The following is a 72,089-nucleotide window of genomic DNA, read 5'->3' as shown; positions in this document are numbered from 1 at the left end:
GGAAAAAAAAATTGTCACTGAAATGCTTAGATTTTATATATTGTGTTTTTTTTTTTTTTTGCTAGACGTGGATTTTATTTGTTAAAAAGTTGACAGTTTGATTTTATGTTATGAGTTAGCTCTGATCTTTGTATTTTTTGTAACTAAATGCAGGACCCAAATTCATATTTTTGTTGGAGGAACTGGATCTGGAATAATTACACTATTAATCTCAAAATCAGAGCTAAAATACAGATCAAGATGAGCTTTGTCCAGTGATTTTTAAAGGACAGTGATGAATTTTGATGGGATTGTAATTTTATTTTATTTTTAAGAAATGGAGATTGTATTTTATTTTTGTGAAAATGAGATTTGTTTTCTTGTAAAAAGATGATAATGTAAATTGAATTTACCAAATAATAAAATTGAATAATTGATTTATTCAGTTTTATTTTTATTATTCATAATAACCAGTATTGGTTTAATTTCATTTTATTATTCATCTGAATTTGGTGATATCGGAAAGACATTTACCGTACCGGAATATTTTGAGCAACTACCTGCAGATTAGACGCTCAAACTTATACGAAAACTGATGCAGCTGGACATGTTACTCGCTTAAGGATAGTTGGACTAGATTTAGACCAGTGGCCTTATTACTCGCTGAAGGATGGTTGGAGTAAATTTAGACCAATGACCTTATTACTCGCTCAAGGATGGTCGGAGTAATTTTAGACCAATGACCTTGTTTGGTCGCTGCATGAAGTTGAAACATAACTAAAGCGAGTGCATAGCTGCTGCAAGTCTCTACAGATCCCACCTCTTGCAACAACGGAGCGAGTGCCACTTTAAGTTGGTCAAACCCCTTGAGCGACCTAAAACGGGCTGTTGCCACCAAATTCGACTGGTTGCTTAATCTAGTTTTTCTTGTAGTGAAAATTGTCAATTGTTTCTGAAGATCTATTAACTATCGTCTGTTTCTTCGATAGGACTATTTTTTGTGGTACTCGGAGTGGCATCAAGATCCCCTGGAAGATTGGGAAGTTACTTTTTCATTTCCATGCATGTTGTCTCAACTCAGGTTGGTGAAAATCAAAGGTCTTGGAGGGTTTGATAGTGAATTCAATTTGGTGGAGTTTCTGTTGAAAAATGCTTCGAACTTGAAAGAAGTGGTTCTTTACAAAACCTATGATACCTACATCGAATATAAGAAGAGTATAAAGAAATTTTGTTCCAAGCTACTTGCATGTCCAAAATCTTCTTCTAATATTGCAGTGTTTCTCTTGGACCCCTAAACTAATGATCAATGTTTTAAAGATAATCTTAGAGGATGATTTATGTTTAATTTGATCATTTCCTTTATTTATTTTCTTTCGGGGGGAGTTATTTTTTGTTTTGGATTCTATTTTAATCTTTTGCGTGCCTATTTGGAGCCTCAGAGAATCATATTTAACCTTTTCTTTCATAGTATCGGCAAGGACAACAAGAGACATGTTAGAGAGTATAAAACTGCTCTTGCAGAACACCAATTGATGGTATTATATTGCAAACAAAAGTGCAAGAACTCTGTGTAGAGTCCTTGAGAAATTGTTTGCCTCCACTTCATTCAGTGGATATTTGAGAAACTGTTTCTTTCAGTCTGTAATTCTAATTTGATATTTCAACAGTTCAGAATGCTTTAGTAATAACAATGAGCTATGTTCATAGAGGCACGGTACTGCAATATGCTCACATGCATACATCTCTCAATGTAGGTTTTCAGTTTTCTTAGATTTTTTTTTTTAGACAATAAGAAGGGCAAATTTTATAAAAGAAGTTGCCGTCACCTAAAGAGTGACAGAAACAAGCAAAAATACGAAGTGATACAAAGCATCAGTAACTGCCAACAACAGCAGTCCAATTGCTAATAAGAGTACTCAAAAAAAAGCCTTCAAAGATCTTATGAGGCATACCCCAATTAAACAAAGTACACTTAATAGATATGATTAGTTTTCTTAGATTGAGCATGAAGTATTTCCAGTATGGGCATGTCAGTCGTCAGTGATCGACAGACTCACTTCGAGCAACATAATTATTTTCTAATTTAACCAAGCATATCTCCAAGACATTCCATGACATGTTTATATATAAGAAATTTAGTTGTGTTAAAAGGAAAATGCATGAACCGGAGTCAGTCAGTAAAAAAGCGGAGAGATTCCATTAATGATCGAAATTCAACTCTACCATACCATATCCTTCTAGAAAGCGGAGAGATTCCATTATTTAGCAAGACAGTTTCAACTCTTACATAGCTTGTTTCAGTGATATAGTCGAAACAACTTCAAACCAATACTGGAGATCTTACAAACCTGTAGTCCTTAACTTATAAGGTCTTGACCAATGACCTTGCAGTTGAAATGGTACCCATAACTCCAAGAAGAAAACACACTGTTATGATGCTTAAATGGAAAACCAAACTAGGTATCGAAATTGTACGCCTGAAAATCTTGAGGTAGAAAGCACAAGGAAGAATGACAGAGACAAAGATACTAACCAAAGATCCAGTAAGACCAAGAACGCGATCAAAGTAGGGGACCGTAAGAGCTAGTATAAGAACAATTATTAATACTAAAGATCCAGATGCACACCTTATGACAACTTTCCCCTTATAACTCATCGAAGAAGGTAGCCGACTCTCAATTTCAGATGCCATTGGAACGGTGAAAAACACATATTTTGTCATGGATATAATCGTTGCTGCCCACAGTGCGATCTTAGTAAAAATGAGATGTTTCGGCATGCTTAGTGTTACCTGCGAGCTAACTTCGGGACCAAACATTTTTGCTCCCAAGAAAGCTAAAGTTGCATACAAAGCTGTTACTATGCCGAAGCTTAAAAACGAAATCTGCATCAAAAGAAATTCAACCTATCAAAATATAAAATAAAAGTAGAACTCACATGCATGTTAATTTGCTAATCCACTTAAGAATTATACTTTCAACAGTAAATGTCGAAGGATCACGCATTGATCTATAAATTTCAGGAATGGCCATATGAGAAGCAATGTTGAAGATGTATAGACCAGATACGGAAAGAATCACTACAAGAAAAACTGGATTAAGCAACCTGGCAGTTTTGGTTGGAAAAGCCCATATTGAATCGCTCTAATCCTTAGAGCGACTTAATTTGGCTCTCGCTCTTAAGTTGCAAAAGGTAGGATCTCTATAGATCTAGAGCAGCTAGGCAATTGTTTTAATAATCAACCAACTATCATGTAGCATCTCCTTTGTTAATCGCTTCATAGCTAGACCGACTCACCTAGAGCAAGCAAAATAATCATCGCTTAATAGCTAGACCGACTCACCTAGAGCAAGCAAAATAATCATCGCTTCATAGATAGACCGACCTGCTTAGAACAAGCAAAATAACCATCACTTTAGAGTTAGACCAACCATACTTGAGCAAGTGAAACGCCGATCGCTTCATAGATAGACCAACCAAAACTAGAGAGTGAAATACCGATCGCTTCTTAGCTAGACCAAGTACTCTTTGAGCAATTAAAATAATTTCTGATTGCTTCACAGCTAGACCAAGCAACCCAAGAGCATTTAAAATACCTATACATGGCCTGAAGTTGGTTGCTTAAACCAAATTTTGTACTCCTGATTTAGAAATCCGAAAATTAATTACCATTTAAAAATTAATACTGAAGGTAATTACTAATTAAGATTTCATAATTATAATTATCCACTTCCAATTAATTAAAACCATTCCTTAATTACACGTGGTATCAGTATCCCCACCCAAGCAAATTAACTTGTTACAAAAAAACAAAAACCATCAAGTTAACCAAATTGTTTGCAAACCATCCCAGAAAAGAACAAGAACCATACAGGTCCACACAAAAAAGTAACAAAAGGAGCCAGTGAAGGCAATGGACCTGTATGTTCACCAAAATAAAACTGCACATTCAACATTCATCCTATTCATCCTCCCCTGACAATTCATTCTCCTAATTATCATTAGCACATCCATCTGCCTGCAAATCATCATCGTCCCCAACATAATTGTTCTCATCTTCTTGCAAATCATCATCGTCCCTAGCACAGCCATTTTCATCTTCTTGCACATCATCCCAAGTAAATCGATCATCAACTTCATGTTCACCTTCATCTTGGGACTCATCTTCTGAATCATCTGGCACAGGTTGACAACCAAGCGTATGCAAAACATCATTCAAGTACTCTCTGAGATTACGCTCCCTCTTTTGAAGCTTTGAGATTTCTTTGTCTTGCTTCGCAACTTTCTTCTTTTCAGAGTCCAACTGTTCTTGGAGAGCAACCATTTGTGCTTCATTTTTCTCATATAAACTGAAGCGGGCAGCAACTTTTGACTTACGAGTACGCTTAGCCCCTATACGACGTGGATCAACAACCATTGCATATATTTCCTCAGGTGTGTGGTTGACTTCTCCTCGGCGAACCTGCTCACTGATCTGGTTCATCTCTTTCTGCATACAAGTTGTAAAAACAAGCAACTAAATCAAAATTCAAGCTTATGTAGCTACTATGAAGAAAATGAAGAAAAGACAACAAAACAAAACTACAGTAATAGAATAAGCAGAATCTCCAAACGGATTCAAGTTAAATATTGCAACATCTGCTAATAAAAGTCTTAGGAAGAATGAAAACATTGCCATCATACCAACAGTAAGAAATGCATAGCCAAAAAGCTACACAAATTTGAGCTACACATTGCCATCAGACCAACAGTAACAAATGACACATGCTGCGTATCTGGACCTTGTAGCTTGGGATGCTTAGTTCACATTTAGACCAACAGTAAGTCTCAAGCATTATTCAAATTTATTACTAGTAAGTGAAGGAGATTCGTACCTGCCAATCTTCACACAGTTTACCAAGCTTCTTAGCCTTGTGGGTTACCATGAACATACTGAGTGGATCAATCGGGAGATTTTTGCGCGCCTAATGAAATAGAACTTGTGAGTTTACCACCGTTAAAAGTAATTAACACATGAAGAACAAGGAAAAGGCATCAATGAATAATTTAAAACTTACCCTATCATACGCTTTTCTGGCGAAACTCTCTGTACCATTGGTATGGTTCAGAACTTGTGCCTTACGTGCATCCCTTGATTTCTCAGACGCAACCTACAATTAAATATAAAAATGAAAATTAAGAGACACTCCTTCACCAAAAATATAGCTTTTTACTGTTTCTTAGGATAGAGAAATCATAATCAGATTTACAAGCAACTAGCTGGACACCGCAGCTCCATGTTAAAGGTTAACACATAAAATATAATTATCTAAAATGTCAATTCATTGCAAAGGGTAAGACCAGCAAATTTTATATACCTTAAACTTTACATTAGTGTTAAAGAAGTCACACATATAAGCCCAATCATCAACATTGCGGATTCTTGGGGATGGATGTCGCAAAGCTTCCTCATGACTATCAAACGTTCTGTAGTACGCCGCCAACTCAGATCGATATCTAACATAAGCCAACCTCATTTGTGTTCTAATAGCCTCTTCAGCGTTTTCATCATCAGGGTACTAAGATATAGTAATCCTAGAACAAAAAAAAAAGTTAAATAGTGACCAGTGATCAAAAAATTCCAAAGAACTAGAAAAAAATAGAAACGGTGAATTAAGTATTACCCTGACAAGTTTAGATACTCTTGCTATCTTTTCTTCAGGCATGTTTCTAAACAAACGCACAGTCAAAGGGAAGTTGTCACTTTGGCGCACCCACATTCCTATCATGAGAATACATTCAAGGCTAAATGTACCCACCAAGCTCTTTTCAAAAACTTCCACTTTCAGTTTATCTGTGTCAGTATCTCTAATTGCAACTTTAGGAAGGGTGGTAATACCCCTAGTCTCTGTGCAAGAAACGAACATCACCCAACAAAATCAGTTTTTAAGATAATCGTTTTAACTATCAACTGTGACAGAAAAGATAGAAGTTAACAGATTTTACTTATAGCTGGCGGATGGGCAGAATCAGTTTCCACGGGAGAATTTGAAGCTTCCTGCGAAAAACCTCGACGACTTAACTCTGGTGATATATCTTCATTTTCAGCCAACTGAGTTTGTTGTCGATGAGACAATCGAGGACTCCTACGAGGTGTTGATTCACATGCATCATGAGCCAATAGAGTACGTCGTAGAGGACTCCTACGAGGTGTTGACTCACGTTCATTACGAGCAAACTGAGTATGTCGTCGAGGAGACACCCGAGGACTGCTGTGGTGCACAGATGTCGGTTGAGAAGATGAAGTAGAACGCTTCCTGCTACGATTTTCAAACTCAAGACGCTGTGGATGAGATAACTGCCTAGAAGCAGAACGTTGACTGAAGTTGCCTTCAACATCATTATGTGGTGGGAACAGATGATTGACGCTTTTCTACATCACCCAACAACAATGATCGTTTTGCTTGAATTAAACTTTGGGGCCTTTGAGTACTATGCTTGTAATGCAATATCTATCACTGACTGTCTTCTCTTTAACGGCCTTTGAGGAGTTGTTACTGCTGCAGCAGGTCGCTTCCTGGACTTTGATACATTTAAAGACGTACCACCCATTGCTGCAGTAACCCCGTAAACAAAACAATTAGATATGAAAAAAAAATGAAATGATACGATGAACAAAATAAGGGAGAAACTACGAGAAAGGGGAAGGAATATTGTTACCGTTTACAGATCGCATATTAGTCGGCGCCCTTTCTTGTGTTGGGGGAGAAGAAGAGTACTGTGGAGTGGTCATGGGATCACCACGGGAAACTTGTTTCACGTGACCACCTCTATGTCTAGCCATTTCTGAAAACAAAAATCAGGCAAATCACTCAACAAGCTAAACTTCACAAGTTTACCAGCACCCAAAACTTACAGCAAAGGTATAAATGACAAAAAAATATCTTAAAGCAGCAAAAAAGAGAACTATACAAAGCTTAAAGCAGCAAAAAAGATACATCAAAAGAAAAGAAAAGAAAAAAACCCTGTATTTTTATCCATTTCTAAAACAACTATAAGGAAATCACTCAACAAGCAGACTTCACATTTACCAACACCCAAAACTTATAGCAAGGGTATATGAACTTCAAAGTAAAAATCCATGGAACATAAGGTAAATCAAAGGATTTAGAGTTCTTCCTTTCTTTTTAAGTTACAGGAGAAGTTACAGAGAAAGAAGAAAAACAAAAAAAACAAAGGTTAATGGAAGATTCCATCCAACCCAAAAACAAATGTAAAATAGAATTAAACAAACATCAAAAGACAAAAAGAAAAAAAAATTAATCCCCAAACTGAACCCTAGGCGGTGGTGGAATCTTAAAATAACATACATGCCTGCTCAAAATGAGATCCTAAGCTAAAATCAAAGCTTAAAGTAGCAAAAAAGACAACGACAAAGACTAAAACTAAAACTAAAAATCAATACTTTTGATGAATCCCCAAATTAAACCCTAGACAGTGAATTTAAAAGCTTAAAATCAAAGGTATGCATGCTCAGATAGGAAACATGAACTTAAAATCGAAGTAAAGAACAGTGATTTACCCAAGAATATAGAGTGCAATGAAGAGAGACTCTCGATTTTCCTGCAGCCGCGCTGCTACTAAACCTAAAAGAGAGAGAGAACGAGAACTTAAAAATGTGAAGATGAAACCCTAGCTTCTAACTTATCATTCTCATACGGGTCGATAACTTTTGTTCCCATTTCACATGGGGGGAAACAAATTTACTCGGGGAGATTTCTTTTATTTTATTGAGATATTTTTTCGCCTAGTGAATGTTGGCGGGGAGAGTGCGCGGTAGGGAAACTTAACAAAATTTGAACCAAATTTTTTTGGCCTGTGAGTAAGAAGTTGGGGGGAAATTTGGCTCGCCAAATTACCAAAATTTAAACCAAATTTTTTTGGCTGTGAGTAAGAAGTTGGGGGGAAATTTGGCGCCCACCCAAATTATTAAAATTTAAACAAAATGTTAATTGTCATGTGAATCACTTGTCGGGTAGGATTTGCGGTTCAACAAAATGTTCCAATTCTACGATTAGCGACCAGAAAAGATGGCGATGTAATTTTTAGGTGGGGAAAAATCTATATGATACAAATAAGCACATACAGAGGTTACCGGCCACATGATGCTCGATATTTTTTCCGCACTTTAATTGATTTTTTAGTATAAGTTGAGTTGATATCAAATTATGAAGCATTTTACGTTAAACATAGTGATTTTATGGTTTTTCATATTTAGTACATGCATTTGACGACTTTTTATTTATGTGGGCATAAATGGGATGTCCCTATAACCCTTCGTCCCTCCAAAAAATGCGCACGCAAATCGGCTAAATGTGCAAAAACGTCGATCGGCATTATGTGGGCATAAAATAGAAGTGTAAAATGTAAATTTGATTGAATATCATATTTTGTCAAATTTAGATTATTCGCGGGTCCAATTTCTTCAATTTTAATTGAATTCATATTAATTTTAGGGTTCTCATTTCAATGAATTCATATTAATAGTAGTCCACTTCCGGCCAGGTTTCGTACTCAGAGCCACTTTCTTTCTCGAAGTCGACAAAAATGGGTTTGTTTAAGGTTTCAGAGAATATTTCGATGGAATCTTACTTGTAAATGGGTGGATTCATCGTTCTTACGAAGCTTCTAACTCATCGTAGTCCACTTCCGGCCAGCTTTCGTACTCAGAGCCACTTTCTTTCTCGAAGTCGCCAGAAAAGGGTTTGTTTAAGGTTTCAAAGAATATTTCGATTGAATCTTACTTGTAAATGGGTGGATTCATCATTCTTACGAAGTTTCTGACTTATAGTAGTCCACTTCCGTCCAGCTTTCGAAATCGGAGCCACTTTCTTTCTCGAAGTTGCCAGAAAAGGGGTGTGTTTAAGGTTTCTGAGAATATTCCCATGGAATCTTACCAGTAAATGGTATGATTCATCCTTCTTACGAACATTCAGACTTATAGTAGTCCGCTCCTGGCCAGGTTTCGATCTCCGAGCAAGTTTCTTTCTCGAAGATGACGAATTTGTGTGTGTGAACTAAAGCTACTTCATGACCTGTGTGACTACTCTAAATTATTTCATGACCTATGTGACTAGTCGAAATTCAATCCGAAAACACAAAGAGAAAGCACAAATGCACGAAGAGAAAGCACAAAGAAAACACACTTTCTTATGATACCCTCTCCAAGATAGAAGGTGAATTAAGATGCACTTGAACTAATCTTAAGATACTATCTCCAAGATTTCTTGGACTAGTTAAGTTCATATTTAGTACATGCATTTGACGACTTTTTATTTATGTGGGCATAAAATAGAAGTGTAAAATGTAAATTTGATTGAATATCATATTTTGTCAAATTTAGATTATTCGCGGGTCCAATTTCTTCAATTTTAATTGAATTCATATTAATTTTAGGGTTCTCATTTCAATAATTCATATTAATATATAGTAGTCCACTTCCGGCCAGGTTTCGTACTCAGAGCCACTTTCTTTCTCGAAGTCGACAAAAATGGGTTTGTTTAAGGTTTCAGAGAATATTTCGATGGAATCTTACTTGTAAATGGGTGGATTCATCGTTCTTACGAAGCTTCTAACTTATCGTAGTCCACTTCCGGCCAGCTTTCGTACTCAGAGCCACTTTCTTTCTCGAAGTCGCCAGAAAAGGGTTTGTTTAAGGTTTCAAAGAATATTTCGATTGAATCTTACTTGTAAATGGGTGGATTCATCATTCTTACGAAGTTTCTGACTTATAGTAGTCCACTTCCGTCCAGCTTTCGAAATCGGAGCCACTTTCTTTCTCGAAGTTGCCAGAAAAGGGTGTGTTTAAGGTTTCTGAGAATATTCCCATGGAATCTTACCAGTAAATGGTATGATTCATCCTTCTTACGAACATTCAGACTTATAGTAGTCCGCTCCTGGCCAGGTTTCGATCTCCGAGCAAGTTTCTTTCTCGAAGATGACGAATTTGTGTGTGTGAACTAAAGCTACTTCATGACCTGTGTGACTACTCTAAATTATTTCATGACCTATGTGACTAGTCGAAATTCAATCCGAAAACACAAAGAGAAAGCACAAATGCACGAAGAGAAAGCACAAAGAAAGCACAAAGAAAACACACTTTCTTATAATCCGTATGAAAACCTGAAACCCAATATCCACCGTCCAAAAAATTGCACAATCCGTATGACTAACGTGCTTCAATAAAAAAAACAAAACAAAAAGTCCTAACGATTTGACTCGCTTCCATCCTCCTCTATTCACTTCGCTCAATCCTCCTCTCTTCGCTCTTGTGATTCTTTCTTTTACCAGTCGAGACTCCAGAGGAAAAAAAAAACCCTTTGATCTCCACTTCTCTTCTCTCCTTGACTGGTTCTCCAGCACCAATACTTTTAATCCTAAAATCCCTTTTCTCATCTTCACGATCTGAAGACCTGGATGTGGTAAAACCCAATTTTTGTTGCAGCAAGAACCCTCATTTCCTTTGATTTACCTTATGTTTTTCTCTAATCGGAAGAATTAGAAAAACAAGGTACTGAAATTTAACCTTAATTTTGCACTTGATACTATATTTATAACCTTAGTTTAGATTCTGTAAAAAATAACCCTAGACTTTGTTTTTCGCCTCTAATATTTACGGGTTTTGGTTTCGTTGGTGATTGAAGGTGTTTTTAACACAGGTAAACGCCCTTTTAGATCTGTGGTTTTTTACTAATTTTGCACTCAGTAAAAAAAAAAAAAATTCGTACCCTGATTTTAAACATGGATTTTGTTTGTTAGTAATTTCTAATCAAACCCTAGGGTTTCATTTTCAGTTGCCATTGATGTAACTAGATTTTAATTCATTCGCAAGGGCATCGATATTTGATTATCAATTTTGGCATTTCAATTTATTTGTGCCTGTTTGATGCAGGAATTATCCATGGATAAGAGTTGGATTAAAATGGGTAGGAGTGAGGAGGCATTCCGCGAGGGAGTCGTAAACTTCCTAGACTTTGCATTTGAGCATATACAACCTGGGATTGAATCAATTCGTTGTCCGTGTGTGTACTGCAATAACAATGGCTTCTTATCTCGAGATGAAGTACATCTACATATATTGCGTCATGGGTTCACGAAAGGATATACTAATTGGATATACCATGGGGAGGCAGAGGGAAGGGAACCTTTGGGTACTGCTAGAACAGTTGAAGATGACTTGCCGGAAAACGACGATTGGGATGAGTTGCTAGGTGCTATTGGAGCAGCTTCGGACTACGATACTGCTATTTTTTACCGGTTGTTGGAGAAGTCCGAGCAACCCCTTTATCCTGATTGTAAGAGTTATTCAAGGTTATCCTTTACTGTGCACTTACTTCGTATTAAGACCTGTGGTGGATTGGCTAACAAATGGTTCGACGAGCTGTTGAGTCTTCTGATCAAGGCATTTCCAACAGCCCTAATACCGAAGAACTGTTATGAGGCTCTAAAAACCATAAGGGACTTGGGTCTTACCTACCAGAAGATTGATGCTTGCCCAAATGATTGCATATTGTTTCGGAAAGACTATTCGCTCTTGGATAAGTGCCCGGTCTGTCATGCTTGCAGATGGGAAAATGATGGGTCATGGGGAGGCGATGAATCCGATATTAGTGCAAAAAGAAAACCTAAGAAGAAAGTTGCTGAAAAGATAGTACGATATTTTTCTTTAAAGGCAAGAATTCAGAGGTGGTTTATGTGTCCGAAGACCGCTCCTCACATGATATGGCATAAACAACGTATCGATGATGGACTTTTGAGGCACCCGGCAGATTCTCAGAACTGGAAGAGCTTTGATCAGATGCACCCCACATTTGCAGCCGAGCCTCGTAATCTGAGACTTACATTAGCTACTGACGGGATGAATCCTTTCGGAAATATGACGAATCCTCATAGCACATGGCCAGTTGTTCTAATCAACAACAACTTACCACCATGGATGTGTACGAAAGATTCCAATTTCATTTTGTCTATGATAATTTCAGGACCCAAATCACCAGGAAATGATATTGATGTGTATCTGCAATTATTAATAGAGGAATTGAAGGATTTATGGGAGCGCGGTATTCGAATTTTTGATGCTTCAAAGAAAGAGTTCTTTCTATGTCGTGCAGCACTATTAGGTACTATTAACGATTTCCCTGCCCTAGCCATGCTTTCTGGATGGAGTACCAAGGGAAAATTTGCATGTCCGTGCTGCAATAATGACCCATGTTCACTTCGATTAAGCAATGGAGGTAACAGCGGAACTACTACTTATTTTGGATTACTTTCCTTTTATGCCCAACTCTTATCATTCTGTCCAAATGTTATTTGTAGGTAAGTGGTGTTACATGTTCCACCGTCGCTTCTTGCCCATGGATCATAGATGGCGTGATCACAAGGCAGCCTTCAATGGGAAAAAGGAGAAACGACCACCACCAAAGCTATTAAATGGGGCCGAAATACTTGAGCAGTTGGATCAGCTAGAGCAAGTTGAGTTTGGTAAGAACGCCAATCAACAAAGTCTAGTAGAAAAGATACCCTTTGATCACAATTGGAAGAAAATTAGCATTTTCCAGCTGGAATTACCCTACGTGAGTACGATTTTATTGTTCCACAGTCTAGATGTGATGCATTGAGAAGAATGTTTGTGATATTGTGATGGGGACCATATTGAAGGTCAATGGGAAGACAAAAGACAATATAAAAGCTCGATTGGACCTACAAAGGATGGGTATACGGAAGGACTTATGGGCGACGAGAACAGGGGATAAGTATAGGGTGCCAAACGCTTCATATGTGATGTCGAACAAGGAGAAGGATTCATTTTGTAAACTTTTGAGGGAAATTAAGGTTCCTGACGGGTACGCATCAAACATTTCTCGATGTGTGAACCTTAAAGAGCGGCGGCTTATTGGTCTAAAGAGTCACGATTGCCATGTTCTATTGGAACATTTGTTACCAATAGCAATTCGTGGAAATTTGCCAGATGATGTGTGTGAAGCAGTGACTGAGTTATGTATGTTTTTCAAAGTTCTGTGTGCTACTGTCCTTAATATGGCTGACTTAGACAAACTACAAGACAGTATTGCAATCACATTGTGCAAGTTAGAAAGGATATTCCCCCCATCTTTTTTGTTGTGATGATGCACTTGCCCATTCATCTAGTAGAACAAGCAAAGGTTGGTGGTCCGGTGCAGTATTGTTGGATGTATCCAATTGAGAGGTACGACTATATCAATGTCATTTTCCTTGGAAATTTTATCTTTTCTGTGATCTGATGGTATTTGTAAAGATTGTCTAAGTGATATCACAGATTTTAGCTATGGATGAATTTCCAAATGAGGCTTTATATATGTCATAGTTACACTGATATCAAAGATTGATCGACTTTCACTAGTTCATTTTGGTTACTGTCGATTTAGTTGAACTTTGTTTATGGGGTACACAATAGTTTTTCTATCCTATGTATCAGGTACTTGCGGAAGTTAAAGCGTTATGTGCGGAATAAAGCTCATCCTGAAGGCTCGATGGCGAAAGGGCAAATAATAGAAGAATCTCTCGTATTAATTGAGCGCCATATGAATAGTGTAGTTACGAAGTTTAATCAACTTGGTAGAAACGAGGATAACACTCGATTTCAGTCAGCAGTTAATAAGTTGTCTGTTTTCAGACAATCCGGTGAATTTCAAGGTAAGAAACGTGTGGCCTCGTTTTCAGAGGAAGAGTTCCAACAAATGAAATTGGCTGTTCTCAAGAATTGTGATGAAGTGCACCAATATGAGGAGTACGTGTTCTCTACTTGCTCTTTCTCCTTATGTACAGTGAATAATGCTAGATTGTGAGATTGTTTTCGTGCACATGTATTTGAATGATTTTCTTATGGCAATTTACAGAGAACACAAATCTATCTTGAAGGAACTAGCCACGCACATAGAAAACACACCGAAGAATTTCCTAGATGGTTTGAACGTAAAGTGAGTCTCAATTCAATACTATTAACATGCATGTTTTGTTCGCCACACAGGCTTCTTATGATTTCTGACTTCGGCGGGATTTTTTCTATAACAAACAGATTTACCAACTGCACAAAGAGACCAGTCAGGTGAGTGAAGAACTATTATCATTGGCCGGAGGTCCTTGCCGAGAAGCTCTGTCTTTCAACATTTACACGGTCAATGGGTACCGCTTTCAGACAAAACGTTGGGAGCAGGGAAGAACGACACAAAACGCTGGAGTATGTGTAACCATCGAGAAGGATTATTTTGGAGTGCTAACTGATATTATAGAGTTGAGGTATGTGGGTGGATTCCGTGTTGTTCTTTTCAAATGTGATTGGCGGGATGTAGATAGTGATAGGGGATGCAGGAAAGATAAACATGGAGTTGTTACTGCTGTTAATAGAACCGTAAGTTGTTGGCAAGATGAACCTTATGTGTTACCTTCTCAAGTATCACAAGTTATGTATGTGAATGAAGGAGAGGAGTCCCAGTGGCAGACAGTGATAAAACTAAAACCTCGGAACTATTATGATATGCCGGTGCGTGATATTAATACAGATTTGAGTCCTAGTGAAGCAGCACAGGATTTGTACTCGGCTTATTCTATGGAAGATGTACAACTTGAACCGCAGCAGGATGATGACGACAATTTTGTTTGGGATAGGTGTGATGTTCCGGAAGAAACCGTCACTTACGTTGCGCCAGAACAAGGACGAGGGAAAGCTGTCGATGAAGATGATGCTGATGTTGAAAGTGTTTATACTACTAGCGATGATGATGATTTGCTCGAATTTGAAGAGTCTGACAACGAGATGGACTGGGATTAATTTTAGTTGTTTGTTTTCTTTCATACTGCCGTGAAACTGTAAAAGAAGCTTAGCTTTGTAAATGAAATTGGTATCTTTTTTTTAATAAACAAAAGAAGACTGGTATCGTCAAAATCAAGCAAACAATTACTTATACTTCTTTGATCTGATGAAAAGAGAATTCCATTTGAAAAATGCTCATTACATTGGACCCATTTTCAAATCAATATCTGAGAAAAGAACAAGAAATTTAACAAACCAATACATTTAACAAACCAATACATTGGACCCATTAATTCAGAGACTTTGGTAACACAGATAATTAGGTACAATGAAATGTGGAAACCTATAAATCTCATATAATCTCTCTAATGAACGGGTAGTCGCTAAATTTAGTCGCTCAGATAGGTTTGACCAACCAAATACTTATTGAATCGCTGGTCATCCTAGCTCGAAGTAAGTAGCTACCAAACCTACAACGGCGGTTGCTATATTCTTAACGGGAAAAGAATTTTACCGACTAAACTACTCTATGTGGTCGCTCAAATTAGTGGATATATATTAATACCGAGCCGCTTGTTTGATGGTCGCAAGTTAAGTAGCTTGATCCTTGAAGCGACGAAAATTTTGGGTGCTTGCTAAGTTTTTAGTTGCTTAAGCCATGTTTTCTTGTAGTGAATGTTTTCAATTCGAAAAACACGTATTGGTTTAATAGCTTTGATCCCACCAAAAATACCAGTGCACAAAAATGTTATACATATGGAAACTGATAAGAGAATATTCAGCGTCGAAATGAACGATATTTTATCAAGATTTCTTAACCAGACAGTAGGTATGGAAATTAAGATGGCAGTGACTGTTAAGGTATGGGGTGTTGAAAAGTTTAACAATGAAATATGCAACTTAGATCCTTCTTTGTTTTAACCTTTTAAGTCAAAAAAAAAAGATTGGATCCTTCTAGCACTCGGGTTAAATTATCGTTCATGGAAATGGTAAAGGAAACGAGTGCCGTAAAAGACTCCAAATTTACAAAGATAAGAGATATCAATCGTCCTTTCTTCCCAAATGCGGAGTACCCAATGTCAGAGTAGTTTCGTAGATCAACTTTTGCAGCGAGACAAAGTCCTAATAGATGCGACGTATAGCCTCCTAGCACCCCCAATCCCAGTAAGAAAAATCCAGAAACCCATCCTCCATTTTGCAAAGCATATGCAGTAGATAACTGCCCAAGTCCTACGAAAAATAATCATCATAAATAAAACTTAATAAATCTCTAAGCAACACAAAGGGAAAAACTGTTAATGGATCCATGTGATCAAAAAAACATACTTACCAATGAGCAAACCCATCATGTTAATTGTAGTTACAAGAATGAGCTAGTACCCACGTTACCCGAGCTACTGGTATGATCAGAAACATCCATTAGTGATTCTTTCTTTTCTACTCGTATGTGCTTTGAAGATCGAACAAGTTTGATTATGATGGTTTCGGTTCTGATTTCTTTAGTTTTTTTTTTTTTTTTTTTTTTTGAGAGAGAGAGAGAGACTGAATAAATGATCAAAAAGATCCTTAAACCCTAAGAGAGAGAAATTTATATGAGGAGATTTATCGAAAAGAAGCAAATGTATCTAGTCGAAAGTGAGTCTCTCAAGAGATTAAGTGATAGATGGACCGATCCTTTATTGTTAGTGCGACCCATTTTACACACGCACAAGAGAAGTTTAGGTTCGGCATACGGATCTAAATACTTGAGAAGATTCAGTCTAATTATTCGGGAGACCAACCCTAAATTTCGTTATTTTTTAAGATTTTTGATTTTTGATTTTTTTTTAGATTTATAAGGATTTGAATATTGCTGGAGCATATATATTATCGATAAAATTAACTAAAAGAACGTACGTAATTAAATATTATCGATAAAATTAACTAAACCAACGTACGTAATTAAATCAAGCCATAAAGGCCAAGATTCTTAGAGAACAAAACCTGGAGAACGAAAAACACGCCAATATTCTAAAAATAAACAAAACTAGTGATAAAATTCCAAGGTGACCAATTTTGTATTACAAAAAATCCAGTCATATTATTTTTAATAAATTAAAACAGTTTCATTAAAAAGTGGCACAAAAACTCTAGGTCAAATAATAATGAGCAAATTTAGTTTTTTGTTACCCTTAAAAAAAAGCCAAACATACCCTTTTTAGCTCATCTTCTTCTTATTCTCTCCTTTCTTTTTTCTTCTTTCCTCCGTCTCCTTCTCCCCACCATCATTACCACCACCAGCAATAACAGATCTCCACGAACACCAGCAGCAACACCTCCGTGACCTCCACGAACACCTCTGTCTCTTTTCTATTGTTTTATTTTTCAGATCTATCACCAACAGTAGCCCCTCCACCACCAAACCAGCCGCTATGTCTAGATCTGTCACCAACAACACCTCTATTTCATCCACGAACACCTCCTTCTCTTTTTTTCTAGTTTTTTATTCAGATTTATCACCAACAGTAGCTTCGCCACCACCAAACCACCTGTTATGTCCAGATCCACCACCAATAACACCTCCGTCTCCTCCATTACACCATCATCACTACTTCAGCCTCCTCCTTCTATCATCTAAAACCACCAATACCTTCAAATCGGCCACCAACACCTCATCCTCCTTTTATCCTCTACAATCAACACACTACTTGCATATCCGACCTTATTCAATCCTCTACAACCACCAACACCACCAGCTTCTGGTGTATCATCACCAACAAATGATGATTCATCTTTATCGTCAAAATCAATATTTGTTGGGGAAATGACAGATTTATGTTGAAACCAAAATTGGTTTCATCAAATTCTGACAGTTTTGGTTGATGAAAAACAGTAAGCTTATGATGAAACCAAATTTGGTTTCATCATAAACTTGCCTATTTTCTATCATGAAACCAAATATTTTAATGATGAAAATTAAGTTTATGATGAAACCAAATTTTGGTTTCACCTGATTTTTGCCTAGTTTATTCGGCATGACTTTGGAAGACGTCGTGTTTGGTTTCATCATTGAAGTTATGTTGGTGAATGAAAAATATGTGGGAAAAATGATGAAACCTAATTAGGTTTCATAGTATTGTTTTTAATTTTGTTGAATATTGATCTCTATGAAACCAATTTTTGATGATGAGACACAGGTGGATTGTTTTTGTTGAAACTAGTTTTAGTGAAGAGGTAATGGTAGTGGTGGTTGTGGCAGCGATGGAGATGGTGCAGTTGATGGTGGTGGTAGGTATCATCTTATTGTGTTTCAGTTTTTGTTGAAAAAAATAATGAAACAGAAAAATTGATGAAACCAAATTTTGATTTCACCTGATCTTTTCCTATTTTATTCGAATTGACTTGGAAGTCGGTGTGTTTGGTTTCATCATTGAAGTTTTGTTGGTGAAATGACTATGTGGAAAAATGATGAAACCTAATTAGGTTTCATGGTATTTTTTCATTTTTGTTGAATATTGTCTCTGTGAAACCAGTTTTTGATGGTGATACACAGGTGGATATTTTTTTTTGTTGAAACTAGTTTTAGTTGAGGAGGTAATGGTAGTGGTGGTTGCGGTGATGGTGGTTGTGGCGGCGATGGGGGTGGTGCAGTTGACGGTGGTGGCAGGTTTCATCTTATTGTGTTACATTTTTTTCTTCTTTCTTCCTTCTCCTTTCTTTTATGATGCATCTAATTTTGGTGAAACCAATTTTGGTTTCTTCAATTTTTCTGTTTCATTATTTTTTTCTCATTTTGTTCAATATTATCAATGAAACTCATTTTTTGTGGCGGTGGCGGCTGTTGGTGGTGGTGGTGGTCGGCGATAATGGTGGTGTTTCTCAACAGCAGTGGTGGTCGTCTATGGCGGTGGTCTGTGGTGGTGGTCGGTGCGATGGTGGTGGTTGGAGGCGGTGGACGGTGGTGGTTGGAGGCGGTGGACGGTGGTGGTTGGCGGTGGCGGTGGCGAAGGTGCTTGGTGGTGGCGGCGGCGGTGGTCGGTGGTAGACGGAGGGTGGGAGGAGGTGGTGGTGGTGGTCAGTGGTGGTGGCACGGTGGTGGTGGTGCTGCTAGTGTTGTTGGTGGTGAGTTGTTTGTTGGTGGTGATAATACAATAAAATTGAAAGGTGGGGTTGATTTTTGTTTTTGTTGGGGTGATTTAAACTACTAAAAGGGTAATATAGAGAGATTATGTAAAATGGGGTTTTTGTGCACAATTTGTTTTGTTGGAGTTTTTATGCATGGATAGTGACACTTTTGAGATTATAACTCCGGGCCCGTAAAAATAAAAACAAATAGGAAAAAATAATATCATCTCTCAGGTAGCCACTTGCGGCGCTTCAAGAAAAAGTGCCAAGGTGCATAGTAATCCAAACCAGGTTGCCATGCTTCTACTTATCAACCACATTATCATCATCGGTGTCCGTTCTATTATGATCTCCAACATTGACGAAGTTTTAACCTAAAGCCCAGGTTGCCATGCATCTTCTTCGTATCCACCGCATCATCATCGATATAATATTTCGTCTTTGTATCAACCACATTGTCATCATCAGTGTCAGCTACGTTATTATGATCTCCAACATTGATGTAATCCTCCAAAGAAATAATGGACCCATTCTTTATAAATGCTTTTACCAATTCGACATATACGCTCCTCATGAATATACTGTATTCTTCCCATTCTTCTTTGGGGTATTCATTTATATTCCTTGCATCATCGACCTTCGGCAGACTAAGATCGATATAATTTTTGCAGGCAATTAATATGCTCTCCGCATGTTGGCGGAAATGCTGAACAACAAATTCTTCCAAATATTTTGGTGGCTTATTAAGAACGAACATCATCATTTGACAGTTTAGCATAAACATATCTTGGTCAAAAGTTAGATATTCCTTCTCCATCCAGTAGCCCCAATAGGTGGGCAAGACAAGGCGGCCCCTATAGGTGGGTGCAGGTTTGGAAGTAATACAAAATACTCGTAGCGACATTAATATTCCCAATATGCTATAAGTCATTGTTGGCAAACTACGGTTTAGAGGTATTAGTGGTCTAGGACAAACCTGACGACAGGGATTCAAACTAGGGTTTAAATGACCGGTAGAGTAGCGTCGAATAACTTTTGGGGGTGAATATATGGGTAATTGGAAGTGAATTGAATATCAAAAATAAATAAACCTTGGTGAAAAGGACTACCTGGTCGTCCAATAATTACGGCTGTTAGTAGATCTATTCTCTCCTCGTAAGCTCTAACGTAGATGAAACTAGGAAGGCTGTCTTTGAGTATGTTCCACTCTCTCATTATATAAGCAGTAGCTTTTGGGCTGAGCTGAACATGATTCGATAACAAACAGTGAGGATCACTAATAAGATCATGATGATTAGCATCAGTTGCGCTGATGATATCGAATTGCTTGAATTTCAATATCTCTGATTTTGCTATGGCATCTTCCTCCCCTTTTATGATGATTCTCCATCTAATAAAATCTCTAAGCAAACTTTTTTTTTTTTTTTGTAAGTAGCAGTGGATAAAAAAAAGACAAAGGTTATGTTTCTCAACTGTGAGAACAGAAGGAACTTCGAGAAGACTATATATATGTCGGCTGAATTACAAAACAGGAAGTATTGAGAAGCCTAAGACACACAAGATATTCCCAATATACAATTACGTACCAAAGATACATATGGTATGATACCACAAATAACTAATTCTAAATTAATTAAGAGAATAGGTAAATTGGGAGAATAATGTGTACAACCGTGGACTGCAAGTCAAGTTGTACATATGGAGTTAAAGGTTTCCGGCAAGCGGGTCATCTTGAACCGTTAGCTTGGGTCGCAAAAGAGCAAAACGATCTTTCGGAAGAGGTTTCGTAACTGTCAGCAATTTTAATTTTATGGGAATCTTTAGCCGAGGACTTTAAGAAGTTTGGGAGCCACGGCCACCTGATGACGAAGAAAATGATAGTCGACTATCTCTATATGCTTCGTCGGCGCATTAAGTATGGAATTTGCGGTGAATTAGCCACCTGACCACTACCTATATTGACTATATCCCTTTGGCAGCTAGAATATCTTGTATAGATATTTCTACTCGATAGTTTCTGCTTAATCTGACACACCCAAGTCATCACAATCCTCGTGTTTTTAGGGGCCACTCAAAATGATTCAGGGGCCAACAACAAAACAAAAAAGGTCATCCAAAGGGAAAATGTAGCCAGCCCTTATCTCGCGTAATTCGTAATGGTAAAATTATCCTTATATATTCGGAGGATATGATAACATTTTTATCCTCCGATTGCAATCGGAAGCCAAAATATTACCCAGACTTCCGATTGTAGTCGGTGCAGTATTAGAATGATTTCTGTTTCATTTTTTCCATTTCTTTTTCATTTTTGAGTTGTTAGAGTTATAGAGAAGAAGGTGAAGGAAAAAAGGGAAAACCCATTTTATCACTACAAAAATGGATGGATATGAAGAAGAAGGTGAGAATCATGGCGAAGAACAAAATGTTGAGGGTTCACAACCGTTTAGAGAAAACGATTTGGGGTATATGTTGAATGATCCAGACTTTTGTGGAGAGGAAAACCTAGACGACCCTTTCATGGAAAAAATGGAGAATCGCCTGATATTGAAGCTAACGATGCATGTAAAACACATGTATTGTGTTAAGAAACTCAAATACCCGATTTGCATGCATTTGTGTGCTTTTGTAAACAAGAAAAACCGATTATTGCATGCATTGAATGCCATGAACTACCCAGATTCGGTAGATAATTTCTCGAATAAACTTACGAATATAACACACTGAGTACCAAATATGTATATTCGGTAGTTCCAAGATAGTAGTTTACTGCCGAATATGAGAAAAAACCCCAAACTGGTTTTCCAAAAAAATCTTCATTCGGTAGTTATGTAGAGTTATTTACCCCAGAATGGCCCCAAAAACGAATTCCCCAAAAAATTTCAAAACTCAGTATTCTTATCCTTTACAATCGGTAATAGTTTAACATTATTTGACTGCCGAATATAACAGTGGCCTCAAAATAAAATTTCCGAAAACTTGAAAATCGGATGTTTATCGATTAAAGTTATCTCCCGGTTATTTATATTCGGCTGTTTTACTATATATTTTAGCTTCCGATTATATCAGTTTTTGCACTCAGTAAACTGTGTACATTCATTTGCATAAATCGGGTACTTTGGGTAACCGATAGGATTCCGAATATAGTATATTCGGGAGTTTTACTTATTTAATAACCTCCGATTATTGTATAATAATTTGTTGCTTTCATATGCAGGCCGTTGAAGAGTTTGTTGATGATTTCTATTTGAGGCCTTGGAACCACCTATAGCCATGGCATGGTTTGTTTTGAACTTGTATATTCGGAGGATAATTTTTGTAAAGTTCCGAATGTACGATGGCCCAAAAATCAGAATTTGGAAAAAATACTTTTCAAATTTTGCTTGAAATAATCGGAAGTTAAATTAGTTACCAAAACTTCCGAATATGGGTGTCTAACCTTCAATATTGGCCCTTGGAACCACCTGAGCCATGGCGTGGTTTGTTTTGAACTTGTATATTCGGAGGATAATTTTTTTGTAAAGTTCCGAATGTACGATGGCCCAAAAATCAGAATTTGGAAAAACTATACTTTTCAAATTTTGTCTTGAAATAATCGGAGTTAAATTAGTTACCAAAACTTCCGAATATGGGTGTCTAACCTTCTATATTGGCCCTTGGAACCACCTGGAGCCATGGTGGTTTGTTTTGAACTTGTAATATTCGGAGGATATTTTTTTGTAAAGTTCCGAATGTACGATGGCCCAAAAATCAGAATTTGGAAAAACTATACTTTTCAAATTTTGTCTTGAAATAATCGGAAGTTAATTAGTTACCAAAACTTCCGAATATACCACACAAATCATTGTCATTTGAACTTGTCTAACTTAGTTACCCAAACTTCCGAATGTACAACAAAATCATTGTCATTTATCTGCTCTTCTTTACTTTACGACCGTGACTACCTCCCAGTCCTGCACGACCACGGGTTTGAGCACCTTCAGTTGGAGCAGCTTCAGCGCTCGATGAAGCTCGAGTTCTTTTACCCGTCTTTGATACTGCCACCTTGGGCTGATGCCTCTTCGTGACTTTCTCCCCAAACTGGGCAGCATAATCTTCGTTATCCATATTATCAACTAGATCTCTAGCCTCTTTGATCTTCTCAGCTGGCATGGGATCTCCGCTCTTCAGCATGCAGTTAACATTTTGGAAACACGCTTGAACCTATTCACCTGTTTTTTATACGTAATGACATAACATCAAACGGTAATTACCTAAGATATAATATAAGAACACGCACCAGTCTATCATAACCAGCTGGTTTGTCTTTGATGATACAATTATAACTTGAACCCGCCGCAGTAGTGTTGGATTTGATTTCACGGATAACCAAAGGATGTGATACCTTGTTATACCAACTCATATAGTCTGGAGAATTTTCATCACCTCGGTGGTTCGTCTACCAGTGTCGATAATGAAGTCATTCCTCTTATCCCAGTTATCAAGAACAGTAGGTGGGCCTGTGTGAACAATCGTGAGATTATCACCACTAGAAGAGCACAACTCCAACTCCAATTTGTAGTAATCCCCCATTTTCTCCACAGGTTGATGTTGTATATACCCGTGTTGTCGCATCACCCTAGAGGGGTTATACATCACATATCCTGTGGGGTGCCACAATGGTCCAAAATAAAGGGACAAGTCCGACCGAACATTTATATGCCCACTGGCTCGATCTTCCTTGTATGGATCAAAGCATACGTCGAGGCCTTCAATTGGTCCAAAATCTCCCTCATGCGAATCAACTGCTGCTTTTGTCCTAGAACGGTTGTCTTCAAATATATACTTTGTTCCTCTAGGAGTACCTTTGCACCACCCCGGGTTCTCTCCGGCCAACTTCAGGATAGGGAAGTGGTCATAGATCCATGCCTATATACATAAGAAACCAAGTTTTAGTAAATAGATTGTGTATATTCGGTAGTAATTTCCAAACATATTTCCGATTATATATAATCGGAAAAAAAACTGAGTACCTATCCACCGAATACCAAACATTCGGAAATAGATGGATCATTTCCTACCGAATATGCGTCATTTGGAGTTCAGTAACCTATAGTTTTTCTGGCCTGTATATTCGGTTCTAATATCAAAAGAATATTTCCGATATATAATCGGAAAAAAATAAGTACCTAGCCACCGAATAACCAACATTCGGAAAAAATAGAATTCCTACCGAATATGCGTCATTTGGAGTTCAGTAACCTATAGCTTTTCTGGCCTGTATATTCGGTTCTAATATCAAAAGAATATTTCCGATTGTATATAATCGGAAAACAAAATAAGTACCTAACCACCGAATAACCAACATTCGGAAAAAGAGATCATTTCCTACCGAATATGCGTCATTTGGAGTTATGGATATGCATCATATGTATTGTCTACCGAATAACTATAGAGTGAGTTATAGAGTTAAAGAAAAAACCTGCAATAGAGCCACGTTCCCGGCAACTTGGCAGGTTCCTAGCCTCGAAGCCTTTCTCAACTCTTCCATCAAGAATGCTAGGCATGCCGTGCCCCAAGAATAGTCACCGACTTCATGGAGAGGATCCAAAAGTTGTATAAGGTTGGCGTCGATCCGGTTGCCAGAAGTATTGGGGAATATGACACATCCCAATACACAAAGGAGATATGGTGGCAGCGTGGTTCACTTGCTCATCAGTTAACGTTCCATTCTTTTCCTTCTCCAAGGTGCCTCGAACATATTCATCAAAGCTGTAATGTTGATCTGTCTTGTTCTGTAACTTGCATGCCTCCTAAACTCTGTTGTTGTTGTCTCTTCATCCCAACCTAAGCACTTGTTAGTTAGAGAATAAAGTTGTGCCCAACTTAACTGCTTTGTGTAGTTAAACTTCACAGCTGTGCCTTGGTCGGGAAGGTTAAGAATCTGCACAACATCATCCGGGGTGATCGTCATCTCCCCAAACGGCATATGGAAAGTATCGGTCTCAGGATACATTCTCTCCACGAACGCCGATATGGCCACACGATCATGTTCCAACAATGAATTCTCGGCGGCATTAGCTAACCCCGAGTTGGCAACAATTGTCTTGAACCTTTCACATTCACCGGATAAAGGCCACGCAAGCATTTTTGTTGGTGCGGCGGTAGGTTTGAGTAGACGGACCGCATCTTGATGATCCTATTAAAGTACATAAAAAAATCCTTAATAAATATTACGATATAACACATAGACAATACATTAATAAAAAATAGTAATTTTATTACCTCGGTTTCGTATATTTCTCTGGCCCATGAGTCTTTGTATCCAAATAGCAATTTTCCTCCATCCGCTGGTAGTCCAAGGATTGTGCCTGCTGGAATACCCTTCTTCTTCAAGTGCTGAGGGACAAGATGTGATGCTTTCTTAGCAATATCCTTCTTACACATCTTTTCCTTTTTTGGCTTTTTGGGTACCACTTGGTTGTCCTTCTTCTTCTACTCTTGCACTGGATCAACTGGTTCAACACTTGGTCCTGCACTTTGTTGAGCGGCTTGTTCAACACTTGGTCACCCCTTGTTCACTGCCTTGTTGTTCTACACTTTTCAGCTTGGTTGCACTCCTTGTTGACTGCTTATCTTTGGCACTCCTTTCCCTCCTAGCACTAGCTGTCACTTTCTTCCTCCTTCTCGACTTTGTCTAAACAACAAAGAAAGGAACAATATTTACAAACTATACAATCGGAAGACAAAGTATGGAAATATAACCCGAATGTACACATTCGGACGTAAGAAGACACATATTGTTCCCGAATACAAAACAATCGGAAGCTAACTAAACATATTTGCAACCGAATATACATCAATTGGAGTTCAGAAGTAAATTTTTCATCCTACACAATCGGAAGACAAAGTGCACTCTATAACCCGAATGTACAAATTCGGAAGTAAGAAGACACATATTTTTCCGAATAAAAAACAATCGGAATATAACTAAACATGTTTACAACCGAATATTCATCAACTGGAGTTCAGAAACTCTAAAATTTTATCCTACACAATCGGAGGTATAAAACATTATATTGTCTTCCGAATAAATACTGGCCCCAAAATGGGATTTTTCCTATATCAAATTTTGAGATTTTTTCAATATATACATTCGGTAGTGAGTGTTCTTCCGAATACTTGTGTCTACTTAAATATATTCGGTAGCCAAAAAATTCATTAAACTACCGATTATTAGCAGTTTGTATCCAGGAAGATATGGCCACAATATTCGGCAGATAATCATCAAATTCTCCCGAATACTGTCGATGTTCTTGAAATGAAGAACACGACTACATTCGGAAGTAAATAAGCATGAATATCGCCCGAATCTGGATAAAAAACCGAAAACCCTAGAAATTTTTTTTCTCGATTCGTCGAATTAAAGCGAAATAAACACCAAAAATGATAGATTCTTACCTAATCGGGGCCATTTGAAGTTGACGAAGTGTTTGACTATCGGAATCGCCACCACCGACTACATTGCCGGGTACTTCTTCTTCGCGTTCTTCTTCATTTGCAATAAGAATTTCTTTATTTCTTGCTAAAATCCCAATCTTTGGATCGATACCCCGAGCAACATTTTTGGTTCTAGGTCTGTGGGTTTCATTTCACTTATCCATTGTTTTATAAACGAATCGACGATGTTTTGATTTTACGATTCGCGGCGATGTTTCGGTTGAACGAGGGAAAGTTTTTTTTCTTCCACAATCGGAAGATATGAAACTGGAAGAAGAAGAGTTGAAATGAGTAGAATTTTTTTTGATTTGGTTTTTATACGGTTTTACCAGAGGGCATTTATGTAACTTCAATATCATATAGGGTACCCCTTAACTAGAGTCTTTGGATGGGTATAAATTGATGGCCCCTAAATCCTTTTGAGTGGCCCCTAAAAACGCTTTTATCACAATCAGCTAGAATAAACTGTCGTATCATTTAGTCATTTTCCCCATTGCTGAGATATACTAGTATCTGGAGGAGAAGTTGCTAGAAGAATCTGCGGGGATAGGGGAAGAGGAGGGCCGGGTGTTGGTTGTTTCGAAGGAGGCATGTTATGAGAGTTTAGAAGTGGAACTAGGAAACAGGGATGTTCACGGTGGTGGAGTCGATGGAATGGGTGCATGGTGGGAGGGAGAGAGTGGGGATAGGAGAGAGGGTAGATCATTTTTTCTCCTTCCGTAATATGTCAACCGACATGATAAGGAAGCAGGGAAAGTTCCTGGCATGACACTAAAAACATAGATTTTTGATATGGATGGTCAGATGATGACACTAGATATTTAAAAGAAACCGCCAAAAACTATAAGAATCATTCGCTATGGGAATGACAACCTGGCCAAATTTGGTATCGTGAAAATGACGAGGCTGCCGACTACATATATATGCGTGTGTATACCGCGTAATGACTCTGTGAAGGAGGAGGATATTCTTTAGTAAATTAATAGTATGAAAATGCTAATTCTAGACATTATATGTGTAATCACTTGCAAATGGCGACATGCCCATCAAAGAATTCACATAAGCAAATCCTTGGCTTGAAAACCTGAACTTAACGCTTGGTATATTTTTAAATGTAAATTGTAGAACATGTACAGTAGAGTAGAGGGAGACATGTCGACGAACAAATGAATGCGCAGTACTGATTCAACTGCGCAAAGTTCCAGGTAATTTCCTTCATTGATTTTTCCGCCTTTCTCTTTTGTCTTTCTTCTGTTTCAAGAAGACGGCAAGAAAATTTATAGACGAACTGTTCAGATACACACACTTGGACACTTTACATGCATACACGATTCATTCCAAAAATTGAACCAATTTTTAATTTAGGATTACAAGTTGACAAATAGAATATTCAACCATCCAGCGGTGTACTGGTTGTAAGATGATGTGCAACCTTCTATACATAGATAATCATACCGTGCCAAGTTGTACGAACAACGTGTCTACTACCTTCTGTTCTTGCGAACTCTGTTTAATCTTATATATCTATAGTTCGCTGAACAATATTATATATTCTCTTCTTCCTTTCGGCTTTTCTTTCTCTTCTCTTCTCGTCCCATTTGAGTCTTCGATTCTCCCTGGTGTGATACTAACTACAATCTCTGAGACTGTAGACACTAAGTTAGCTCCTATCAAATTTTCTGAAGTTTTCATTATCTTTCAGTATCATAGGATCACACAATACTATAAACATGTACACAAATAAACAGGCTAACATGCAAACTGTCAGCAAGCCACTTAACAGATGGAGAATAGCCTTTGCAGCCATTTATTCTTCTCGAGTTTTCGTGTCACTTGCTAAAATGATCATAGCAAAGAGGAACAATGATGATCAAAAGTACTTGAAGTTTTCTGAGGCAGATGTACAAAAGCTAAGTGACATAGTAAAAGATAAGAAGTTGGATTTGCTTCATCAACACTTTGAGGGAATGGAAAACCTTGTAAAGGTTCTCGGAGCCGATTCAGAAAATGGAATCACCGATGACGCTGAAAATATCAGACAACGTCGAACCATATTTGGTTCCAATACATACCAAAAACCTCCTCCAAAAGGTATATTTTTTTTTATTCTTGAAGCATTTAAGGATTTGATCATTCTTGTACTATTGGTAGCTGCTACTCTTGCTCTTGCGTTTGGAATTAAGCAGCATGGGTTGAAAGAAGGGTGGTATGAAGGTGGGAGTATATTTGTTGCTGTATTTCTTGTCGTGGTTGTTTCTGCCGGCAGCAATTATAGGCAGTCGAGACAGTTCGAAAAATTATCAAAAGTGACCAATAACATCAAAGTTGAAGTTTTGAGAAACGGGAGAAGGCAACAGATATCTATCTTCGATATTGTGGTTGGAGACGTCGCTTCTTTAAAGATCGGAGATCAAATTCCAGCTGATGGACTCTTCTTGAACGGGCATTCCTTACACGTAGACGAATCGAGCATGACTGGAGAGAGTGATCACGTGGAAATTGGTGCCGAAAAGAATCCGTTCTTGTTATCTGGAGCGAAAGTGGCTAACGGGTACGGTAACATGCTTGTTACGTCTGTGGGCATGCACACTGGCTGGGGCGCAATGATGAGTACCATAACTCGTGATTCAGATGAGAGGACTCCATTACAAGAGCGGCTTGACAGACTGACAACTTATATAGGAAAGATTGGTCTGACGGTGGCATTCCTCGTTCTCCTCGTCCTGTTGGTGCGGTACTTCACCGGTAACACACAAGATGATTTGGGAAATAAAGAGTATAACGGTGGCAAAACGAAGTCAGATGATATAATAAATTCAATGATTCGAATTTTTGCTGCTGCAATCACAATTGTGGTTGTGGCAATACCAGAAGGCCTGCCTTTGGCAGTCACTCTCACGCTAGCTTACTCTATGAAAAGGATGATGGCTGATCAAGCTATGGTAAGAAAACTCTCAGCATGTGAGACCATGGGTTCGGCAACCACCATCTGCACTGACAAAACCGGGACCCTTACGTTGAACCAAATGCAGGTGACTCGATTCTGGCTCGGCGAAGAAGTTATAGTAGATTACACCGCATCAAAAATTGCGCCAGGTATTCAAAGACTTCTCTGCCAAGGAGTTGGTCTAAACACAACAGGTTCCGTTTATCAATCTGCTTCAGGAACAATGCCTGAATTTTCAGGAAGCCCGACTGAGAAAGCAATTTTATCTTGGGCAGTCTCTGAATTGGGAATGAGCACAGAAGAGTTAAAACATGATTTCTCCATTTTACATGTGGAAGCTTTTAACTCAGAGAAGAAAAGAAGTGGTGTTTTAATAAAGAAGGCACATGAGAATACGACAACCCACGTACATTGGAAAGGAGCTGCAGAGATGATTTTAGGTACATGTTCAAAATACTATGACTCCAGCGGGGACATGACGTCCATGGACCAAGACAAAATGAAAAGGTTTGAGCAAATAATTCAAGATATGGCTGCAGATAGTCTCCGATGCATTGCTTTCGCTCATAAAGTAATCCCAGACGAAGAGTTAAAGTACAAGGAAGATGGAAAGACTCTTCAGTCATTAAAAGATGATAATCTTACCTTGTTAGGATTAGTTGGTATTAAGGACCCGTGCCGACCAGGAGTGGAGGGAGCTGTAAGAGCATGCCAAGATGCTGGGGTGCACATCAAAATGATCACTGGAGACAATGTTTTCACAGCAAGAGCCATTGCCATAGAATGCGGAATACTCAAAGCCGATCAGGCGTTAAATAGTGGAGTTGTCGTTGAAGGTGTGGAGTTCAGGAACTATACAGAGGACGAGAGAATGGACAAGGTGGAAAATATACGTGTGATGGCAAGGTCATCACCTTTCGACAAGCTCTTGATGGTACAATGCCTGAAAAAGAAAGGACATGTGGTTGCAGTGACTGGAGATGGCACAAATGACGCACCTGCCCTGAAGGAGGCTGATATTGGTCTTTCTATGGGGATTCAAGGCACAGAAGTGGCGAAGGAGAGTTCGGATATAGTCATCCTGGATGACAACTTCGCTTCTGTGGCTACAATGGTGAGCTGGGGGAGATGTGTTTATAACAACATTCAGAAATTCATCCAGTTTCAACTTACGGTGAATGTCGCAGCTCTAGTTATCAACTTCATTGCAGCAATTTCTGCAGGTAAAGTCCCACTAACAGCAGTTCAATTGTTATGGGTGAACCTAATCATGGATACTTTGGGTGCTCTTGCTCTAGCTACTGAGAGACCAACCAAGGAGCTCATGAAAGCAAAACCAATTGGACGAACTGCGCCATTGATAAGCAATGTCATGTGGAGAAACCTTATGGCTCAAGCTATATACCAAATATCAGTTCTCTTGATCTTACAGTTTAAAGGCAAGTCTATATTTAAAGTAGACGAAAAGGTAAAGGACACTCTTATCTTCAACTCTTTTGTTTTGTGTCAAATATTTAACGAATTCAATGCAAGGAAGCTAGAGAAGAGGAATGTGTTTGAAGGAATACTTAAGAACAGGTTATTTCTTGGGATTATTGCGTTCACTCTAATTCTTCAAGTCGTTATGGTGGAATTTCTCAAAAAGTTCGCAGACACTACGAACTTGAATGTCGTGCAGTGGTTTACATGTATTGGAATCGCAGCTGTATCGTGGCCAATTGGTTGGTTTGTCAAGTATATACCTGTACCCGATACACCAATTTTCAGTCTTCTACAGCGTAAAAGAAAAAAAGCAACAGCTGAGGACGATGCCTGCTAATAGTCTCCCTCTTATACTCTTTCTATCGAACTGTTGTAATTATTTGTATGAGCTATATCGTGTATACTACGTATATTCATATTCTTTTATGATTAAAAAAAGATCATATTCTTTTGATAATCTATTAGAATAATGTTTTCAGCGCAGTTTGTTGTTTCACATCAATATAGGATAGTTACGTATGAGACGCATGATATATACTCTAGATAATGAATCCCTAAAGATCAAAAAGATATACATCACATAAGAAAGAAACAACACTGAGAGACACAAATTAAATTGGCTAAACAAACGTCAATATTCTAAAAATAAAAGAAAATTAAATAGGAAATGATAATACCATCTCATGAGTTGCCATGCCTAAAGTTGAAGGACTAAGGAGACTGGTCGACCATGAAGGGGCATAGTAATCCAGACCAGGCTGCCATGCTTATTAGTCGTATCAGCCACATTATCATTAGTGTCAGCTATATTATCATGAATCTCCAACATTGAAGTAATTTTACCCAAAAGGCCAGGTTCCTATGCTTATTTTTCGTATCAACCATGTAGTCATCAGTGTCAGCTACATTATTATGATCTTCATCATTAACGTAATTCTCCATGGAAATATCCGACCCATTCTTTATAAACGCTTTTACCAATTCAATATATACGTTCCTCATGGATATCTTGTATTCTTCCTATTCTTCTTTGATTGGAGTAGTAGTGGAGAATTCTGAGTCATCAGCTTTTATGCCGTATTCATCCTTACTGCTAGCATGCTTATCGACCTTCAGCGCGCTAGGATCGATATAAGATTTGCAAGCGATCAGTATGCTCTCTGCATGGTCGCGGAAATGCTGAGCAACAAATTGTTTCAAATGTTTTGGTGGCTTATTAAGAACCGCCAGCATTGTTTGACAATTTAGCATGAACATATCTTGGTTGAAGGTTAAATACTCCTTCTCCATCCAGAAGCCCCAGTAGGTGGGCAAAATACAGCAACATTGGTCTGAGTATGTAGGTTCAGGTTTTGAAGTAATAACACTTACTCGGATCTGTTGGTTAAACTTCAACATAGAAGTCACTAACAAGCTGGTTAGGACAAGATTAGGAAATTGATGTAATCCTAAGGGAATTAGAAGTCATCTAGTTCTAAGAAAAGGAAAGACATGTAATAAGGTAATAGGACTAGGAAAAGGAATTCATAGTTCTATATATATATGATCACCAAAGTTGTGGTTGATCATATGAGCAAGATTAGAGCTTGTGTTTAGTTTTGAGAGATTTTCTAAACATCAATAAAGAGAGTTGTCTTTATATAAGCTAACTTTCATCTTGCAGTTGCCATTAATTGGTATCAGAGCTTGTTTTCTGAGCCATGGAAAACGAAACCACCATTGTGGGTGCAAAACAGTTCACGCCACCATCAATACAAGTTCCAATCCTCAACGCCACAAACTACACAGTATGGGCCATGAGAATGAAGGTACTGATAAAAATCTACAAAGTTTGGGAAACAATTGATCCTGGTACATTGGACCCAGACAAAAACAATGTTGCCATTGGATTACTCTTTCAAGCAATACCAGAATGTCTTGTTCTACAAGTTGGTGAACAGGAAACTTCAAAGAAAATTTGGGATGAAATAAAGGCACGTAATCTCGGAGCTGATCGAGTTAAAGAAGCCCGTCTGCAAACCTTAATGTCTGAATTTGAAAGAGTGAAGATGAAAGACACTGGTACTATTGATAGTTTTGCAGGAAAGCTATCAGAGATAGCCTCAAAAGCTGCGTCACTTGGACAATCCATTGATGAAGATAAACTGGTAAAGAAGTTTCTCAATAGTTTACCAAGATCCAAGTATATTCATATCATAGCCTCTCTCGAACAAGTCTTAGATTTAAAGAAGACTAGCTATGAATATATAATTGGAAGATTGAAAGCATATGAAGAGAGAATCCTTGATGAAGAAAACAATGGAGAAACTCAAGGAAAACTCTTGTACACAAACTATTACCAACAAAACTCTGCGACAAGAGGAAGAGGTCGTGGAAGAGGTGGTAGAGTAAACAGAGGCCGATGAAGGGGAGGAAGGTTTAACTCACAAGATAGAACAACAAGTCAGAATGATCAAAACCAAGGGAAAGAAAATAAGGATAGATCAAACATTATTTGTTACAGATGTGATAAACCAGGACACTTCTCCTCTGTATGCCCTGAAAGAATACAAAAGATGGAAGAAGCAAACAAGAATGAAACAAGGGAAGCAGATACAGCTCTTTTCATGCACGAAGTTGTATTCTTAAACGAAGGGAAACTAATACCAAAGAACTACGAATCAAAGGATGGAGAAGAAGGAATCTGGTATTTAGATAATGGAGCCAGCAATCACATGACTGGTAAGCGACACTACTTTTCTGAACTCAATGAGAAAATAAAAGGACAAGTGAAGTTTGGGGATGGATCTTCTGTAGAAATTGAAGGGAAAGGATCAATTCTATTTCAGAGCAAGACTAGAGAACAAAATCTTGTCACAAACATCTACTTCATCCCAAACTTACAAAGCAACATTCTAAGTTTAGGACAAGCTACAGAAGTTGGATGTGATGTTAGAATGCGACAAGATTATCTAACAGTTCATGACCCAAGTGGAAGACTTTTAGTTAGAGTCTCACGCTCACAGAATAGACTCTACAAGATAAGTCTCATGATTGGAAGGTCATTGTGTCTGAATATGAGACTGGAAGATCAGACATGGAACTGGCACGCAAGGTTAGGACACATAAGTTTCAGAACCTTAAAAACTATGTCTCAGAACAAGATGGTTCAAGGGCTACCACAGATAAACGATGAATCAAGGATCTGTGAATCATGTTTAGTTGGGAAACAAACGCGTCAAGGTTTTCCAAAATCAACAACATTCAGAGCCTCAAAGCCATTAGAGCTTCTTCATGCTGATTTATGTGGTCCTATTACACCACAAACCCTTGCAAATAACAAATACATATTTATTATTATAGATGACTTCTCAAGATATATGTGGTCTATTCTTATGAAAGAAAAGAGTGAAGCATTTGACAGATTCAAAGATTTCAGAAATCTGATAGAAAAAGAGTTAAAAGAGGAGGTCAAAATGCTTAGAATTGATAGAGGAGGAGAGTTCACTTCCTTAGAGTTCAACAAGTTTTGTGAGTCAAATGGAATCAAAAGGAAACTCACAGCACCATATACACCACAATAAAACGGAGTGGTGGAGAGGAGAAACAAGACTCTAATGGAGATGACAAGAAGTTCTTTAAAGGATATGAAGGTACCTAATTATCTATGGGGAGAAGTTGTACGACACTCCACATACCTAATAAACAGGATACCTACGAAAGCTCTGAAAGACATGACTCCATATAAAAGTTTGCGAAAGAGAAAACCAAACATAGATCATTTAAGAGTGTTTGGTTGCAAAGCATACGCAAAAGTTGATTCTGCAACACTTAAGAAACTGGATGATCGATCTCAGACTCTTGTGCATCTAGGAATTGAGCCTGGATCCAAAGCTTACAGATTATTCAATCCAACAACGAAAAGAGTAATAGTGAGTCGAGATGTGGTATTCGATGAAAAAGCAAACTGGAACTGGAAAGAAACTAATGATGGACCATGTAGGGATCCAGGAATGTTTCACATGATATGGGGTCAAGTAATTGATGAAGGCAAAGGACCCATAATCATCAATACCAATGGAAACAATGATGTTAAAGAAGAAGAAGAAGAAGAAGAAGAAGAGGAGATCGATGAAATAACTCAACCCATTCCACTACGAAAATCAACAAGACAGATACAAAAGCCACAGTATCTGGAGGATAATGTTCTTCAAGCTGCAGAAGAATGTGAGATTATGCTACTTTCTGTTAATGATGAACCAAGGAATTTTCAGGAAGCAAATGTCTCGACTAAATGGACACAAGCATGTGGAGAAGAAATTATTTCAATCAACAGAAACAAGACCTGGTGTTTAGTTGATAAGCTAGGTGGGGTAAAAGTGATTGGTCTTAAGTGGATCTTCAAAATAAAATGGAATGCTGATGGTATTGTCAATAAATACAAAGCAAGGCTTGTAGCTAAAGGATATGTACAATAATCAGGCATAGATTTTGATGAAGTTTTTGCACCAGTTGCTAGAATTGAAACAATACGCTTATTAATTGCAGAGGCAGCATCAAACTCATGGGAAATTCACCACTTAGACGTTAAGACAGCATTCTTACATGGTGAATTGCGAGAAGATGTGTATGTTGAACAACTAGAAGGTTTTGAAGTAAAAGGATAAGAGCATAAGGTTTATAAGTTATCAAAAGCTCTATATGGTCTAAGACAAGCTCCTCGATCTTGGAATACAAAGTTAGATCAAACCTTAAGAGAAATCATATTTGTTTAGTGCTCTAAAGAAACATCAGTATACAGAAGAGAAGAAAAGGGAACGCTTCTTGTGATTGCAGTCTATGTAGATGATCTATTTTTGACTGGCAACTCCCTTAAGGTGATCAATGAGTTCAAGGGAGAAATGTCATCAAAGTTTGAGATGTCAGACCTCGAAAAACTCACTTATTACCTTGGCATAGAAGTCCATCAAGGAGTAGATGGGATTCAGATTAAACAAGAAGATTATGCAAGGAGAATTCTTAAAGAAGCATGACTTGAAACTTGTAATCCAACTAAGATACCAATGGAGTTTGGACTTAAAGTTTCAAAGGCACAAGAAGAAGATGACGTTATCCAACGAGTTATAGAAGAAATGTTGGATGCCTTAGATACTTGTTACACACAAGACCAGACTTGGCTTTCTCTGTGGGAGTAGCAAGCCGTTATATGCAGAGTCCACGCAAGTCTCATGGTGATGTAATAAAGCAGATATTGAGATGTCTAAGAGGAACAATCAGCTGTGGATTGAAGTATGGTTGAGGAGGATCAAGAGGAATTGTTGGGTATAGTGACAGCAGTCATAATATTGACCAAGATGATGGAAAAGGTACAACTGGTCATATATTTTATCTAGGTGAAGCACCTATTACATGGTGTTCACAGAAGCAAGACACTGTAGCCCTCTCATCCTGTGAAGCTGAGTTTATGGCTGCAATAGAAGCAGCTAAACAATCAATATGGCTTCAAGAACTGTTGGGTGAAATAAAAGGAAGAGAACCTGAAAAAGTTCTCATCAAGATTGATAATAAGTCTGCAATTGCACTAATAAAAATCCAGTGTTTCATGGGAAGACGAAACACATTCACAAAAGGTATCATTTCATACGAGAATGCATCGAGAAGGAGATCATTAACGTAGAACACATACCGTGAACTGAGCAGAAAGCAGATATATAGACAAAGGCATTAGCTCGGATCAAGTTTGAAGAAATGAGACAACTGATTGGAGTACAAGATATGTCACGGGTAAGGTTGAAGCTTAACGGGGAGAATGTTGGTTAAACTTCAACATAGAAGTCACTAACAAGCTGGTTAGGACAAGATTAGGAAATTGATGTAATCCTAAGGGAATTAGAAGTCATCTAGTTCTAAGAAAAGGAAAGACATGTAATAAGATAATAGGACTAGGAAAAGGAATTCATAGTTCTATATATATATGATCACCAAAGTTGTGGTTGATCATATGAGCAAGATTAGAGCTTGTGTTTAGTTTTGAGAGATTTTCTAAACATCAATAAAGAGAATTGTCTTTATATAAGCTAAGTTTCATCTTGCAGTTTCCATTAGGATCAAAAATAATATTCCTAATATACCATACTCCATTTCTGGTAGACAATGCTTTTTAGATTTTACTGATGTATAACAAACTGCATTGCTAGGATTCAAAGTAGGGTTCAAACGTAAATCGTTAGAGTAGCGACGAACAACTTTTGGGTGTGAGTTTGGGTAATCGGAAGGGAATTGAATATCAAAAATAAATAAACCTTGGTGAAAAGGACTACCAGCTCGTCCAATAATTACAGCTGTTAGTAGATCGATTCTCCCCTCGAAAGCTCTAACGTAGATGAAATTAGGAAGGCTGTCTTTGAGTATATTCCATTCTCTCATTATATAAGCAGTTGATTTCTGGCTGAGATGATCATGGTTCGATGAGAAATAATAATGATCATTATGATTTGCATCAGTTGCGTTGATGATTTCGAATTGCGGGAATTTTAGTGTTTCTGACTTTGCCGTAACATCTTCCTCCCCTTTATGATGAATCGCCATTTAATGAAATCTCTCAGAAAACTTGTGGTTTGAGTATCGGACTCTAAATCCTCTTGGTAGATATCTTTATATATACGTCGATTCTCGGGGGAAAAAAGGATTCTTATGAAACTTTATCGAAGTTGTACACGAAAAGGAGTCTAGGTGTAAAACCGAACCCTGCTTTGAGGGAATACATAAAAATTTCTTGGCATATCACAAAAATGGGTCATTAAATAGTAATTCTTAAAAAGCCTTACCTATATATTTGTGAAAACCACTGTGACACTTATTTTTCCAAATTTTTTCACCCATAAACCCAGCGGCGGAAAACTTCATGCACGCACCCTTTTTCTAAGAAAAAATTATTCGCAGACCCTTATTTTCAGAAATTATGCATTTGTATTCGTTTGTTTTTTATTTGTTTTTTTCTTAAAGTTTTCAAGCATTTGATTTGCTCTGTCGGAGAATCTCAAGTTCGATTTCTAACTTAAATTCTCTTTAGGTTTCACTCTAATCTTGTTTCTTTTTCACCGGAATGGAGCTTTAAGATTAGGGTTATTTTTCTTTTCTTTCTTGTAGAAGTTTTTTTTCTTTCTCTTCGCAGAACCACACTTTCAGAGGTTTGATGGCGGCTCATAATTATGGATCCAGATTCAACGAATTGTATTTTATTTGAATCCAAGGTGAAAACAATTGGAAATAAATTTGAGGTCAGTATCCATACTTATTGAGTAAACACTTCAATTCATGAAAATGTTCCTTGGATTGTGTTTGTTGTTGGTACTTGTTCTCTTGAATATGAATTACCGATACTTGAGAACGAATTATTACTTATTATACTTGATTTAGTGATTTAGATGAATAATTTATGAAATCTGCAATTTGGTAGTGTTTAGGATTTGGATGTATCGTATTGATTATCAAGTGTTGAATGTGTTCGTATATTGTATTGTTGGATTGTGGATCTCTTGCTTGTGCTTCCACCAGTACATAGGGTGAATATTGGTGCAAAAATGCTATCTTTGTTGAAAATTTTCTTTTGGTTGGATATCTCAATTTGAGATTCATGGAGTGTTAAATGCAGTTTCCTTGAGGAGCACTCCTCTTCATTGGGCTGCTCGTGGTGGTTCGCTAGATTGCATCGATGAGTTGCTTGGGGAGCGGATTGGCTATAAAGAGACTCGTACGGGTAATCTGTTCATTTTTTCATTGATTCTCACTTTGATTAGTTCAGTGCATATCATAACTAGAGGTGCATTTAAAGTAGTAAGGATGTGATCTTGAATCTCCCTGTTGTTACTTTTTTTGGTGTATTATTTGGTATGGAATCTTCCAGAATCATGGTTGGATGACTTAATTTCCCAACCTATAATCATTCCAATTCCAACAACAAGAGGGTTACATCTCATTGCTTAGTTTTTGTAGCTTTACCGCAAGTGTCGACTGATTTGGATGGCTTAATGCTTACTGTCAGACTCTCAGTGGTTTGTTGGTTGTATAAACATTAATATTCCTAGTGATCTGAAATTGAAATTTCTTACAAAAACAAAATGAGACATAAATGTTCCCATATAGGTTGAGCTAGTCAGTACAAAGACAAAATGAGACATACATGTGCTCATTGCATCGACAACTGTTTATAGGTCTAACTTTTAGGCCGTTCAAATTGCATTTATAACTTTAAAACTTGACTGAATAAACACTTTTTCTTTGTTGAGCATGTGATACCAGTTCATTTTTTGATTTATGATCTTTGTTATTGTGATGTGTCTACAGACATTTGCATCTCATGTGCGCAGTTTGTGTATCACATGGGGTTAGATCATTTGGATAGAACACGGATAGTCTAAATTTATCATTTCAAAGTTGGTCACATATATGTTCCTCATGACTAGTTTGTTCATACGTAGCTAGCAGTTAGATTTTTAGATGCTGCGAAACAAATTGAAGATTACAAAATGGGGGGAGCTAGCTAAGTGCATTTCATTTTTTTTCATTAGACTCTTTTTATAAGCTTATATACCTCATCTAGCATTACTTATCTGTTAATGTCCGTATCATCATTCAAATTGGGATGTCATACTTGATCTATTTTATATTCATTTCCAGGCATCCAATCGGCGTGCCTTAATTAGCCAATCAATGGATTATGCATTTAAAAGAAAATGGAGCTAAAAGGATGCTGCAGTGGAGATGAAAGTGCAAATGGGTTTGATATGCGTGTGACGTGCATTTAAAAGAAAATGGAGGTGTGAATAGTGATGCATAACAGGTTATGCATCTATAAAATTTGTTGCATAACTTGTTATGCATTCTCGAAATCGGTCGCATAACACGTTCTGCAGTTTTTTTTTTTTTTTTGCATAACTTGTTATGCAGTCCAGAAAACGGTTGCATAACACGTTATGCAGCTACTTTTTCTTAGTATTGAAACCAACAAAAAATAAGGCTGCATAACTTGTCATGCACCTACAATAATATCTACATAATATGTTATGCAGTCGTGAAAATGTTATGCATCCGAAAATATGACTGCATAATGCATTATGCATCGAGAAAATTGTTGCACAATCTTTTATGCATCGAGAAAATAGATGCATAACCTGATATGCATCCGTAAATATGGGATGCATACTGCATAATGCATCAATTTTCTTATGGACGTACTAAAACCAACCAAAACAATAGTTACATAACTTGTTATAGATGCATAACTTTGTTATCCAAATGCATAATTTGTTATGCAATGAAGAAAATGGTTGCATAATTCGTTATGCGTCTGCAGAATGTGTTATGCATCTTTTTTGGTGGCTGCATAATAGTTATGTATCAAGTTTTCGAAAATTTTGCCTAAAATGATGATCACCTCCGATTTTTTCGTGAAAAACAAAATTTTGATATTCTTGTTTGTACTCGTTGTGTAGCTCTCTTAAAAAGATTTCCAACGATATAAAATTTATAAAATTCTAAGGCGCGGATTTTTAGATATGGTGTATCCAAGTTGTGTTGCCAATTATACCCCTGATGCATAACCCGTCATGCGGATGCATAATCCGCCATGCAGATATTTCTAATAATTTCATATAATTATGGGTGTCGCGGGAATAATTATGGGTGTCGGTACCTAAAATTAATTGTGGGCCTGACAACGAGAATATTATTTTTTTTGGACCTGCGCCTAATTTTCCCATAAATATATTCCTATACAACAATAAATAAATCCCTACTTTTTAATAACCTTATCAATTCAAAAATTAGATTACCTTAATACCCTCACCCATATGATATTTTTCTTTATTTCAAAATGGAATAAATTTATTCCTTTACCGCTTCACCACCACCACCACTAGCACCACCACCAACATTCAACTACCAATCCACCACCATCGTTCAACAACCACCACCTACCGCCACCACCACTAATATTCCACCACCACTCCTTCACCACCACCATTATACCACCACCAGTCTTCCACCACCATTACTCTATCGCCGCCATCACCACTAGTCCGTCGCCGCCGCCACCGCCGCCGCCACTGGTTCAAATATTTTTGTATCAACAACAAAACTAGGGATATTTATAAAGGTCCATCAGAAATAGGGATAATAATTCAATTTCCACTTGAGATAAGTCGATGGCTTGATGGTTTCATCGGCAATGACCACCTTAATCCTTTATATAGGGGTTTAAATAAGGAAACCTAAAACTAATTCCTAAAATAACTAAGATTCCAAGCTCAATATGAATCTTTAACACAGGAAAAAGATATCGAGTTCTACCGAGCAAAAAAAACAAGATATCTCGTCAATATATTTCATTGTCCGGGGGCCACATAGGCATACCCCATTATATCGTGGTGGTGTTGTTCTACTTGAAAAGAAAAATAGTAATTTAAATGACAAAGCTGAAAAAAACATTCCAAAATAGTTACGGTGGTCAGGTATACCGTAGATGTAAATCCTTGTTATTTGTTTTCTTGTTTTTGTTCATATGTATTACAGGGAGTAGAATACTGGAATTTGACATTGTAAGCTTTGATTCCTTTTGAAAAAGAAGCTGGAATGAATGACTGAAGTACCTCGTTGCTCGTAAATCTATCAGCTGTTCCATTTATGGACTTTCCAGGTGGGCTTAAAACTTTTAGTATAGGCACTCAAGTCAAGAGTTAATAAAAGAAGAAGATTGTTACAAGGCATACTCATAATTTTTGAGGCATACCTAATAAAGACAAAATAGAGACACTAGTAAAATCAATAAGTTCTTATCAACCAAATTTTTATTATTACATTAATACCTTTATGCTCATAATTTTATAATTATTTTCTAAGAGTTGTTTTTTTTATAGTTTTTCTGTTTTAAAGTTTTTGGATTTTTCAAAAATGTTCTTTTTATAACACCAGCTGACAAATTAAAGAAAACCAAAAAAATAAATTAATTTTTCTTAAAAAATAAAATCTTTAAAATCTAAATTTAAAAAAGAAATGTAGTTTAAATAAAAATTGAGAAAAAAGAACAAAACTAGTCATAAAAATCCAAGGTGAACAAACTTGTGGTACAAAAACCCCATTCAAATGTTGGGATCCATTAAAACTCCATCGTAAACAAAATTGATACAAAAACCCCAAATTTTTAAAATTTGATACAAAAACCACAAATTTACATGTTGGTTTCATCAAATTTTATTTTGGTTTTGATGAAACCAAAATAAAATTTGATGAAACCAACATTTAAATTTGGGGGTTTTGTGTTAATTTTATTTTGATTGGGTTTTTGTGTTACTTTTATTTTGATGGATTTTTTATGGAAGGATAGTGACACCTCTGGGGTTATAACTCGCGGACCGCCCTGAATCTTCCACTATCGGTACCCAGACTGCGTCATTCACCTAATGTCTAGGGATCTAGATTTTTTGGGTTTTGATAAAGAATCCTCTTTAGACGCAAAAAGGTGGAGATGTATACGTACCCTTTAAATCCCACCTCATAACAAGAATATAGGATGGGATTTCATCAGGAAGAGCCAAAGACAAGGGAGGGGGAAATTGTGAATATGTACCGTTTTCACTAATTCGTTTTGTGGACATATCTCATAGCGGAAAATATAGTGGCAGAGCTAGGCATTGGCTATAGGGCGGGCTTGAACATTTTCTTAAACCTGACTTGAGCGTAAAATTTACACCTACTATTGCCCAACTAAAAAAAGGCTATGGAAAAAATGTTTTCTCTTGTTGGGGCTGGCTGTAGCTAGCCCTAGTCACAAGGCAGTTCCGCCTCTGCGAAAATATCATATTCTCGGAGAGAAGAAACACTTTTTTTATTTTTCTATGCAGCAAAGAATTTATTCGCTGTTTTATTTTCGTATGAAATATTCATATTATTTTTATCAGAAATTAAATTTCAGTATTTTTTGTCAATTTCTTTATCGAAGCAGTACAACAGATATGTAGTGAAACATTTATATTGAAACCATTATGAACCGTTGTTATCAAATTATTTTAAGCTTTAGTATATTACCACTGGATCAAACTGTAAAAATTAATCAAAATGTCAAAACAACCTACGGAAATCCATAAAATCCAACCAGTTTTTTCAGTACAGCATATATATACTGCTAAATCATGTTATAAAAACCAACTGCAATGTCAAAGTAAGTGTTAAAATCTAATTATAAAACAAATCCATTGGATTATATGTATCCAATCCATCCATGCATCCAAAATCCGTTGGATGATGGATTGTATGCGGATACAAAAATTAAAATCCATAATGAATTGGATTGGATGCGGATGAGATGAAAATCCGTCCATACCGGCCCATGCTCACCCCTCTGACACTCTTGTCTGTTGGGAAAATGTTTAGGCTTAGCTATTATTTGCTTGTCCTTTTGTGGGCTTGCTTTTTCTTTTCTTTTTTTTTTTGTTCTCCTTGTACTCAGTTGGGGAAAGAATCGGTCGTGGTGGTTACCTCCACTTAGTGAAAAGTATTAAGGTATTGTCCGACTTCACTAATCAAGTAAAAGTACAAACAAATTTGTGCCTGCCTCAGAGAGAATTACAGTGACCAATGCCACCAAGATATTTATCAACCTTGACTTACCAGAGGGCATGAAAATGCAGATCATGCAATAGATTCATGGAACTATTTAAGCAGTTTTAGTATGTTTAATGGACACAGCTAACACCAAATTTTGGACCACAGGTCCATGGAAGTTAGATCACCCCGACAGACAACATAGGCTTTCAAGAAAGAAAAGACACCTGCACACGTTGTGCTGGGTGAATATAGAAAACACTAACTTAACTGATACTTGCAACATAGGAGCCAACACGCCAAATGCTTTAGTTAGAATATAATATGTTCTCATAAGTTTGGCTGAATTTGCTGGTGTGTGCATGTATGTATACGTGAGCAAGGCAACACTGACCGAAATCATTGCTGAAAATGGTTGGCATTACCTAGCATACAAGGAGTGCAATAAAAAGAGGTTAGCGATGAAGAGAACAGCTGTGGCAAAATATGTGAGGCGAAAGTAAAGTCACCAGTGTCAAGGTTAATCGCACAAGGCCTAAATTTGTTTTATCTATGTTCACACGTATTTTTGACTCTATATTAGTGTTGTTCCAAACTAATTCCTGCCTATCTGTAGGTATCTACGGGCTACCATTTATGTAGCTCATTCTGAATCGAGAAAAATGGTTTATGTTATACTTTTAAGTTTTAACAGCGAAGTAATAATTTATAATGCATTATAGTACATTAGACAAACATACATTGTCTATTACCAGGATTTTAAAAATATTATGCATGATTTCTTCCTTCTGTAACAGGGATGGAAGAGAAAATCGTGCTTACAATGAGCAAAACAAAACTAAATAATACTATTGAGAAAACAAAACTAAATAATACTATTGAGAGGAATCGTGCTTAATACACAGACATCATCGTCCACTTGAGACTGAATTGTTTTCAAGCCACAACATTTACTTCGCCAAATATAGAAGTAACACGGAAATTTGTATGATAGAATGGACATTTAAACTTAACAGCACAGGAAGGGTTCACATCAAACTGAAAACTTCAATACATCACGTTCTTAACTGCCATTCTGTATAAGCTGGAAAATTACTTCAATAGTTCGATTCATATAGAAAACTAACCACAATTTCACCAAACTACAGATTCACTTAATCCTAAAGCGAATCAAGTTATCTTTACAAAAATTATACTTTAAAGACATCGAAACAACCAAAGACAAATATACAGCTTTAGTACCACGGGAAACACTGGAAAACTTGAACAAACCAGAAATCCACTAATTTGTTTCATCATATATATTTATGGAATGGATCAATTCAGCCTCACTGATTTCCATCTCCTACTCCGAACAATCAAAAAATAGTACAACCTCAGGTACAGTGCCAGTCTATAAATGAACTTTCCATAGATAAGAACAAACAATGCAGGAGGTATCAAAGAGGCAAGTTTTACTTGGAGGAATTATATAAAGAACATTCAGAAATGTGTCACATTGGAGTGGGTTCCAGTGAGAAACTACATAAAGCTGGAATAGTCATAATAAGTTTTCACTTTATCTGTTGTATCTGTCAGGAATTCATTTCATTTGTCTATCTAACCACTGCAACCCAAGGAAAAAAAGTGGAAGATAAATTAGCAGCCTTACCACATTCTCAAAAGCAGCATGATACTTTCAATTGCGAAGGAATCTGTAAATATTGACTTTGTCGTTCTCACTTTCTTTGCCCGTTAAAGAAGTGTAACTGTAACCTAGGAAGTTACAATCTTTCCTTCCTTTATCATGTTCGAGATCATGGTTCTGCGGCCGCAAACATGAATTAAGAAATTAATATTAGTATTGAGATACTGAAGAAAACGAATAAATCTGTAAATTTAATAAAGCAGCAGAAATTTACCCATTTTCGGAACCAGATTTGACTTCTGCTCGGAGATGGGTGAACCCAAAGGACTCAACAATATTCTTTCATTGGGTTCTCATTGCATTGACTGGACCACCTGTTCAATCATGTAATCCGAATGACAGTATCAGCATAGAAATCTCAAACAAAGCCTTCAGCAAAGGGAGCACTCAGAATAATAGGCAGATACAGATCAAGAGCAGGATATTACTGGTCTTGATTTGCACTAATACAAAAACCTAATAAAGCTGGGTAAGCATTGGGTAGCAGCGGAAGCTAAATATTACTGGTTATTGTTTAAAAAGGAAGATACTGTATAGGTGATAGTAAAAAATAGCAATCTTAACCAATCTTCCGAATGAAGGAGTAATGCACTACAATTTTCCAGTGCATAATTAGCTATATTTTTGTGATTATAGTTTCTTACGCATTTATCTGTTTCACACAGCAGGATGATACACTCTTCCTAGTAGCTTACAAGAATATATATTCTCACAAAAGTGAAATAGGCATGGAATCGTACCCCAAATGACTCCGTGACCATCATTTCAACTGATAGATCCACATGGAACCAGACACTTTCAAGTTTACTGAGTTGCCATGTGAAGTCCTCCGTGAGTGCCTATCTGGCACAGAAACTGCACAAGAAGCTTCAAGAGCAGATTTTGGAGCTTCCTTTCCACGTAGCAGATCTTCAGAAATGTCTTTATTGCAATAATTTAATTTCTGCATTAACTCTCTGTTTCTCTTTTTCTTTTAGGCATTCCTGGCATGTCAAGCCAAATTATACTAAAGTGAGAACACCCACAAACCTGAAATGACTGCTGTAATGAAAAGTGTAATAACACCTACAACCTTTAGGAGTGACAAGACCAAGAAACCTACAGCTAACAACGGAAATGTCACTTAAGAACCAGTAACCTATATGAAAATCGTTGATAAATCGATGACTTCAAACTCTAATATCAGGACCCTTTACTGATTTTAGATGTAAGACTAAGAGATCTATAGTTTGTTTTTATCTTTCCCTTACCATTGAATAAACTATAAAAGAGCACAAGTCTATCTTACCATTGAATAAAAGTCGTCATAGTAGGTTGCTTTGACTCAACCTCCTCATTTGAAGGATTCAGGAACGATTCTGAAATTAGCATCTCTTCAGAAGATCCACCTAATCTCTCCATGTCACTAGGGAGCTCAATTTTCGCAGATACACATTTCGTGTTGGCACCTTGCCAATCATCTCCGCAAAAGAAATTCCAGTCATTCTCTGAGATTATAATCGATCCATCTGTAAGTATGATCACAATTAGATATTGGAAAAACTAAATCCTACACAGTATGATCACAATTAGTAAAATGGAAAAGCTAAATCCTATACAGCGTGCGATCTTGAGCACATAAAGGATTTTTTTAGCTGAAAAGCTATTCAACAATATAAATACACATATGGAACTTCTATTGTTATCAAAAAGGGCTCAAGCAAATTTCCTCAGACCAACTGGATAAGGCTATGCAATGCGCACCTTTGCCATGGAGGTCAGGATGTCAGCTCAAAATGAGTCTGGAAATGTGAGTGCCTGCATTTTCAAGGAACCACTATATACAATCAGCACTACAGGACACTTCCTTTTCTCATTGGCAACTCTGCTCCAAGAAAATAGAACTGAACTGTTACTACCATCCAAGTTATTGCCCGTAAAACTAAACCAACAGAAACAGTTTTCAGCTTCAAAATTGCACAACAAAGTACTAGGTAACCAACAAAGTGTTTTGTTCAACCAGCTTAAAATTGACGCATTTTGAAAGCAGTCAACAATTTCTCTATCACTCTAGTTCTGGTAACATTCAAAATGCTAATCTAATACTGAATAAGCAAACAATTTGTTCTTAAGAATTCAACACTCGTAACATTCTCTCACACCAACCTTCAAAACCTAAAATCAATACAAATCCAACCCCATTTGCTCCCACACAAACCAAATCACATCCATAATTAAACTATGCAAATGATGAAAACCCATAAAAATCAATTCAAGAATCAAAATCATAACAAATTTTAATAAACAAAGAAAAGAAAAAGAAAGGGGGAAAATACTGACCTCCGATTATTCAGCTATAGTTTCATTTCTGTTGCAAGTACACTTTTCAGTCGATCGTTTCACAAATACATCCTGGTGCCACTTTCGAACTCATCATCATGTCTTACTAAAACCCACTCAGAAACCCTAACTTTTTATTTCAGAGATTTCTAGTGAGGATGGATGGCAAGTGAGGAATGAAAATCGATGGTAGTAGCTAATAAAAAATAAATTTGCATTAAGGACCTTACAACAAATAGCATATAAATACAGGACTAAGCGACTAGTTACAAAATCACAAATTTGTGTTGAAGATTAATACCACGACGGTTATAGCTAATTTAGCGACGACAATCACTAATTCTGGTGGAGGATCTATGTCGTCACAAGATCGATTAGGTCTTGTTAATACTCTTACTGATATCCAATGGGAAGCCATCGTGGAGCTCAAAATTTCAAATAATGATTCGAAGGAGAAACTTTATGGTAAATGGATACTTGATACAGGGGCTTCACGACATATGACAGGAAGTAAAGAATTTTTATTTAAGACTCATAAAATATGATTCTCTTCCGTAAAGCTTCCGAACGGCACATACTCTCATGCTCCATGCGAAGGTACTGTGGTGTTTGAAAACAATATGAAACTATTTCGTGTTTTATTCGTTCCTGATTTCCACTGCAATTTGATTTCCACTTTGAATGATAAGTTATGCGTCATGCAGGACCGTACTACGAGGGTGATTGGTGTGGGTGAGGAACGAGATGGGGTCTATATCTTCCACAGTGGAACACTCATTACGGCAAATCGAGTATCTGCTGGAGAAGATTATTGTTTGTGGCATAGACGTTTAGGTCATGCGTCTAATAAGGTTGTTTCTTTACTTCCTGGTACGAATAAAGTTGATTGTCAGAAATTTCTTAATAAACCGTGTGATATTTGCTTTAAAGCTAAACAAACTCAGACTGCTTTTCATGTTAGTGAGAATAAAGCAGATGATTTTTTTAGTTCATTGTGATTTGTGGGGTCCCTATCATACTCCATCTTCTTGCGGCGCACATTATTTTCTTACCATTGTCGACGATTATTCTCAGTGTGTTTGGGTTTATTTAGTGGCACATAAAACTGAGGTGGTGCAAAATTTTCAGAATTTTTGTGTTATGGCTAGGACGCAATTTGATAGACAAGTTAAGAAGGTGCACGGTGATAATGGTACGGAATTTCTTCCACTAATTCCATTTTTTACCAAAGATGGCATAGAGTTTCAAACTTCATGCGTGGATACGCCACAACAGAATGGGCGAGTTGAACGCAAACATCGTCATATATTGAATGTGGCGTGTGCTTTACGTTTTCAAGCCAATTTACCTCTTCGGTTTTGGGGTGAATGTATAGTAAGTGTTGCTTATATTATTAATCACACACATACTCATTTGCTCAATGGTAGAACTCCATATGAATTGTTACATAAGAAGCCTCTCATTTATAATCTTATTCGGGTACTTGGATGTTTGTGTTATGCAAGTAGTGTGCCTCGTGATCGTAATAAGTTTAATCCATGAAGTCAGAGTTGTATTTTTGTTGGTTATCCTCATGGAAAAAAAGGTTGGTAGTTGTTTGATTTGGAAACAAAGAAATTTTTTGTGTCTCGTGATGTAGATTTCTTTGATGACAAATTTCCTTACACGACTGATTCTCTGGATGATAATAATGATGAAGATCATAATAATGAAGTTGGGGTGGATAATTGGTCGGTGATTTCTGCAGAACGATATGTAGATTTTGCGTCTGACAGTCCTCAAACAACAGCCACTGTGAATAAGGGAAGTACTGAATGTGTGTCAGCAGAACCGAGCGGTACTCGACAAGGAAAATATGATGGTGGCTCAGTAGCTTATACTGACGGTTCATCTACTGACATTTCTCAGAGCGTGCCATGAGGAAGTGATAGGATATGGGAATACCCGATATATATATAATAACCGCAATTGCACGACGTCTAACTAGTATAAGCGGCAAGAACGGGTCGAACCCAGAGGGAGCGGTGGAAATACTCTAATAAATATCTCTAATGAACTAAACCGAAATGATTTTTGAGATTTTTAAAAGGATAAATGTAAAACGAAATAATAAAATTAAACTAATAAAATAAAATCAATGGGAGAGCTGGTAACTAGGGTTTATAGTATCCACCACTATTTCTATTCAATTACTGAAATGAAAAATAATTTATGAATATTTATTTATTGTTCGTTCTATCGACATCACCTATTATAAGTATTAGAGTCGCAAATATCGCTGGGACACCCTAAGCATGGCACATCAAAAGACTAAACCCAAGCATGCACCATCAAATTGCGTTAGCGAGAAATTTATACGAAACTAAATACAAGTTCACAAATAATACATGGTTATTCTAAGCATACCCCATCAAAGAGTTTACCAAAGCATGAAATATCAGACAATGAGACACATATATTTGTGACCCTAACAAATATGCACAAAGGTTATACTAAACCGGTGAAGCAACAACTTATATTTCGATAAATCGATAAATAATATCAAGAATTAATAAAATCAAATCATAATAGTTTTTGCTCAATTTTATTCAATTCCAAAATAGCCTAATACTCCAAGTGGTTTCAATCTATAAAACCCTAGTTACAGAATGTTAGCAAGACATGGATTTCTCAAAAGCCATAAATATATTAAGAGAATCACAAACAAAACAAATCGGAATCGAAAAAAGGGAACTTCAAACCGTAATCCTCTCTTCCTCACTGTTGTTGTGCCTCCCTTTGTTTCTTTGCCTATTCTCGGCTCTGCAGCCGGCCTCCTCCTTTTGTTCTTCTCAATCAAAGTATATAGGTGTTGCTTGGGAAATCTAAATAATAAGACCTGGACATCGCCAAGGCCCAGCCTACTAATGACACTAATTTCTCAGTCACCATGGCAGCTGTTTCTATTCCCTGAGTCCCTTTCATAATAAGACAACTTGGTGGTGTTGACATCAAAAGTGTTGGATTGGTATCTCCACGAACTAATTAACTCAGCGTGCCTCTGGTGCCATGAGAAGCTTTGGCGATTTTTGTCGTAAACGCCATTTAATTCTTCCATTTAGCCATTTATTCTCCGATTCATCGGAATTGTTTGCATTTTCTACAAATAGCTCAAAACAGTGTTATTAGCCAAAACATCGAGTCCTAGCTAATACAAATATGGGTATAACATATAGTATTTGCGTGATTATCAGGAAGATCTTCACAGAACTTGAAAAGCTCGAAAACGTGACAGATGTGACGTCAGGTAATGTAATACCCCGATATTCGACAGTGGTTGGCCGAATGGAATATAAGTAATGGTTTGTCCTTTCCTATCACCTAGGCCTGATGGGTTCACATGACTGAGTTGTAGGAAAAACTTCTCAGTTAAGCGTGCTCGGCCGGGAGTAGTCACAAGATGGGTGACCTCTCGGGAAGCTACTTCTGGATATCCGAAGTAGTGCCGCTAAAAATCCCACATTGATGGATAACCGCAGTGGATAAGTGGGAGCAATATCGGTATTCGTTGGGATACAACTAGGGGTCGTTCGATCTTGCTAGGGTGGGGGAGTATATGCTGGGGGATTGTGTCAGATACTGCTCTCAAAGGAGACAAGGAACTTCTACATTATACCGAGGCTTTTTCAGCACAATTGGTTCCATAGTTGGCAGAAAACTGTGCAGTTAAGCGTGCTCGGGCCAGAGTAATCCAGGGATGGGTGACCATCCGGAAAGTTTCTGCTGGATTACCGCAGCGATACCCAATGAAAACCTCACACTGTCGGATGACTGCAATAGCTAAGTGGGGACAATATCGCTGGAGGGATGGGTCATTACAGATGTAAAGACCCTCAAGATCGTCAATGCTATTAAACTGGTCAAGAGATGTATTAGCTGATAATAATTCGATTAGTTTAAAACGAAGGTTAATTAATAGGAATTAATCTAACAACGATCTAGATACGAAACTAGTACCATTGGATATATCTCGAAAAGTTATACGAAATGGACTCTCGCACGCATCATTCCGACACAGGGTGAAGAAGATTTATCAAGTTTTTTCAGAGGGTAAAATAATAATTTTGGATATTCCTGTGGCTGCACGTGTCGAAGCGAGTGGGTGACTCAGCAAATTGGATCGGCCATATCTTCAAAACCATCTAAAAGATATTCATTTTCCTTTCTTTCTTTTCTTTTTCTCCTCTCTCGTTCTTCTTTCTTCTTTTCTTCTTCTCTTTTCTTTTCCGGCGATTCTGAGAATCAATTTAAGGGAATCGATCGATGATGTTGTTAGTATATAATCAGAGAAGGTTTGGTGGTGTTCATGTTGGTTAATCATGAGAAGAAGAGGAGATGACGATCTGTAGAGAAACCAGATAGTTCAAGCCATAGAAGAATTGATTAATTGAAGGAGGATTTGATTAGTTGGTGATGAAGAACAAAAGGGGTTAGTGTTTAATTGAAGTTCTGAAGATGATTCAGTGATGAATTGGTAAGTTAGAGTTTCATGAGGAGATATCTGAGAAGATTTAGAAAGGGAATATGATGATATAGATAGATGATTAGAAGTGGGTTTGGTCGATTGAGAAACGGGGTGAAGTTAATTAGATGTTGGGGATGTTCTGAGGAAGAATTGGAGAATTAGGGTGTGTTTTTGAGATGAAGATATCCAGAAAAGGTTGAAGAATCAGTTGAGATATTGATGGGTTATGGTGGCAGTGTTAACTCAAGTGTTGATTCAACTCAGATTGATGAACATAAGATGAATTAGGGGTTTAGAAGAATTGTTTGATGAATCAACAATTCAGAAGGTGTTATTGCTTGGGTAAGCTTTTAATTTCTTAACCTTGATATTTGGAGTTGAATTGCTGCGATTCATTTGAGTTTATATGTTTGTGTTTTAACTGAGGTTGAGGTGATCAAACAATGAAACTGTGGAGGTAGTTAAAAGTGGTTTTTCTAGTGAAAGGATTTTTGAGTTTGAGTTATTGTCTAAGATGATTTTTGTTTGATGGAAATTGCAGATGGAGCTATTGGTGTTGTAGCTACTATTATGTGGATGGATAGTTGGATGGGTATGTCTGTGGTATAATTGAATTCGTAGTGCTTGTATAAATTAGTTGTGCAAACTGAAGTAAGAAGTGACTAAGTATGAGATTCACATGAATCAAAGAAGTATTGTGTTATGTGAATTGGTTTGAGTTGAACTGTTATTACTCAGACTAGCAGAGATTGTAGAAAATGTAATTGTAGAAGGATGTTAACTTGAGCTGTAATTGTAGGTGGTATGAGGATTGAATTAAAATGCTATATATGGTGAATGATGTGTATTGATAGAGTTGTAACTGCAGAACAGAAGTAGATGTGGTGATGTTGAGTTGGTTATGGTGTCAGTCGAGCTGTAAAATGAATTAGCTGTTACGGTGATGAAGGAGGCTGAGTCTAATTGAACTGGTAATGCTGAGATTAGGTTGTGTGTTTGAGTTGGTAATATGGAGAAAGGTTAGAGTGGTAAATATTTGGTTCCATTTAGGAGTAGAATCCGTGGAGGCTTGCTGTTGCAGGTAAGCTGAATTTTCGATAGTGATTAAATTATGAAGTTTATTTAGAAAGAATAATTGAATTTCTTTTGAGTTGTTAAGAAGATGATGTTATGTGACTGAGTTTTAGGAATGAAGATTTGATGAGTGAGTATGGAGTTGAATCTCTCTTGTAAAATCTTAGAGCTGCAACTGCAGGTAATTAAGCAGTGATTCTGTTTGTAATTTGATTTTGAAGTTGTTTAAGAATTTATGAATTGAAGTTGTATTTGAGTTATGTTTTGTGCAAGAGTCTTAGCTTGAGTTCTTTCAGCTTAGCTGACTCGACCTAGTGTTTCTGACTCAGTCTATCTGACCGAGTCAATTGTGAATCTGACTTATCTGAATCAGTCTTAATGACTGAGTTAACCCGGTCTTGACTTGTTGAGCAGTCTTGATCTGACCTTGACTAGACTCTGACCTAGACTTAGACGTTGACTGTTAGAGACGTGTTGGCTGTTAGATTGACCGTTAATGACCGTTAGTTGACTCATATGGACTGGACCTTAGATAATGGGTTTGTTTAGTGAACTTGGGCTTATAGCCAGTTTTCCTCATGAACATGAATTGGACCCTTAAGGTCCGAATTAGCCTTTGGTCTCTTATACAAAGTTGTATATTTTCTGAAGACTTATTTATTGGACTATAGAACCAACCCAATTCAATTAGTAAACCTTAGATATGCTAAAGATAGATAAATAAATGATGCAGGACCTTAAATGGGCCTAGAATCATTAGAAAGACTTGTATGATTCTTGTGTGAGCCTTTTGGCTAGATTCTTATACTTCTTGTGTGATTAACAGTTAGTCTATATTAACAACGACCAATACAAAGGATGAACCGGTGGATCGTGGATCTCGAGGTAGGCGTGGCTTGTCATCCAAAGAGGTGGGAATACGTTTGACTCTTTGGTAACCATTGTTACTTCTTTTACAAAAGTTTATGTTTAGGAAACTCGTGCATTTCTATTTTTGCATTCTATGCATTGTTTAACTTGTTTTATGATAATTCTGTTGATTTTGTTAATGTTTCCATGGTTTGGAAAGGACCTGTAATGTTTTGTTGTCAATATGAATTGTTATGAGAAACGAGAAATTTCCACGTGTGGTATATAGGATACGCCCTTCATTTATATCTACATGAATTCGAGCTTTTAAGGTTAATAGGTGTGTAGGGATTTGGTCGACACCATATAGGCTAATAGGGTGTGTAAGGAATTGGTCGACACTCAATATATAAATTGTTTGACGAAGGAGTTTGTCCATATACATGTTTGTTTATTTCAGTGACTTGGTCACTATTTAATGTTTCGAAAAATATAGTTTGTTTTCCAACTCTTGCTTATGATTACTTGAAAGTTAGATGTTATTCCTACTGGGCACCCCTTTTAGGGATGATGAGCTCACTCATTCACTCATTGCGCAGCGGAGGCTTCGAGGAGTCGAGTCCGTAGTTGGTTAACTTATGATATGTTTATTATGTTGTATTTTCTATCTTTAAACTAAATGACTATTGTATAAGTATCATTTGAGAGAAGTTTCTTGTATATATATATTTCAGAGCGGGGCTAGTTTATGGGTTAAGTTTTGTAGCAGATTTCTTAATTTGAATGCTTAAGGATATGATTTAGATCATTAGTGCCTCTTTATTTAGTTAATCTCTTGGATTAGCCAGTTGTTAGCTTTGGGGACGCTATAACAGAGTGGTATTAGATCCCTAGTAACATAAATTCGGTCTTGTTTGATCACGTTAGGCACGAGTTTTTAGGAGCATTTTGATTATTTTTTTTGTGTGAATATGTGTTGATAGTTTCTTGTTTTTCTTTCCATTCTTAGAAGATGGATGGTCACGGTAGACGTAATACTGAAGACCATGGTTGTGGTAGAGGTCGCAGCCGACGTCGTGGACGAAGGAGTGAGGATTTAGTTGAGGATTCTTTGGCAGAAAGTAACTCACGCAATGTTGATAGTAGATCTCAATCTCGTAGGACTAGGTCCACTGGTAGCTCTCGATCTCGTAGGACTAGGTCCACTAATGGCTCTCGATCTGTTCATACCGAAGGAAAAGAGGGTGGTCCTAATGCCTTAACGTTAGAGAATCTTCAGAAAATGTTGAATACAGCGATCACAGCGGCATTAAATCAGAAGCTTGGTCCGCGTGGAGGTATGGAATATGTGGCATCCCCAGAAATAAATGGACCTGCAATTATAGAGAGAAACACGAAGCCTTGGGTATAGTATCACCAAGATTTTCTAAAGATGAAACCCATTTGTTCAGAAGAAAGGGAGGTGCAACTGAAGCACATTAGTGGTGCACAAAAATGGATAGGATACTAGCTCAGTTTGATTGTTCTGAGGATTATAAGCAGAGCACGACCGCTTTCCTATTGGAGGGTAATGCAAAAACTTGGTGGGAGTCGATGGGAAGGACAATTGATGTGATGGAGGTTACTTGTACAAGATTCAAAGATTTGTTCCTTATACTCTCTTTTTTTCCCAGTCGAGCGCCAATATATGATTAGGCAGTTTGAAGAGCTGGTGCAAACGGAAGATCAAATAGAGGGTGGATATGAGTGTGAGTTTGACCGCTTATCACTATTTGTTGCTCATCTTACAATATATGCCAATTGTTAGTACGATTTAGGGAAATTTAAAATCATACTCACTTAAGAATGCGTATAATTTCATACGCATTTTCAGACCGAGTATAACATACTTATTTTTGAATCATACATAAATAATATAGAATGAGCCAGAACTCATACACATTGTCAAACAGGAATGAGTATGAGTTCTTAACTCGAATATAGATTTATACATGTATATTAAATAATAGTTAAATTGAGAACCATCACATAATCAGATGACGTGGAAATTCATATCAACCGATTCTGGATAAGAGCAAATTGTTAATTTTTTATGTGTGTTTTTGAGGCCACAATCGGTCTATTCGAATATCAAAATTGACCGATTCCAGAATGTGATTGTTAAATAATCGGTTAATATGGGCACTCGTATCCACCATCTATCCACATATTCCTAGTGTTTTTCGTGAATGAAGAACATCAATCCGGAATCATACTACGAAGGAATTTGAACATTCACCGATCCTTAGTGGATGTGAACATTATTTAATTCTCGATTAACAACATTAAACATATATTAGTTGAAAGGCTTCAGATAACCGGTGTAGGCCTCAGACTAACCAGGTTTGGGAGACAAAATTTGTTTTCTTAATTGGTGTTGGTATTTTTGGAAATAAAATTCTTGGGAATCAAAGACATGTGTCAACATATCATTTGTCCTCCATGCCCCCTTCAAAAAAACGTCCCCATCAAAAATTCTCTCCGTTTGGGAAGCTTATGAAAATCTAGTACCTCAGTTTTCTGTACATCTTGAATCGTGTTAAAATCGAAAATGCTGTTTACTCAACTAAATTGTAGCTGAATGACATCTGATTAGATGTGGCAGTCATGCTGTCAGAGAGAAGGTTTCTTCATCATCATACAATAAACAACGAAGCGACCAAGTAATCTTTGTGTAGATCACAAAACGATTTTCTTTATGGTTTCTTTTTCATCTCTTTCTACTTAGTATGACATAATACAGAGTTCGGCTACAATAAAATTCTTAAAGACTTGCAACTAATTAACTCGACTTCAGTGGTACTATGTGCAAGACAAAATTTTGATTACATTGGGGTTATGCAGACATAAGACTCACCACTTCCCAGAAGTATATCGTATAATAATCCTAATTTGCTATATCAACCATGTTCATATCAGTATGGAACTTTAATTGACATGTCTAGAATTTAAGTTGATCAAGTGTTTGGCAGGTGGTAAAATGGTTTCGAATGTAAGTATTTTTGATAATTGAGCTCAAGTGTGTTCTATGCATCCATTATTTTGAATGATTTATCAAAAATGTTTGGTGTACCGAAAAAGAGCACCGTGATGTGCACCGCGATTTTGGTGTGAGAGAAAAAAAGATGGTGGACTCCACCTTTTACCCCACTCCGTGCAAATCTCTTCCAGGACTGCCCTAACATCCCTTGGATTTCTTCACGATGCAGATCGCAGGACACACCTTCGGTGTGTGTATCATCGCTGATGATTTATTGAGTATAGATCAATGAAAGAGAAAGATAAATCTTGTTTTTATGGTGTGATGCATAGGGAAAGAGAAAAAAGATTCCTAAGCATGTCATAGTTTAAGTTTTTATTTTATTTTCATAGATAAAAAAAATACATCAATCTGCTTGCACGTTCGATCAGCTGTTATTTTTTTATTTTTTATGTTTTTTGCATCCAAATATGTGTGTCCAAATGAAGATTTCAACCTAAGCTCCCAACCCTAAGCTCCTCGGATCAATCTAAGCCCCCGGGTAAATTCGCTTAAACTAGTTTTTATATCCCCATCTCTATTCTATTAGCATTTCTCAACCTTTCTTTCTCTTGTGATATTCCTTGTAAGTGCTGTATTATAAAGCACATCTTCTAAGTTTTAGTTGTTCTTCATTTTTATAAGTGTTATCTTAAAAAGCACACTTTCTCGGTTACAATTATAAAAGGCACCATACTTCAAAAGATGTCTCTTGTAAGTGTTGTGATATAAAGCACACCTTCTTCTTATGATTTTTTTTTCTTTTATGGTTACTTCAAATTGCTAAGGATTTTGTTTCCAAGCTTTAAGAAGGTTCACAGTCTGATCTCGCTTCCTCTTATCAAGTCTGAAACATTATCAGTTAGCACAAAACCACAACCAATTCTTATCCATCATAAGCAGTTAGCATAAAACCACAACCAATTCTTATCCTCATAAGCCTGTCAAACCGCTTCGTTGGGTCGGAACAACTTCCTTTCCCTATCTCGACTATTCAATCACATCATACCCGAACCCTTAACAGAAAGCAAACATGAATATTTTGGCATGGAATTGTCAAGGAATTAACAATCCACCCACAATTCAACATCTTCAAGGATTAATTTCACTACACAAACCTGATATCGTATTTCTTTCTGAAACTTTAGCAAATGAACGACATATGTCGGGAATTGCTCAAACCCTTCAATTCCAAAACCTATCCACCGTTCCCAAAGTTGTAAGACGAGGAGGTCTTTGCCTTATGTGGAGAAATAACATCAACATTCGGGTTCTGTTCCAATCCCAAAGTTACATCCATGTTCTCGTCACACCCCCTACTCCAGGGACACCTTGGCTTTGCACAGGACTTTACGGCCCTCCACATCCAAATGCTAGAACCGACTTGTGGCAATATTTTCCTTCCATCTTCCCCAACATCAAAAACTCAACCTCATGGGTGCTAATCGGCGACTTTAATGAAGTAATGAATCAATCCGGAAAAAAAAAGAGGAAGACAGGTCACATACAGTCAAACTCAACCGTTCATCACCATGATAGATCAAATAGGTCACATCGACCTTGGCTTCCGTGGAGACCCATACACTTGGACAAACAATCAGCAGGGTGAAGACAACATTTTGGAAAGACTTGATAGAGCAGTCGCAACACCGCACTGGCGTACGGCCAATCCTCATGCAGCGGTCACTCACCTCCCCGGAATTGCTTCTGATCACGCGCCCATTTTGTTAAACACCAAAACAATGGATTTGAATGGACAAAAAAATTACAAGTTCGAGCATATGTGGCTAAACCACCCACAACTCAAGCAAATAGTCGAATCATCTTGGATTCAGCAGCAAGATTCGGAACCAGTCCTAAGTCTCCAGCTAAAGTTAATCACAACTGAGCAAATTCTTATGAAATGGAATAAAGAAACATTTGGTCACCTACCAAACTTAATAAGGAAGTCTACGGAGCAAATTCAATGGGCTCAACATCAGTGTGCTACTCGACATGGGAGGGACCTGGAATACTGGTTAGAAAAAGAGAAAGAACTTCGAACCCAACACTTAAGCCTCCTACAATGTCATGCAACATATTGGAAACAAAGATCCAAAATACAATGGCTAACGTCAGGAGACAATAACACGAATTTCTTTCATACAAAAGAAACTATCCACCGCAGTCACAATAATATTCAGCAAATTCAGGATTCTCAAAACAACTGGGCCAACGACAAATCTCAAGTAATCCAGATCATCCTTGATCATTTCGCTAACCAATACACGGCTCCAACAACAGTAATAGATGAGGAACTATTTGCGGAAATCACTCCAAGACTGACACTGAACCAAAGTAACAAGCTTACCGCAGAAGTGACAGTAGCAGAAATCAAGGAAGCTCTCTTTTCCATAATTTCTGAAATTTCTCCTGGCCCCAACGGCTATACCAGTAAGTTTTTCAAGGTTTTTTGGGAAACTACTCAAACTCAACTGATTGCCATGGTTCGTAGTTTTTTTATTTCTCTAAACATTCACCCTATAATGAATCACACAAATATTACCCTAATACAAAAAAGAGACACACCAACTAAACCATCCCACTTCAGACCTATCAGCCTCTGCAATGTCACATACAAAGTGATCTCAAAATCTTAGTAAACCGTTTACGACCTCTACTTCCATTCTTAATAAGTCCTTATCAAAGTGCATTCGTTCCACAAAGATCTATACATGATAACATAGCAATAGAGGGAGAGCTATTTCATCACATAATAACTTCCGCAAACACCAAGGATCCAAAAATAGCTATGAAATTAGATATTGAGAAAGCCTAGATTGGGGGTTCATTAAAAAAGCATTCACTAAACTAGGATTTCCAACCATTTTTGTGGATTATATCATGTTATGTGTTACCTCAGTCTTCTACTCCATCAACATCAATGGAACACCTCATGGTTTCATCACCCCAACGAGAGGCATTAGGCAAGGAGACCCCATATCATCCTATATTTTCATTATTTGTGCATAAATCTTATCAACAAATCTGGGCAACCTAGAAGCAAAAAAGCTGATAGGAGGGCTTCGCATTTCTCAAAATGCTCCACCAATCTTACATCTAATGTATGAGGATGATCTCCTCATCTCATACAAAGCAACTCAATATAGTAACCATCAACTACAGAAAATTCTTCACTCCTACAGCACCTCTTCAGGGCAACATATCAATACAACAAAATCCACAATCATACACCTCCCGCATATACAACCTCATAAAGAAGTCCTAAAACAATTTTTCAAAATGCCAACCACATCAACACTGCCTATATATTTGGGAGTTCAATTCAAACATGGAAGAACTTCTCGACATATTTTTGAACCATTACTTCAAAGGCTAGCGCGCAAAGCTCAAGGTTGGATGACAAAATGGCTCACGCCTGTAGGAAGGTTAGTAATTATTAAGACCTCTCTAACTCCAACTTCCAACCGTCTTATGCAAACTCAATTTTTTCCCACACACGTCCACAAACATATAGATAGAATGGCTAGGAATTTTTTCTGGGGCCATGATTATTCCGTTAAGAAACTCCATCCTTTAGGATGGATCAAGATAAACAAACCAATTGCACAAGGAGGACTAGGCATTAGAAAAAGTTGTCACCATAATAAAGCCTTGCTTATGAAACGAATCTGGAACATTCACGAAAAGCCGCACTCAATTTGCACCAAACTATATACCGATAAATACCTCAATCATCAACCAATATTTCAAGGTCCCATACAAATTCCAAATACTGCCAGTCCACAATGGAAACAAATGTCAAATCTCATTCCTTACTTCAAACAACATATTTTTCACTGAATAGGAAATGGTTTAGGAACACGTGTAAATGCTAAATGGATACCTTATTTTCAAAACCTTAACCCTACCCAATGCTACCCTATCCAAATCGTAGCAGATATTATTGACCCTATCACCCATAATTGGAAACATGAACAATTATTCATCCTTCCACCAACATCAATCCAACATATAATAAACATCCATATCGCAATTAAAAACATCCCAGACAAAATCTATTGGCCACTATCTAAATCCGGTAACTATACAACGACCTCTGGATATAATAGTCTAATACAACAAGATATAAGTTCACAACAAAACCCCCTTCCATACACCAAATTCCTATGGACCTTACCATGTCCACCAAAAATCCAGCTTTAATTCTTGTGGAACGCTATCAACGAAGGTCTTCCAACCTTCACTCTTTTACACCATATCAACCTATCCAATTCAAGCCTTTGCCCAAGATGTAGAATAGAACCAGAATCAACAGAACATATGCTTATTGACTGCCAAACAGCTATGGACACTTGGAGTAGGCTAAACAATCTCATAAGAACAAACTCTCCCACCGGCAGTAGCCACTCAATGACCATAACAACTCAAACAACAACAACCCAAATACTTCAATCTCCAGCCAATTCGAATGCTATCACGGCCTATTGTTATCTATTTTGGTCCCACTGGACAACCAGAAACGAGCTCGTCTTCAGACAAGTCGACTCTACACCTCAAAACATTCTCTCAAAAGCTTTACAACAACAACACGAATTTGAATGGGAAAAAAGCTTCGCCCGTCCAGTGTTACCGGGGGAATAGCCAACCAAAATTACTACAAGCAACGTCAAAACAACAATAACAATTTCTATAGGCTGGTGTTTGTGGGTGAAAACGGTTTCTGATGATTTTGGTAATTTTGGGTGTGTGGGTGAGAAACGAGTTTAAACCCTAAACAATGTACTGCAAGGGAGTACTTTAGATTCGAGAGATCAATCTGTACAAATCCGACCTAAACCAAGAAATGTCCGTTCCAGACTTGCTTCGGTCACAAAGTGAAGGAGAAGGGTTAGTTTTGGGGAGGGAAGCGAAGAGAGTGTTGAGACCAGAATAGTTGATTCTGGAAAAGTAGTTGTTTCACGACTTGTATCAGAAAGTGGGAAGCTAACAGATGGAAAGCTAGCAAATATTTTCTGAGTGTTGTGTGCTCCTGACCTGAACTTGTTGTTCGGTTGAAATAGGTAAGACCTATTTATACAAGTCGAAGTGAAACGTACTCTGTCCTATATTTACTCGGTTGAAATAGGTGGTAACTGGTAACGCCTGGAATTGATGTTCCGTAATAAAGGAAAGCGTTTCACCATTACTCCCTATATTTACTAACCGCCTTATCCTTATGACACTGTCCTGTAACGGGCGTAGTGTACGCCGAACGCTGTAAACCGCCAAACCAATACCCAATGAGCATCCCCCAGTTTGTGACATGTGTTTATGTCTCGAGAGTTTTCGTGGAAAACATATAACATGTTGTTGTTGTTTAGCAAGTTGAGCTTGGGAGACTTGTCGGCTCGGTGGTGACCTTCGACGGTCGAGATTTTGCATCTTGAGAGGAAAGGTAGCCGTCGATTGTTACAACCCTACGTTTGGTAGCCAGTGGCATGAAAGCATGGCCGACATGGCTTTAATATGGCATAGTTTAGGCGCGGCCAAAAGTTAGGCGTTGGGCCGGCATGCCTTGGCGCGGCTTAGGCGTGGCAAAAACTAGAGTTTTGGCGTTGGGACAAAGGTTACCATGTGTTGGTTGGTGACCTTGGACGGCTAAGATTTGCATCTTAGATGGAAAGATGGCCGTTGATCGTTGCAAGCCTTTGTTTTGGCAGACGCAAAGGAAAGGGCGGCATGGTATGGCGCGACAAGATGGCTGGCATGCCATTGGCACATGTGGCATGGCCGGCATGCCTTGGCGCGGTTTAAGCGTGGACAAAATTAGGATTTTGGCGTTGGGCCAAAGGTTACCATGCGTTAGTTGGTGACCTTGGACGGCTAAGATTTGCATCTAAGATAAAAGGGTGGCCGTTGATTGTCGCACGCCTTCGTTTTAGCAGCCGTGAAGGGAAGGCCGGCATTGCATGGCTTAGGCGCGGCAAGGTGGCGGCATGCCATTGGCACATGTGGCGTGGTCGGCATGCCTTGGCACGGTTTAGGCGCGGCCAAACTAGGGTTTTGGGCCAAAGGTTACCATGTGTTAGTTGGTGACCTTGGACGACTAAGAGTTGCATCTTAGATGGAAAGATGGTCGTTGATCGTCGCAAGCCTTTGTTTTGGAAGCCGCAAAGGGAAGGCTGACATGGTATGGTGTGGCAAGGTGGCTGGCATGCCATTGGCACATGTGGCATGGCCGGCATGCCTTGGCACGGTTTAGGCGTGGCCAAAATTAGGGTTTTGGAGTTGGGCCAAAGGTTACCATGCGTTGGTTGGTGACCTTGGACGGCTAAGATTTGCATCTAAGATGGATGGGTGGACGTTGATTGTCGCACGCCTTCGTTTTAGCTGCCGTGAAGGGAAGGTCGGCATGGCATGGCTTAGGCGCGGCAAGGTGGCGGCATGCCATTGGCACATGTGGCGTGGTCGGCATGCCTTGGCGCGATTTAGGCGCGGCCAAACTAGGGTTTTGGGTGAAAGGTTACCATGCGTTGGCATGCCTTGGCGCGGAGACGTGGCTGGCATGATTTTCCATTGGCACAGTGGTGCGGCTGGCATAGTTGGCATGCCTTGGCGTGGAGACGTGGATGGAATGGTTTGCTATTGGCACAGTGGTGCGGGTTGCATGGTTGGCATGCCTTGGCGTGGAGACATGGCTGGAATGGCATGCCATTGGCACAGTGGTGCGGCTGGCATGGTTGGAACGCCTTGGCGCGAAGACGTGGCTGGCATGGTTTGTCGTTGGCACAGTGGTGCGGCTGACATGGTTGGCATGCCTTGGCGTGGAGACGTGGCTGGCATGGTTTTCCATTGGCACAGTGGTGAGGCTGGCATGATTGGCATTCCTTGGCGCGGAGACGTGGCTGGCATGGCATGCCATTGGCACAGTGGTGCGGCTGGCATGGTTGGCATGCCTTGGCGCGGAGACGTGGCTGGCATGGTTTGCCATTGGTACAGTGGTGCGGCTGGCATGGTTGGCATGCCTTGGCGCGGAGACATGGATGGCATGGTTGGCATGCCTTGGCGCGGTAGCATGAGAATTAGGATTTGGCATAGATGATGTCAATCAATGTTAAGGGTTCTGCCGTGGAACATGACCCACGTAAAAAAAGGTACCTCGGTAATTATTAAGTAGGCATGCTGATTGATTCAATAAATGTGCTAATGGTCATAGTGACGTCACGTCAGATGTACAGTTTTACGATTTTAACCCTAAGCTAAAAATCACCATCAACATTAAGTCCCCTGCTTAGCTCAGAACAGGAGCTTTGTTGCGAGGTAAGCATAAGATGGTGACGGGCAGGAACAAAATCGAAATGATAAGGCGTGGAAAGATGGTTAATAAAGTCCGTCTTTTTCGAGAGGTAGGGAGAGTTCAAGATCCTCGTGTTGACGGCCTTGCATAGATTCTACTTGTGGTGTTGCTGGCTAGACCGTGAAGTGGTGAGATGTAGATTGTCGGCTTGGAATGGGAGCCGCAGGCGTTGGTCGGCTTGGAGTGGGATCCGCAGGCGTTGGTATGCTTGGAATGGGATCCACATGCGTTGGTCGTCTTGGAACGGTAGCCGCAGGCGTTGGTCGGCTTGGGATGGAGAAAACTGGCTTCAGTCCGCGGAATGGTGGAAACTGTCTTTAGTCCGCAGAATGGTGTAAACTGGTTTCGGAACTTCGGCTACCAAATGATGGTGGTGACGCTGGAACTTCGGTTACCAATGATAGTGATGGCATCTGGAAACTTTGTTTAAATTAGGGTTTGGCATGCCGAAACCCTAATTAGCGCCCCTTACTAGAATCGTTGTAAAATTCTCGTACGAACTCGGAAATTTATGGTCCGCCCCTCCATATGACATGAAAAGAATTTCCTCTCTCCCAACGCCGGAATATTAGTTTTTGAGCTCGTTTAGGAGGTGAAAACGGCCCGACAGTGAAACTCAGGAAGAATTCAGGAGGGATGTTGCGGGCCCGTGGAATGATGTCGACTGGCTTCAGTTCCGTGGAAGGATGACGAATGGCTTTAGTTCCGTGGAAAGATGGGAACTGGTTTTGGAACTTCGGCTACCAAACGGTGGTGATGACGCCTGACAACTTTGTCGAAATCAGGGTTTGGGATGCCGAAATCCTAATTAGCGCTCCTTACTAAAATCGTTGTAGAATTCTCGTATGAACTCGGAATTTGACGGTCCGCACCTCCATCTGACCGGAAAAGAATTTCCTATCTCCTTACGCGAGAATATTTAGGTTTTGATCTCATTAGGAGGTGAAAACGGTCCTACAGTGAAACTCAGGAAGAATTCAGGAGGGATGTTGTAGGCACGGGGTAGCATAGCTACGCCGAGTCATCTATTCCCGTTCATGGAGCAAGAAGGAAACTTTAGTTTGTGCAAACTCTAGAAACTCCTTCCGTATGAAAAGAGGTATTGAACTTCTTCTATTTTCTGTTGCTCGTCCGGATCCGTGCTTTCGTCTGCAGTGTCTCTCCAGTGGATTCCAAAATTTACCAAACTCCATTGCATTCTTGGGACGGATGGATGTGGTTGTGTTGTCGGTCCATCCTTGATTTTAAGTTGTTCAGTTCCTGGACCTTCTGATCGCGATGACAGTATGTTGTGGATGCTTGCACGGTCGAAATCTTCCGGAGCCACTGGATGAAATAGATGAGTTGGGAGACGTTTCGTTGCCGACGTGCTGCTATCAAGTCTTCAAGGACTTTGTTTCAAGAGGCATCCTTTGAACCATCTTCTGAATCTTGGACTATCGTATGGAATGAGATGCGGTGAGCAGTCCCCAGTTATATTTATGTTAGATCTGAAGGCACGACCGAACATGTGAATGTATCTCTGTGGCGTGCTTTTGGAGTCTTCGATGCACATGTACGGCTTCGAGAAATTCCTGCGGCTCGTAAAACTTTGGCAATGATGATGTTGAAATCAGAAATAACCAGGTTGAGGGGCGTGAAAGCGTCCCATGATGGAAGTCCCCATGTGTAGCCAACTTTTATCGCATCGCCTTGAATCCATGTCCACGGGATTTGATACAAGCTTATTGTACTCTTCTGGATGTGACACTGGGATGTACATGGACGAAATATTATGGATGGCGAGGAAGTAGGAAGAAGAGATTTATGTTGTTTATCGTGGATCCCTCTGTTTCTTCAAGAAAATGTTTCAGCCGCGTCTCTGGGTTATCTCATGAATCTTTGATGGTGACCGAGATGGACTGCGATGAGCAGTCCCCAGTTGCATTTTTCTTTAGTTTCTGAAGTTGTTTTCCTCTGAGCAAGCTTGGGATCCGTCGCGGCCTGGTAAAGTATTGAAGGCGTCTTCTAAACAAAGAGGTGATAATATTCTTGCGCTACACCTTTGAAGAGTATATGACCTTGTTGTGGCTATAGTCTTTTGGCTGACCGTGTCTTCTGAGCTTTGCCAATGAGAGGATTCCATGTAGACCCTTAGTACCCAAGTATGGTTTACATGTTTCCATCTTTGTAGTGATTGATGTTGCGGTGAAGCTCTGGTTGGTATCAACAAATGAGTGGCAACAGTTCTTGGTAGCAGATGCAATCAGAAGATACTACATTGTCGTTGGAACAAAGTAGGTTGGCTAGAATGCGTAAGCGAGCGAACTGTCCATGACCAAGAGCTTTGGCGGGAAGGAGGCATTGAAGTGGCTTCGGTTCTTGGAGAGGACGTTGAAACTTATAGAGCAAAAACTCTGAATCTCCGTCTTCGGATCCTGGAGCAGCTTATGGAGAGAACGTTCAAGCGGAGCGGCTGTTGAAGCAAACGTTAAAGCGGAGCCGCTGCTGGAGGAAGTTGAAGCGAAGAGGCCGCGTCAATCAGTGTGCTGTCAAACTGGGCACCCTTCAAGCGAACAGTGGTTAGGAGTCCACAGTTCCATCTATTAATCGTGATTTCCAAGAGAGGTTGGGGTTTGGGAACGGCTTCCTGGTTGGAAACAACTGCTTTTCCTGATGCAGTGCGGTTGAGGGCTGTAAATTTGTCTTGACGTTGCGCCTTGGGGAAATATATAATCTCACATAAATGTTTCACCATAGACTGCACGATTTTGCGGGCGAAGTCCCCAGAAATCATGCATCTCCTGACAAGAAAAGAGTCTTTGTGAACTCAGGGGGGTTGCTGATTTTCTTTGCTTCGATTTTGGAGAAGTCGTTCCTAATATTTACGTGTGATGAAATTGGATTTCTGATTCCCTTCTACTGGGCATTCAAGTGCAATGCTGGAAGGATGCAAGCTGCTGGCGCTGGGAAGATGCAAGCTGTTAGCGCTGGAAAGATGCAAGCTGCTGTAAAGATGCAAGTTGTTGTAAAGATGCAAGCTGCTGTAAAGATGCAAGGTGTTAGATGGAAGGATGCAAGATGTTAGCGCTGGAAAGGATGCAAGCCGATGGCGCTGGAAGGATGCAAGCTGTGAGCTGGAAAAGATGCAAGCTGCTGGCGCTGGAAGGATGCAAGCTGTAGCGCTGGAAAAGATGTAAGCTGCCGGCGCAGGAAGGACGCAAGCTTTCAGCGCTGGATAGGCTTGGAACGGGCGCTGGCATGGCGTGTATGCTGGCTTGGATTTGGTATGGCGTGGACTGTTGGCTTGGCTCGGCGCTGGCTTGGCGTGGCGCGGACTTGTTCTTGCGGGCCCAGTTGCCTCTTTCCATACGTAGCTCAAATAGGAAATCCTTCCCTTATTCAAATTCCAAAAGTGCCTATGAAATGGGTTGGCTCTCCTTTTTATCTCGTATCTTTGTTCTCACGTCCTGGTGTTAGCGGTAGCGCGGTAGCAATAAAGTTGGAAAGCATATTCCAGCTATGTACTCCAGCGTTTCTCTTTCAATTCGTTTTATTGTTTTCTTGTGTTGGGGCGAACCCTAGCCATAGGTATGCCTTCCATAAATCTGTAGAAATATTGTCCTTCTGAACTGGCGTAAACCCTAGCCATGGGCATGCCTTTCATAAACTTGTAGAAATACTTCATCATAAACAATTCCTCTTCGAATATCCCCGTAGTAACGTCGGCTACCTCATGAATAGTGACGGGTAATCATTATTATGCAAAGTAAGCACGCACGGGTAGGTGATTATTTTTTTTTAAAGGCAAACAAAGCGCCTGGTTTATGGTTTCATTTGAATTGATAGATAACTGTTATCTATGAGGGTTTTGGATTATTCTTTTGGAATGAATTATTTTAGAATAATTTCGTCTTGGTTATGATTGAAAGTGTCGTAAACATCTCAGAAAACTATAGAACCGTGAGTATTGCGTGTCAGTAGAGATCATGGGATGAAACATAACATGGCTATCGGTTTTTATCATTCTTGTGAAAACTTGAAGTAGTAGACCATGCATTTTGTCTAGCAATACTTACTCGGTTTTTCGGATATCCTAACGAAAATTGGATCTTCCAGGTGCAAGTCCGAGTTTTTTGGGAAGCGTCGCCGTGATCGTGGAAAGTCCCCAGTCGTCCCTGAGTCATCTGATAATCGAGTCGTCGATCCCTGGGAGGATCGTTTGCTTCTACCATCTTGGAAGCCCCCCAGTCACCCCTTGCCGTGTCATGACTGGTAATCGGGCCGTCTGGTAGTTGAGTCGTCGATCCCTGAGAGGATCGTTTGATTCTACCATCCTGATGTCTGGGTCGAAATATGAGATCGAGGATTGAAAATTGACATTGTAACCGAAATATCAATCTCCCAATGTGGTCACCAATTGTTTGTGGGTGAAAACGGTTTCTGCTGATTTTGGTAATTTCGGGTGTGTGGGTGAGAAATGAGTTTAAACCCTAAACAATGTACGACAAGGGAGTACTTTAGATTCGATAGATCAATCTGTAAAAATCCGGCCTAAACCAAGAAATGGCCATTCCAGACTTGCTTCGGTCACAAAGTGAAGGAAAAGGGTTGGTTTTGGGGAGGGAAGCGAAGAGAGTGTTGAGACCAGAATAGTTGATTCTGGAAGAGTAGTTGTTTCACGACTTGTATCAGAAAGTGGGAAGCTATCAGATGGAAAGCTAGCAAATATTTTCTGAGTGTTGTGTGCTCCTGACCTGAACTTGTTGTTCGGTTGAAATAGGTAAGACATATTTATACAATTCGAAGTGAAACGTACTATGATCTCGTAAGGAATGAAGACGGATGAGTAAATGGGAGGAGGTGGTAACTGGTAACGCCTGGAATTGATGTTCCGTAATAAAGGAAAGCGTTTCACCATTACTCCCTGTATTTCCTAACCGCCTCATCCTTATGACACTGTCCTGTAACGGGCGTAGTGTACACCGCACATTGTAAACCGCCAAACTAATACCCAACGACCATCCCCCAGTTTGTGACATGTGTTGATGTCTCGAGTGTTTTCGTGGAAAACATATACCACGTTGTTGTTGTTTGGCAAGTTGAGCTTGGGAGACTTGCCGTCTCGGTGGTGACCTTCGACGGTCGAGATTTTGCATCTTGAGAGGAAAGGTAGCCGTCGATTATTGCAACCCTACGTTTGGTAGCCAGTGGCATGAAAGCATGGCCGACATGGCTTTAATATGACATAGCTTAGGCGCGGCCAAAAGTTAGGCGTTGGGCCGGCATGCCTTGGCGCGGCTTAGGCGTGGCCAAAGCTAGAGGTTTGGCGTTGGGCCAAAGGTTACCATGTGTTGGTTGGTGACCTTGGACGGCTAAGATTTGCATCTTAGATGGAAAGATGGTCGTTGATCGTCGCAAGCCTTTGTTTTGGTATCCGAAAAGGGAAGGTCGGCATGGTATGGCGCGGCAAGGTGGCTGGCATGCCATTGGCACATGTGGCATGGCCGCCATGCCTTGGCGCGGTTTAGGCGTGGCCAAAATTAGGGTTTTGGCGTTGGGCCAAAGGTTACCATGTGTTGGTTGGTGACCTTGGACGGCTAAGATTTGCATCTTAGATGGAAAGATGGTCGTTGATCGTCACAAGCCTTTGTTTTGGTATCCGAAAAGGGAAGGTCGGCATGGTATGGCGCGGCAAGGTGGCTGGCATGCCATTAGCACATGTGGCATGGCCGCCATGCCTTGGCGCGGTTTAGGCGTGGCCAAAATTAGGGTTTTGGCGTTGGGCCAAAGGTTACCATGTGTTGGTTGGTGACCTTGGATGGCTAAGATTTGCATCTAAGATGGAAGGGTGGTCGTTGATTGTCGCACGCCTTCGTTTTAGCAGCCGTGAAGGGAAGGCCGGCATGGCATGGATTAGGCGCGGCAAGGTGGCGGCATGCCATTGGCACATATGGCGTGGCCGACATGCCTTGGCACGGTTTAGGCGCGGCCAAACTAGGGTTTTGGTCCAAAGGTTACCATGCGTTGGTTGGTGACCTTGAACGGCTAAGATTTTCACCTTAGATGGAAAGATGGCCGTTGATCGTAGCAAGCCTTTGTTTTGGTAGCCGAAAAGGGAAGGCCGGCATGGTATGGCGCGGCAAGGTGGCTGGCATGCCTTGGCGCGGTTTAGACGTGGCCAAAATTAGGGTTTTGGCGTTGGGCCAAAGGTTACCATGCGTTGGTTGGTGACGTTGGACGACTAAGATTTGCATCTAAGATGGAAGGGTGGCCGTTCGTTGTCGCAAGCCTTCGTTTTAGCAGAGTGAACGGAAGGCCGGCATGGCATGGCTTAGGCTCGGCAAGGTGGCGGCATGCGATTGGCACATGTGGCGTGGTCGGCATGCCTTGGCGCGGTTTAGGCGCGACCAAACTAGGGTTTTGGACCAAAGGTTACCATGCGTTCATTGGTGACCTCGGTCGGCTAAGATTTGCATCTAAGATGGAAGGGTGGTCGTTGATTGTCGCACGCCTTCGTTTTAGCAGCCGTGAAGGGAAGGCCGGCATGACATGGCTTAGGCGCGGCAAGGTGGCTGGCGCGGCTGGCTTGGTTGTCATGCATTGGCGCGGAGACGTGGATGGCATGGTTTGCCATTGGCACAGTGGTGCGGCTGGCATGGTTGGCATGCCTTGGCGCGGAGACGTGGCTGGCACAGTTTATCATTTGCATAGTGGTGCGACTGGCATGGTTGGCATGCCTTGACGCAAAGACGTGGATGGCATGGTTTGCATTGGCACAGTGGTGCGGCTGGCATGGTTGGCATGCCTTGGCGCGGAGACGTGGCTGGCATGGTTTTCCATTGGCACAGTGGTGCGGCTGACATGATTGGCAAGACTTGGCGCGGAGATGTGGCTGGCATGGCATGCCATTGGCACAGTGGTGCGGTTGGCATGGTTGGCATGCCTTGGCGCGGAGACGTGGCTGACATGTTTTGCCATTGGCATAGTGGTGCGGCTGGCATGGTTGGCATGCCTTGGCGCGGAGATGTGGCTGGCATGGTTTGTCATTGGCACAGTGGTGCAGCTGGCATGGTTGGCATGCCTTGGCGCGGTAGCATAAGAATTAGGGTTTGGCATAGATGATGTCAATCAATGTTAAGGGTTCTGCCGTGGAACATGACCCATGAAAAAAAGGTACCCCGGTAATTCTTACGTAGGCATGCTGATTGATTCAATAAATGTGCTAATGGTCATAGTGACGTCATGTCATGTACAGTTTTACGATTTTAACCCTAAGCTAAGAACCACAATCAACAACTGCACCAGACCAGATTCAGACTGGATCAAGATAAACATTGATGGAGCAGCTAGAGGACACCCAGGTTTAGCAGGAGCAGGAATCATCTGCAGGGACTCAAACTCAACTATGGTTTTGGCTATTGCACAACCTTTATGAATAACAGATCCTATCACCGCTGAAACATGGGAGACTCTTCTAGCAACCAGAACGGCAACAGAAAGACAATGGAACAAAGTGATATTCGAAACAGACTCAGAAAATCTCATGAGATTCATAAAGACACCAACAGAAGCTTCATGGTATATTTCGGAAATGATTACAGAAATAAAATAAAGAATACACCAAATACCGATTTGTGATATCCAACACACTTATCGAGAAGGAAATCAAGCGGCGGACGGTCTATCAAATGAAGCAGCGGACGGAAGCAAAGCCGCAAATTATTCAACTAGAATCTGGGACCAGGCTATCCCACCATGCATCAATCAAATACTATTAAGTGATACCATGGGAATCAAGTTCCCTCATGTAATAACAGTCCAATCATTTTTTTTCTTTTCATGCTTCAAAAAAAAAAAAAGCCACTATGTAGCAAAATTGAGTT

At 38.9% G+C, this 72,089-nt stretch overlaps 3 protein-coding genes and 2 long non-coding RNA genes across 8 annotated transcripts; 3 read left to right on the top strand and 2 right to left on the bottom strand.

Moving 5' to 3' along the window:
* The first annotated feature begins 12,657 nt into the window (after positions 1-12,657).
* On the top strand, positions 12,658-14,824 carry LOC113272978. The gene is made up of 5 exons (XM_026522756.1): positions 12,658-13,015; positions 13,105-13,222; positions 13,472-13,766; positions 13,893-13,973; positions 14,072-14,824. Exons 1-5 carry the CDS (start codon positions 12,658-12,660, stop codon positions 14,822-14,824), a joined length of 1,605 nt encoding a protein of 534 aa, XP_026378541.1.
* A 13,292-nt stretch (positions 14,825-28,116) lies between these two features.
* Positions 28,117-31,272, top strand: LOC113272977 (putative calcium-transporting ATPase 13, plasma membrane-type). Its single transcript, XM_026522755.1, has one exon. The coding sequence runs from the start codon at positions 28,117-28,119 to the stop codon at positions 31,150-31,152; it is 3,036 nt and encodes a 1,011-aa protein (XP_026378540.1). The 3' UTR covers positions 31,153-31,272.
* A 563-nt stretch (positions 31,273-31,835) lies between these two features.
* LOC113272976 lies at positions 31,836-37,382 on the bottom strand. The gene is made up of 2 exons (XM_026522754.1): positions 37,134-37,382; positions 31,836-32,192 (listed from the first exon to the last, which is right to left on the bottom strand). Exons 1-2 carry the CDS (start codon positions 37,380-37,382, stop codon positions 31,836-31,838), a joined length of 606 nt encoding a protein of 201 aa, XP_026378539.1.
* Positions 37,383-44,258: 6,876 nt separating this feature from the next.
* Positions 44,259-47,563, bottom strand: LOC113274171. 3 transcript variants are annotated; one of them, XR_003322841.1, is made up of 6 exons: positions 47,401-47,563; positions 46,825-46,945; positions 46,370-46,589; positions 45,822-46,064; positions 45,296-45,395; positions 44,259-45,198 (listed from the first exon to the last, which is right to left on the bottom strand). It is a non-coding gene; the product is annotated as an uncharacterized LOC113274171 (long non-coding RNA). The 3 variants fall into 3 exon arrangements; XR_003322842.1 differs by having other exon boundaries at positions 46,825-46,878; XR_003322843.1 differs by lacking the exon at positions 46,825-46,945.
* A 4,044-nt stretch (positions 47,564-51,607) lies between these two features.
* Positions 51,608-55,805, top strand: LOC113276297. Of its 2 annotated transcripts, none has more exons than XR_003324250.1 (3): positions 51,608-53,159; positions 53,805-53,889; positions 54,840-55,805. It is a non-coding gene; the product is annotated as an uncharacterized LOC113276297 (long non-coding RNA). The 2 variants fall into 2 exon arrangements; XR_003324249.1 differs by having other exon boundaries at positions 54,837-55,805.
* Positions 55,806-72,089: the final 16,284 nt, after the last annotated feature.

Source organism: Papaver somniferum, chromosome 4 (genome assembly GCF_003573695.1).
Source record: "Papaver somniferum cultivar HN1 chromosome 4, ASM357369v1, whole genome shotgun sequence".
Lineage (NCBI taxonomy): Eukaryota > Viridiplantae > Streptophyta > Magnoliopsida > Ranunculales > Papaveraceae > Papaver > Papaver somniferum.
The sequence above is the reverse complement of the archived record's forward strand: the minus strand, read 5'-3'. Positions and strand labels throughout refer to the sequence as shown.

Coding starts and splice junctions, on each gene's coding strand:
- LOC113272978 (XM_026522756.1), top strand. CDS start 12,658: ATGGGGACCATATTGAAGGTCAATGGGAAGACAAAAGACAATATAAAA. Junction 13,767..13,892: donor TTCTCAAGAATTGTGATGAA/GTGCACCAATAT, acceptor GGCAATTTACAG/AGAACACAAATCTATCTTGA. Junction 13,974..14,071: donor CTAGATGGTTTGAACGTAAA/GTGAGTCTCAAT, acceptor TATAACAAACAG/ATTTACCAACTGCACAAAGA.
- LOC113272977 (XM_026522755.1), top strand. CDS start 28,117: ATGTACACAAATAAACAGGCTAACATGCAAACTGTCAGCAAGCCACTT.
- LOC113272976 (XM_026522754.1), bottom strand. CDS start 37,382: ATGGCGATTCATCATAAAGGGGAGGAAGATGTTACGGCAAAGTCAGAA. Junction 32,193..37,133: donor GAATCGATCTACTAACAGCT/GTAATTATTGGA, acceptor TTTAACCAACAG/ATCCGAGTAAGTGTTATTAC.